Source organism: Rhinatrema bivittatum, chromosome 4, assembly GCF_901001135.1.
Source record: "Rhinatrema bivittatum chromosome 4, aRhiBiv1.1, whole genome shotgun sequence".
Lineage (NCBI taxonomy): Eukaryota > Metazoa > Chordata > Amphibia > Gymnophiona > Rhinatrematidae > Rhinatrema > Rhinatrema bivittatum.
The window spans coordinates 479,268,312-479,340,400 of NC_042618.1; positions in this window are offsets into that span (position 1 = coordinate 479,268,312).

Below are 72,089 nucleotides of genomic sequence, written 5' to 3' on the forward strand. Positions count from 1 at the left end.
TCTCCCTTTAATGCTAGATTAATGCCCTCCCAGTCGTTAATTCAAATTTGATTCCACTATAATAATCACTGTTGACGAGCAGCCCAGAACTGAAAGTTTCTATATTTTAAGCTTATGTTGATATCTACTGGACATTGCACAAAGTTTAGTCTAGAAATTCCAATGGCTGTGAGATTATTATTTGTTTTATCTCCCTATATGTCATGCTTTAATTTCTTGGAGAAATAGCACAATCAGACCTGAGAAAGCAGTGGGATAATAAACATATTGTCATGTGATTTCTTTTGGCTTCCTACCTTGAATTTGTTGTATTTATAGTGTACCAGATACTACGAAGAGCAGGGTAATAGGAAGGTGGAGCTAGGACTATTTTACTACTCCCAGGCACGAGGGCTGTTTTGCTGCTGCTGCTTTTCTTGGAACGTTACTGGTTTCACTGGTGAAGAAACGTCTGGATTCTCGAGCATTTTCTAAAGCAGTACACAGAAATTACCTTTGAACTAAACCCCACAACACCGGAGTGATACTTAAAGGCAGAGAGAAGGCAGGTGGAATACAGTGATCAAACGTTTCAAAGATAAGCTCCCAGGTGTTGCTTTTGAAGAATGATTCATTGGTTGGTGCCAGTATTCAATTAGACCCATGCATTTTAATTCACTAATGTGATGAATAATACGGTGTCAATAACAGCTGTTAGCTTGGGTCTTTGAAGTTATTGTACCAGAACAACAGGTGCCCCGGGTCATCATTTATTCAAGTGGTACCAGGTTCATTGTTTTTCTGTCAGAAGAATTTAAATATCCATTCTCTTTTTCCAGTTTCCTCTTTTTCTACAGAGTTATATAAGATGTAGATATTTTAAACTGAATTAATATATTCCGAGATCTGACCTGTCTTGCAAAAGTGCTTACGGTTCTCTGCAAGGAAACCTCTGGTCCGTAAACTGAAAGGGAATCTCGCTCTTTCAGAAGGTAAGCCAAGTCTCTTTGATACAGAATAAGAAATTAAAAATTCAAAAGAACTCAAAATGATCAAAACCTTCTACTCATTTACTTCAAGCTTCTCCTTGTCCTTCAAAGCCTCCCAGCTCGTTTCTCATCTGCTCTCTTCTTGCACCTTCCTGCATGGAGTTGCGGTTGCAACCTTAAAGCGCAGTGGTGACAGAGCATCAGGCTTCGAGAAGGCCAGCATGAAGCATTGTGGGGGGTTTTTAAAGACCTGGTGGCTGTGCAGGTTATCACAAAACTTGGTAATGAGATAGGGAGGAGGGCCTGGGTCTCGGCTAGAGAACTGGTCTTGCAAGAAGCAAAGTTGACGATGGTAAGGGCCGAAATGGCCTACTAGACTCTCAGTGTAATAGAGTTTGGGCAGGAGATCAGCAGTGGAAAGAGGTTGAGAGGCCAGGTAAAAGGCATGGGAGAACGGGGAGCTGCTGTCGGGAATTTACGTGCAGATCTACCCAAAGTGGACAAATCACAACCAGGCAGACTGGATCAGCTATTTTGGTCGCTATCTGCTGTCATTCACTCTGTTGCTCTGTTACTGTGCTGCTAGCAGATCAGATAAGCTCTCCCTCTATCTGCGCTTCTTACCCTGGACTGCCCTGAAAGACGTCTTGGCCTCTTTACTTCCTCACTGCGCTGATGAACTAAGGAAGGGAGACATAGAGGTGAAGAGGAGAGAAGAGCAAAGAGAGATAAATGTGAGGAAGAAAAACATAAAAGAAGCGAGAACATTTTTCAGTTTAGTCTCCTAAAACTTATGAGGGCCAATATTCAGCACCACTTAGCTGGCTAAATTCCAACATATCTAAGTGACACCATTTCAATATTCAGGTGCGTTCAGCACCTGCCACTTATCTGGATCATTTTCCAGATAAGTGAGGGGGTGGAACTTCTTGTCTCTTTTATTTATGTATGTTACACTGGAATGCACCATGCTAGGTGGATATTCAGCCTTATCTGGCTAAGTTAGGGCCTCATTTTCCAATACACATTGGTAATGCATTAAGGGGTGTTTCCCATGCAAATGAGGTGTTTTTCATGAGAGAGAGAGAGAGAGAGAGAGAGAGAGAGAGAGAGAGAGAGAGAGAGAGAGAGAGAGAGAGAGAGACTTGCTATAATGTCTACTCCCTAGACAACTATTTGTATCCCTATGAGAGGCCCACCTAGTAACTCGAGGTGGGGATTAGGTATGAGTGTAGGGGGTTGGGGGCCGCTTTCACATTCAACATGAGACGTACGAACAGAACAGTGGTCTCTTGTGAAGATTTGCTGGCCGTCGGAGTAAGGAAACTCACTCCAAGAAGAGATTTGGGCAACGTTCTCTCCACCTAGCTTGTTGTTGCCCAGGTAGAGAGTCCATCAAGCTAGATTGAGAGAACATTGCCCAAATCTAATCTTGGAGTGAGTTTCCTTACTCCGAAGGCCATCAAATCTTCACAAGAGGCCACTGTTCTGTTCGTACGTCTCATGTTGAATGTGAAAGCGGCCCCCAACCCCCTACACTCATACCTAATCCCCACCTCGAGTTACTAGGTGGGCCTCTCATAGGGATACAAATAGTTGTCTAGGGAGTAGGATCTATAGCAAGTCTCTCTCTCTCTCTCTCTCTCTCTCTCTCTCTCTCTCTCTCTCTCTCTCTCTCTCTCTCTCTCTCTCTCTCTCTCTTTCTCTCAATTCATTTAGCTAGATTTAGGATCTTTGGTTAGGAACCTAGAGCTGAAAATGAGTGCTAGGTCCTTAGCTTTGCCCTTGCAGCCACCCACTTTTTACAGCTGTAAAGAAAGGAGGGCTATATTCGGAACCATTTCAACAGATAATTCAGACGTTTGTTGTTATCACGTGTGTTTTGGTGGATCCTTGGGTGCTGTGGAGATGACCACAGCACCCAAGGATGGAGCCCCGTGAGGAGCCACAGCACTGGGGAGGAGCCCCGTGAGGAGCCACAGCACTGGGCTAGACTCATATACACAAACACACAGGAATAGTTCTTTATTAGATAGTTCTTTATTAGACAGCCGATGATAGCCAGCAGGTGGCAGGAGTGAGGCAGTCCGTAGTTGCAGTCTCAGGGACCTCGGCAGAGGGAGCCCTTCTCTCCTTGGTGACGTCAGGAGGTTCCGCAGCAGATCTCCCAGCGAGGAGATACTGTGGAAGAGATAGACTGAGAGTTAGAGTACTCACTTAGGTGTTGCTGTTGATATGCGATTCCACCAGATATATTGTAGAAGGTACAGGCACCGAGGCAGGGAGAGCAGGCCCTCGAGGAGCGAGTACCTGTTCCCTGTAAGGCACCTGAAATAAAGCAGAGGGCCCCCGAGGAGCAGGTACCCAGGTTAGCAGTTACCCCGAAGGGCAGAGAGAAAGCTTCCTGTGGCAGCACGGAAGCGGCAGAGTAGCATAGACAGGAATGGATTTGAGTCTTTGCTAACTCAACGAGCTAGCAAATTAGTGAAGGTAATATACCCGGATGGCGTGACGTCAGCATGAGGGAACGCCTTCGAGGTTCGCGCCAAGAGTGGTACAAAGATGTGGGTTGCACGCGCACCCTAGTAGGTACCTGGGAGGAGCAATGGCGGGAGGCTGCACCATAGCCATTCCGGGGATGCCAGAGAGGTCGGCTTGTAGACGCGATGGTAGCCATCTTGTCCAGGTAAGCGGGAGGAGCCGAGAATGAGGTGAGGCAAGCGGGACGAAGCCGTCGAAGACCAACAGATGCAACAAAGTTATCCAGCTAAATGAATATCTGGGCACTTAGCCAGCTAGAATCTAGTCTGCTAAGTACAGGGTGTTGCAGGGGGCATAACTGGGAGGAGCTGAGTTAGCTGGCTAACTCAGTCTGCTAAGACTGGTTGGACCACAAGGCTGTCCTGATGATAGCCAGATAACGTTAGCTGGCTAACTTTAAGATAGTCAGCTGTATTCAATAGTGTGGCAGACCTACTGAATATACCTTCAAGACAGTGGATAAGTTTATCTGGCTAATTTTACTATCCGGACAGTGACTGAATATGGACCTCTAGTAGCCGAAATTTGAGCACTTGGCCCTAGTAAATTTTCAAAAGGGCCAATTTAGGGATTTAACTTCCAAATTGAGGCTCCTAAACCCTTTGAAAATTGAGCTCTCAGCTTTTTTTTTTTTATATTGGCCTAATAGTAGATGGCAACAGATAAAGACCAATTGGACAATACAGTCTGCAGTTATTTTGGTTTCACTACTAAGGATATATCATTAGAACATAAGATATGCCATTCTAGGTGAGACCAAGGGTCCATCAAGCCCAGTCTCCTGACTCCAAGAGTGGCCAATCCAAGTCACAAGTACCCAAACTTTTAATAGATCCCATGATACTGATGCTGGCAAAAAGCAGTGGCTATTCCCTATTGATTAATAGCAGTTTATGGACTTCTCCTCCAGGAACTTATCCAAAACTTTTTTAAAACCCAGCTGTGCCTTAACCACATCCTCTTACAACGAATTCCTGAACTTAATTGTCCATTGAATGAAATAAAAAATTTTTTCTCTGATTTGTTTTAAATGTGCTATTTGCTAACTTCATTACGTGCCCCCTAGTCCTTGTGTTATCCAAAAGAGTAAATAACTGTTTCACATTTACCCTTTCAATTCCTTTCATGATGTTGTAGACCTCTATCATATACCCCTCAGCCATCTCTTCTCCAAGCTGAACAGCCCTAACCTCTTTAACCTTTCCTCATAGGAGAGCCATTCCATCTCCTTCATTTTGGTTGCCCTTCTCTGTACTTTATCCAGTGCAACTATATCATTTTTGAAATGTGGGGAACAGAATTGCACACACTATTCAACCATAAAGCGATATAGAGACATATCTCTGGTGCCAGCCATATCAGCATGATCACCAGTAGGATATCACCCAAGTCAGTTTTTTTTTTGTCATCCCATCCTAGGTAGACGAGCATGGAAATTCCCCTTCTAAATCCAAAAGCCAGGCCTTTCCACTCTCAAGGTCTTACCATCAAACTGTGCACTAGTCTAACTTTGCTGGATGGCTACCATCAATCTGCCGACATTGACCTGGTTAGTTTCTAATACACTGTTGGTTTCCAACTGGATACCCTATGGCATTTCTACTCTGTCACAGATTTTTGTATCAAGTGCAAACTAGCATATATATCTTCCTTAAACTCTTCAGCAATGACACCAATAGAGATTGTAATGGACCCTAGGATCACATTACCAGTAAGCCTAGGGTGAGCCCTTTGTTGCAAGCGTGGCAGCTTCTGATGGGAGATGTGAGCCCTTGGATCGCCACGCCACTCAGGGAGGAGCCCCAAGAGCACAGCGAGAGGTGAGCAGATGCAAGCATGGCCAGACAAGGAACAGAACAAGGCTGAAGCGAAGACAAGAAGACTGAAGGTCTGACCCTATACTGGACCTGCACGCCCCAAGAAGACCAGCAACGCAATGTTGGTCAATGAACAGTCCTCCGACCGGTCCAAGCCCTTTTGGACCTGCCTCTGGATAACAGCAAAAGGCGGCAGGCCGGACAGAGGACGAGGGCAGATGGAGGCCTTGGGACATGGAAGACTCTTGGACGTAGACATGGGCGAAGACTCTTGGATGAAGACATGGGCGAAGACTCTTGGGCGAAGGTTCAGGAGCAAGGTACTGCAGACAAGGCAACAAGAGCGAGGTTCTGTAGACAAGGAGTCAGGAGCGAGAGCTGAGTTGAGACTGCGACGCAACGCGCCCTACACAACCCACCAGCAGGGCTGGTCGCGGACCACGCTGGAACCGACATAGTCAGGAGCGAGGTTCTGCAGACAAAGAATCAGGAGCAAGGTTCTGTAGACAATAGAGATGTGAATCGTGTGATCGATCGTCTTAACGATCGATTTTGGCTGGGAGGGGGAGGGAATCGGATCGTCGCAGTTTGGGTTTTTTAAATATCGTGTAAATCGTGTAAATCATGTAAATCGAAAACTGGCACACTAAAACATCCCTAAAACCCACCCCGACCCTTTAAAATAAATCCCCCACCCTCCCAACCCCCCCCCAAAATGCCTTAAATTACCTGGGGTCCAGTGGGGGGGAGGGGAAGGGGGAGGGCAGGAAAACCGGCACACTAAAACAACCCTAAAACCCACCCCAACCCTTTAAAATAAATCCCCCACCCTCCCGAATCCCCCCAAAATGTCTTAAATTACCTGGGGTCCAGAGGAAGGGTCCCGGTGTGATCTTTTACTCTCAGACCTCCGTGCGTTGTAGAAATGGCGCCGGCGCTACCTTTGACCTGTCATATGACAGGTCAAAGGTAGCGCCGGCGCCATTTTGTTTTTTTGTCCCCCGACGTCAGGAGCGTAGGAGATCGCTCCTGGACCCCCGCTGGACCCCCAGGGACTTTTGGCCAGCTTGGGGGGGCCTCCTGACCCCCATAAGACTTGCCAAAAGTCCAGCGGGGGTCAGGGAGCGATCTCCTACCGCGAATCGTTTTTCCGTACGGAAAATGGCGCCGGCCATACGCCGTATGGCCGGCGGACCCTCGCTGGACTTTTGGCAAGTCTTGTGGGGGTCAGGAGGCCCCCCCAAGCTGGCCAAAAGTCCTTGGGGGTCCAGCGGGGGTCCGGAACGACCTCCTGCAGTCGAATCGGTGAGTAGGTGGAGAGGCCTGCTCGCGGAGAGTAGCTCCGCGGGCAGGAATCGTAACACCCTTAGTGCAGGTTAGATCAGAAGATAGGGGAGGTTACCATTCAAATACAGCCCCTCCCTTCGACGGTGCTGGAATGGTTGTCCCCCTGGCAAGATTCTCTGCTGAGAGACTGTGGGCAGCCCCTTATGATTTGCTGAGAGTTAGGAGGTATTCAAAAAATGTATGTTTGTGGTTCTCTCTAATTGTTCAACCCTTATATAAACAAACTTCAAAAGAGGTTTCCCTAAAAAAATACTTATACCCACACATTTTTGCTGAAAATTTTTTTTTAAGAGAGTGGGGGGTGCTCGTTTCGTACAAGCGAATCAAAGGGTACCATCCAGGTTACCCGTCTTCTGTTTATAATCATAAACCTACCACCTTCCCCCTTGTTTTTTGGAAAATATTGCCAGAATTCAAACCATTAAGTAAACATGCTGCGTTTAAACAGTGAAAAAAGTCTAAAAAAGATGGAAATTGTCCACGATGTAACATCCAGGTTGACTTAGCTGGTGCTTACTGACACCATGATCTTAAAATAGCGATTTTGACGCGGCAGCTTCCTTTCAAAATACGTTTTTGTGCTTTAGCGATTATGACACCAATAGAAGTTATCTGTGTGAACAAAATTGATATCTTTTTTATATAATAGTGCTGAGACACGCAATTAAAAAATACCATGGTTGTGTTATGTATAGTTTTTTATTCCACTAATCGGCATTGCACCATAAACCTAGTGCAGTGCTTTCGGTTTCAAGTGATGTCGTTCGTCTCACTCTTTTCATTTTTATGGATTGAATTTATGAGGAAGTAGCCTTCTTTTTTTATGAATATTATTAAGATTCAGCCTGTGTTTTGACAAATTCAATAATAGTGGCAGTCATCTGTACATTTCGTTGCAGCATAGGGTTTGTTTATATTAACTATGGTCTAACATTTTTTGAATGTGATCATGTAGATTTGCGTAAAGAATAATCATTACACATATAAATAGTCCTTTTAGATTTTTATTTTTTATTCCAACACAGTGTTTTGAAATAGCATCAGTTCAGCAGTTTTTAGGGTTGAGCATGTAGATTTCAATAAAGAATAACCATCACACATACAAATATTGTTTTTGTTTATAGTATTGGTAATTTTTAATTTTTCAATACTTTCTACAGCATTGGAGAGCATTGTTTGTTAATAATACCATGGCAGAGGATTTAATTATCACCTAGAGGTACATATAGTTTAGTAATTATATATTCAAAAAAAAATTTTAATACACAACTTATTAACATTTATCCTTTTTTATTAACATATTATAGACCATCTGATACTTACCTACAATTGAAACCCGGACACTCAGAAACCCCAAAATGTTTAAGCTGGGTAAAGGCAATACATTTTTTAATGTTAATAATTGATATTTTACCGTATACACATTCAATACCGCTTTTTAATTTTATAGGTCACACCACACATATACATGTTACCATTTTATATGTCTGTTTTAAGTATGTTTTTATGATTTTGATGTTATTTGTTTATCAGTATGTCTTATTTATTGTATGTTGTAGCCCCTGACGCAGCCCCATTGTAAGAGGGCGAAACTCGGCCTGAGTCGGGCTTGTTTGAAAATACCATGTTTCTATTCAATAAAAGTATACAGATCGGACATTTGGCTTCTAATTCTGCGCTGTCGCCTCCACGGCTTTGATAGACAGCCTCCCTTGCTGCTTTATCGGATATTTAAGCCTACGTTTGTTTGCTAGCCTTTGAGTTAGCAAGGGGGGATTCTTACGGATGGGATTCGCTCTCCGTACCCAGCTGCTCTGCCTCCAACTTCTATTGGACTCTTTCTGCTTACGAGGTACCCGCTCCTCGGGGACCTCTCTGCTTCTTTCAGGTCGCTATCAGGAACCGGTACTCGCTCCTCGAGGGCCCATGTTCCCTGACTCGCTGCCTGTGTCCATCTCCTCTTCTACTTGGAAGAATTCGCTACAGACACCATCTGTGAGTACCACTACCATCTACTCCTCAGAGCTGTCTCCCTGGAACCAGGTACTCGCTCCTCGAGGGCCTGCCTCCGTTCCAGCACCAGTGCCATCTCCTACGTGGAACTGCTGCGTGAGTACTTGCCAACGAGTCTCTGTGCCCAGGGATCTGGTACTCGCTCCTCGAGGGCCAGCTCTCCCTATCTCGGGGCTTCTCCATACTGGGGACTCTGTGAATATCTCAGTGCACTCATTCTCTCAGTTCTTCTTCCTACAGCACTGCTACCGGAGAAGCCGCTGTTCCAGCGCCCTGGGGAATACTAACCCAGCCGGGCTCCATCTTCTACTCACTACCGCCCCCTCTGGTGGCTTCATACACCGTCTAATAAAAGATATAATCTGTGTTTGTGGGTCCAGAGCTGAGCCTGACCTGTGGCCCCTCACGGGACTTCCCCCTGTGGGCGTGGTCAGCTGCCACAGTGTCCAAGGGTCCACCCAAACCTCACTAATTATAACAGGAGCTCACAGTATCACCCAGCTCCACACCACCAGCTTCAGGAGTTCCCAGTATCACCCAGTTCCACAGCATCAGCCTCAGGAGCCCCCAGTATCACCCAGCTCCACACTTCCAACCGCAGGAGCTCCCAGTATCACCCAGCTCCACACCATCAGCCTCAGGAGTTCCCAGTATCACCCAGCTCCACACCATCAGCCTCAGGAGTTCCCAGTATCACCCAGTTCCACAGCATCAGCCTCAGGAGCCCCCAGTATCACCCAGCTCCACACCACCAGCTTCAGGAGTTCCCAGTATCACCCAGCTCCACACTTCCAACCGCAGGAGCTCCCAGTATCACCCAGCTCCACACCACCAGCCTCAGGAGCCCCCAGTATCACCCAGCTCCACACCACCAGCCTCAGGAGCTCCCAGAATTACCCAGCACCACACCACCAGCCTCAGGAGCTCCCAGTATCACCCAGTTCCACACCACCAGCCTCAGGAGCTCCCAGTATCACCCTGCTCCACACTACCAGCTGCAGGAGCTCCCAGTACCACCCTGCTCCACACCACCAGCCTCAGGAGCTCCCAGTATCACCCTGCTCCACACTACCAGCCTCAGGAGCTCCCAGTATCACCCTGCTCCATAGCACCAGCTTCAGGAGACCCCAGTATCACCCAGCTCCACACCACTAATTTCAGAAGCCCCCAGTATCAGCAGCCTCAGGAGCTCCCAGAATCACCCAGCACCACCCCACCAGCCGCAGGAGCTCCCAGTATCACCCAGCTCCACACCACCAGCCTCAGGAGCCCCCAGTATCACCCAGCTCCACACCACCAGCTTCAGGAGCTCCCAGTATCACCCAGCACCACACCACCAGCCTCACCCAGCACCAAACCAGCAGTTTCAGGAGCTCCAGTTTGGAAATGAAGTTGTATTGTAAAGGGTGTGTGGTGGGAGATGTACTGGTCAGAAAAGAAATAGGAAAATGATAAGAGAATGAGCAGATTAGCTGTGGACACAGAGCGCTTTTAAAATGTTTCTGATTGTCTAGAGATGGGAGGCTTGGAGGATAAGTATTACTTGTGAAGAGGGGGCGTTAGGAGCTCCAATAATTTCCATCTTTGAGTCTTCGCAGGCACTCTCTCTCTCCAAACGTATTCTTTTGGCTTTCTTCTAACTCATTTTACCTTAGCTGGGTTAGGCCAGTGCGCTCTTTCTGCTCTCTGAGACTTTCCTGCTTGTGGAGCTCCTGCTTGCTTTGCTTTCCTCGCTGGGCTCCGTTCATGCCGCCAGTCATCATTTTCACTTTGTGGCCCTAGCCCCTGCCTCTTGGTCTCTTCCATGTTGCTCTGCCACTTTGTGTTCCTGCCACACTCAGGTATAAAAAAGCTGCCCCGGTTCCTGAAGAGCTGCGCGTTGAAGCTGGCCCCAGCTCAGCTCCTTCCCCGTGCAACCCGAGGGGCAGCGCTCTGACTCGCAGAGGGAATATTTACTTTCTAGATATGTGAACAGTTCAGAAATTCCTTTCAGGTGTCCCCCTGGTGCTAAACGTCACTTTACCAAAACGAGACCTTGCGTGCCAGTGGCACTGTTCTGCCATTTCCAGGTCACTGATGTTTGCCCATCACTTTTTCACACTGAGGCAGGCAGTATCGATTGCTCAGAGCCTCCAGCCACCTAATACTGCCCCGGGAACGTACCCGGTGGGCAGTCATGCAGAATAGTCTTTTACCTGTGGAAAGGCCACTCGCGAGTTTATTAAACAAAGGAGCAGCAAAGTACCCGTGTGATGAAGCGATAACACCAACATGGGCAATGCAGCGATAATCCCCAGCTGGGCGAGGGTGATAAGTTTCATCTCAGCGGCAATTCTCTGTGACTGCAGCCTGGCTCCTCTGAAAAGGTGCTAGGGAAGGAGAGAGAGGTGCCAGAATGTCCTCTTCAAATGGGCAAAGGGTTTGGAAGGGATTCTCTGTCTTTGGCATTCAGATTTCACCTCCTCTCCCGTGCCTGTGCGAATCTCCCATCCATTTGCTGGTAAGTTCTCCCGGACCTTCCTAATAAGGAGGCAAAGCTTATGCGGGATGTACTGCCCAGGGAGATGGCCAGCGTTGCCCCAGTATTGCCCCAACCACCCACGTCCCCTAATGTTACACGGGCAGGGTCAGCGCCGCCGCTGGGCTGTTCCCAAAACACCATCAACCACAGCCTACAGCTGGCACTGGCCCCCAAAACTCTCTTTATTTCACATAAAGTGCACGGAGCCGGAGCAATACTGCCCTCCTGCCCAGCAGCGTCTCGTCAGGTTATGAGGGTGGGCCCGCGGCAGCAGAGAGCCCCCCTCACACGCCATCCTGCAAAAGCAGACGCCATTCGTTTCCTTCCCCGAGATTATATCCGGCCTGGGGCTCGGGTAGGTGATGCGCCAGGCCCAGGCTAAGCCCGCGCTGATCCTTCCGGTGACGTCACGGGCTGGCCCTCCAGCGGCACAGCCATTGGGAATAATCCTCGCAGCAGCCGCAGATTTCCCCCCTTTAATTCTTTCTCGGTGCTGGCAGGAAAGGGATCTTCCTGGGCCGGTTTCTTCTCTTTTATAGCAGCCCTGCGTTAATAGGTGAGGTGCTATGAGGCCAGCACCGAGGACGCACATTGATCCCGGCCTGCTTGTTTACAGTGCTGTGGCAGGCTGCTGATGCACATCTCCCTGGGGCACGGAGCAGGGGTTAATTGCTGTTAAACTCCCGGTGCCAAGCACTGGTTCACACTCGCTGCTGCCTTGGAGATGACGCTAACGAGGAAGGAGTGCTGAGGAGAGCTGGAACACAGCGGATGCAAGAGAAAGGCCGTAATGTAATTATAAGCACTGAACAAGTGTCATACCAAGTTAAACGATGCACTAATGAATCAAAACAGGTGAGGGAGGGCTGCTCTTTCAGTAAATAGAGGTGTTCTCAAGGTTGCAGTGCCATTAATTTAATAATCCATGCCACGGACAGTCATCAGATTGCAAGCCAAACAAGCCCTAATGTCCCTTTGTAAGGGACTGCGAGGACGGTATTAAAAACAAAGGCATTACAAGATTTGTACCAGATTTTGAGACTAATACAATCTAGAGGGAGGAAGGAGGCTGAAGATAGGACTCCGTCCATTGCCCTGTGAGTGCATTGATTTACAATAGCTGGCAAGTTTGCTGGGGATATTTTCTGTGCAAAGTTAGCAGTGCACTGCCCTGAAAACTTGGCGTCAAGCCTTTTCTTCTGCACACACAGCTAAATGCTGTCCACCAGTGGGAGGATTCATAGGTGGTACGGTGTATGATCCCAACCCTACCCAGCCACCTTTAATTCAGAACAATTATAAAGGGCGCATTAGATAAGCAAACTCCACAAGCCTAGCTATCATCTTTAAGCAAAAAGCTTAATATTACAAAATCTACTCAGTGGAAAGCTGGACGTGTCCTCCTTGTCTTCAGCTTTTCTGAATACAGTGGGGTCAATTTAAAAAACATCAGGAATAGCCAATTATACCTCTGTTTTTCAAAATCTGCCCCCACTGACCAGCTACACGTGCCTGCATGATGTCACGGATCGTGAGCCCTTGGCTCTGGCATGGTTGACGCAGCCTAGCAGGCGAACCCGCTGGGCCCATGCTGACAGCAGATGGATACGCTCTACTGAGATGAGGTCTGGGCTTCACCTATACCAGCCCCATTCCTCACAGGTTGAGCCCTGGGGTCCGGCAGGGTTTAATGAGGGTCCCGTAGATAGCGGTCAGGCAGAATCCAGTTACAGGCCAAGGCCGTGTAAGCAGCAAACAAGCGGTGTCAAAGTCCATGCTCAGACCAGGGCAGGTGGAGATCAAGCAGCATCGAGGTCCGGGCAGAGGTCACGGCAGGCGGAGAGCAAGTAACATGGTCAGGATCCAAGGCTGAGCTCATAACCAGAAGACAAGCAGAGACGGACAAGACACAGACAGACAAGGACAGGACTGGGACAGCACTGGAAGAAGACAGAGCAGTGAGGGCCAAGGCAAGGCAAGGAGCAGGATCAAGATGAGGTTGGGACTGGAACAGACAAGGCAGGGAGGTGGAGCAACACCCCCTGGAGGAATACGCAGGAGGACCTGATGCTGAGGCAGAGAGTGGAGCACAACTGTTATTTAAATTCCCAGCCTCGTGATGTCATCAGGAGATGCCACAGCTGGGCTAGCATGTACCTAGGGGAAGCTTCGGCAGGTGGGAAGGAGGCAGGTGATGGCAGAATTCTTGCTGTCAAGAGGCTCTGTCCGTGTCCTGGGTGAGTGGGCCCAGCCGTGGGGACATCCCACGGCTGGCCCAACATTACAGTACTCCCCCCTTCTAAGCACCCTCCCCAAATCCCTTGGTTTGGGCTTATGAGGGGGCCTGAACCTTGGATGCAGGTTCCCAGGTATTTTCTTCCGGGCCAAAGCTCTTCCAAGAGATGAGCTAGATGAGCTTGCCTGTGATGAATTTGGAGTTCAGGATATCCTGTACCTTACACTCTGTGTTCTCTTTGGTGGCCACACTGGTAAGCTTAGGGATGGATCGTGTTGGCCAAGACAAACGCAAAGGCTTGAGTAAGTACATGCGGATTGTGTTGTGGACTTTGAGAGATGGGGGTAGCTTTAGCTGCTAACGGAGCAGGTTCAGCTGGGGAATAACAGGGAGCAGGCCGGTGAAACATGGTGCAGAATTCAAGGACAGTAACTTTAAAGGAAGGTTTCAGGTGTTAAGACATCCTCTGTCCCGTGAAGTGAGGAGCTGGGTGGCCTCTCTTGTCCGATTGTATTTTATACTTTTCTGTGGCCACCACCCTGTGAGTCCTGTGCCAGAGCTTCCCTAGGTCCTGGCCCATGGTGTCTGCTGTGGGACATGAGACTGTCAGTGGGACTGGAAGCAGTATTATTTGTGGCTGTCTGCCGCACGCAGTCTTGATGAGAGAATGCACAGATAGACTCTGGCTGATGCTAAAGTGCACTTTATTTACAGTGGGATTGACTTCAAGCAATCCAGCTGCACGCCTTCACTTCTGGAGGCACAAAACAATATCGCGCACCTTACTTCAGGTACAGCACAAACCTTTATTCTTGTGAGGTCCTTGTAAGTGGTAACTCCCTCTCTCTCTTCTTCCCGGGGCCTCCCCAAGCTCTCTCTGCTCTGCCAAGTAAGCCCCTGGCCCAGAATCCCTTGCAGTGCTGATCCTTAAGGAGGACCAGGCCAGCTAGCTGTGACCGGTCCCTTTAAGGCGGTTTGAGGGAGTTTCTTATGGACTCCCGCACATCCACTCTCCCTCAGCTTGGCCTTCTCCAGTCAAGCGTCCAGCCTTGTCTGGGCCAACTCCCGGCTCGGCCGGTTCTCTGTGAGCTGACTCCACAGGGCTGGAAACTGGGGACAGTCTTGTCCCAGAATTATTGGATCCAAGTTCGGGAGTTCGGGAAAGACACCTGCTTCCATCATGGCCTGTCTTGCTGGAGTTGTTAACAAGACCTGACTGGTTGGGCATTTCTGTTTGTCCCTGCTTATATATGCCACTGTCTCCTTCCTCTTGTGGTTGATTTGCTCCTCCTGAAGCAAGTCCTTGCGAACGAGAGCCTTGCCACACCCCGAATCGACCAGCACTTGGGTGGGCACGCCATCCAGTTCGACTTGGATTATAAAGTCCTTGGGTTTTGTATGAGGCATTTCTAGGAAATCGCAGCTTTGGAGCTTTGAGCAATTGCGGCTCCGTTCATGCTGCCACTCATCATTTTCACTTTGTGGCCCTAGCCCCACCTCTTGTTCTCTGCCACTTTGTGTTCATGCTCCAAGTCTTTACGCCAGGGACATCCCTCCTCAATATGGTCCTCCACCAAACAGAACAAGCAAGGCTGAGGAGCAGGTCGCCCCCCTGCACTGCCCCTCCCTTCCAAGGGTTCCCCCTCTCTGGCCCGTCGATTCAGGCAGTGCTCTTTGTCATGGCCGTTCTCCGCGCCAAGGGCACAGAAGGCAAATGTATTCACCCCCCATTCCTGGCCTCAAGTGGAACTTTTTCATTTCACTTGAGGTTCGCCCCTGTTTACGAGATTTGCTTTTTCCCCCATGTATTTCACCCTCTAATGTCGGCTGGGTCACTAGGCCGACGTCCATAATTCCACTTCCCTCATATCGACAGTCTCTTTTTGAGTGACCTTTCCGACCACAGTTAAAGCATGTAGCAGGGGCTTTGGCCTGGAAGAAGAATTAGTCATCTCGGATGAACGCTGCTGGGAAGCTTCATTCTCTGCTTCGCTAGGAGGGTTGCACGGGTTGCCTTTCTAGCCTCCTTAGACCATTAGGCATTAATTGCATCTGACGCAAGGCTTCCGCCACTCCTAGGGCTCTTTCCAACGTGAGGCCTGTGTGAAGGCAGACCCAGTTCCTCATGGGGCGGTCAAGCCCATCCAGGAATTTCTCCAGAAACACCTGTTGGGCTACTTCTAACCCGGTCTTTGCTTCTGGTTGCAAACATTTCCAGCCGGCATCTTTTAGGTGGTGAAAGAGATTTTGGGGGCTGCATGGCACCCTGCCAGAACTGCTGACGGTATGTTTCTGAGGTATAGCCAGTTCTCTCCAGGATAGCGGCCTTGCCCTCTGCATTGGTGGCCCTCCCATCTGGGTTGGCTGCTTGGAAAGCTGCTTGACTTCTGCCCATGAGCAAGTTTGCCAGGTAGGTTGTCCAACTTATTTCGGGCTAAGCTGATAGCCGGGCCGTCCTGTCAAAACATTTTTAGGGAGACCCGAGAGCCTTCGCCAGCCTTCATTTTAAATAGAATGTGAGGAGTTGTGGTTGCCTGCGGCATCCTGTCCAGAGCAGTCTGTGCGGCCTTTGCTATCTGAAGAAATACCGTGCTTTGCTGCGTCATCTGCACTTGCAGCATCTGCTGCTGGTCAATCTGGGCTTGCAGGGCATTTTGCAACTGTTGCTGGCCCTTGGTAAGGATTTGAATCACCTGCTCCACCTTCCTTACTTACTGAGCTGCCTTCCAATTCTGTATCTCTCCAGGGATAGGAGAGGGAGGAGCAAACAATAAAAACCTGCTGGCCTATCCGGCCCTTACTCACTCCTTGACCCCTGACCTCACAGGCGGGAATAACCCCCTTGGCCTGTTGTCCAAAAGCTGGGGAAGTGGGGCTGGGAGGCCCAGGCAAGCAAACCCTCTGCAGAGTTATTTTTCCTCCTTCTGGCTGCAGCCTCTGCCAGGACTTTATATTTCCGTGCTTTTCCCTTCTTATTTCCCAACCTGTTTCTTTAGGCAGATAACACACAATCAGCTTCTCACTTTCCTCTGGAGGCTTTGGGTTTCTCTCCTTGTCAGGCTTAGAAAACAAAATCCCACAAACGACACCTTATGTGGTAGCTGGAGCAGTGAATGGCTCGATAACTGCCAGAGAAACAACAGATAGGCTCCGGCTCTTGCTTAAGTGCACTTTATTTACAATAGGATTCGCTTCCAGCAATCTGGCCCCGCATGCTCCACTTCAGGTACCACAAAACAATATCGCTCACCTTACTTCAGGTATAGCACAAACCTTTACTCTTGGGAGGTCCTTGTAATCGGTAGCTCACTCTCTCTCTCTCTCTCTCTGCTTCCCAGGGCCTCCCCAAGCTCTCCCTGCCCTGCCAACTTAACCCTTGGCCAGAATCCCTGGGACTGGTCCTTTAAGGTGGTTTGAGGGCGTTTCTTATGGACTCCTTCCCAGGGGGATGAGCTTGCAGATTCCCCAGTATTTATTTATTTATTTATTTAAAAATTTTCAATACCGTAATTCTATTTATAGATCACAACAATTTACAAAGTGACATTCATAGTTATAACTCAACAAACAAACAAATGACATTTGGTTGCAGAGGTGGTATTCATTGTCAGGCATTATCAAGTGAAATTTTTCTAGTGTATTTTAATTGATTGATATAGCAGAATTCTACCCATGAGAGTAAAGAGGCCAAATCATCCTGCCATTCATTCACATAGGCTCATAGAAAGCTCTTCAGGATTTGATTGGTTTGTTCAGTCTGCCCATTGGTCTGGGGATTATAGGAAAATGAAAAATCCAGTGAAATCTTAAATTTCTGACAAATGTGCTTCCAAAACTTTGCTATAAATTCTACTCCCAGGTCCAGGAGTATGTGTTCAGACAAGCTGTGGAGTCAGAACCAATGTAAGCACGTAATATAACCTCTGTATAGCTCGATATCCGAACTACGTTTATAACGCCTACAATAACTATGTTATCACTCACACGAATCTTTTGAACACTCTGTTAAACATCGAAACTTTGTAAACCGTTGTGATGGCAAAACCACATGACGGTATATAAAACTCGACAAATAAATAAATAAGAGATGAGCCAATTCCAGGGCCGAGGGAAATCCAGAAAGTGGTAAGAAGTGGACCATTTTTGAGAACCCTTCCACCATGACCCAAATGATAGTGTAACCATTAGAGAGAGGAAGGTCTGTGACAAAGACCATGGCCATGTGAGACCATGGTCATTCGGGGACTGGCAACAGTTGTAACAATCCCCAGGGAGGAGCATGAGAGGGTTTGTTAACCATACAGTTAGGGCAGGATTCCACATAGAGATGAACATCATGCTTTATTTGAGGACACCAGTAGTAGCTTACGAGCAGTTCCAGAGTTTTTGTCATTCGGGAATCATGTGCCCATCAAAGCACTTTCTCCTCAGGCATTTAGAGGCAACAGTTTTTTCTAGGGGTACCGAGATTGCGACGGCCATCAGAGGTCTCACAAGGTCAATGATATGATGATGAGGTGGTTTTTGCCTTCCTCTGCATCAAAGGACCTGGATAAAGCATCCGCTCTTTGGTTTTTCTCCTCTGGGTGGTACATGAGGTTGAACTCAAAGCAATTAAAAGCAGGGAGTAGCATGCTTGCCGGGGATTCAACCGGTGTGCCTGCTGGACGAATTGTAGAAACCACTCCTCTAAGGCGAGTTTAACGGTCAAAGGTTCTCTGTCCCCAATAATGTAATTCCTCTCTGTAGAAGTAAACTTCTTGAAATACAAGAAGCATGGCATGAAGGTTCATTTATTTTTATTTTGAGATAGGACAGCCCCCACTCCAGTGGCTGAGGCATCTACCTCTACGATAAAGGGTTTCACAGGATCCGGATGCTGGAGTCAGGGAGCCCTGAGAAACATACATAGAAACATAGAAACATAGAAATGACGGCAGAAGAAGACCAAATGGCCCATCCAGTCTGCCCAGCAAGCTTCACACATTTTTTCTCTCATACTTATCTGTTTCTCTTAGCTCTTGGTTCTATTTCCCTTCCACCCCCAGTTTTAATGTAGAGAGCAGTGATGGAGCTGCATCCAAGTGAAATATCTAGCTTGATTAGTAGCTGAGTAAATGCTCAAATAGCCTCTTCCAACCATTTTTTTAGTATCTGAGCTCTTTTTTGTAACAGTTATCAGTGGTAATGGGTACCTCTCCTTGCGGGTAATGGCATTGAGAACCCTATAGTTGATACATGGTCTGAGAGACCCTTCTTTTTTTCCTACAAAGAAGAAGGCTGTTCCTGCTGGGGTTGAGGATGGATGGATAAATCCACATTCCAAATTCTCTTTAATGTAGTCCACCATGGCTTTAATTTCCGGAGTGGACAAGGGATAGACTCTGTTCCTAGGGGGTATCTTCCCAGAAAGTCGATTGGACAGTCATAGGACCTGTGAGGTAGCACTGTCTCATGCTGGCCCCTGGAGCTGTTGGCTTCTGGGGGCTGGCAGGGCTTAGGCGAGGGCCCTGTAGATAGTGGTCAGGCAGAGAGTCCAGTTGCAGGCAAGGGAGGAGCAGCAAACAAGCAACTGTCAAAGTCCAGGCAGAAGTCAGGGCAGGTGGAGATCAAGCAGCGTCGAGGTCCGGGCAGAGATCAGGGCAGCTGGAGAGCAAGTAACATAGTTAGGATCCAAGGCCAAGGTCAGAACCAAAAGACAGAGATGGAAAAGACACAGGCAGACAAGAGCAGGACTGGGACAGTACTGGAACAAGGCATGGTAGGAACAGGGCAAGGTGGTGCAGGGAAGGCCAAGGCAAGGAGTAGAATGAAGACGAGTTAAGAACTAGAATAGACAAAGCAGGAACACAGAACAACATGCACTACAGGAATACACAGGAGGACCTCTTTCTGAGGCATCGAATGCAGCGCAGCTGGGGTTTAAATACTCAGTTGCATGATGTCAAGAGACGCCGCAGCCTCAACACAGGGTCCTCATAGGCTGATGTGTGGTGCGCATACCTAGGGGAAGCATTGGTAGGCCAGAAGGAGGCTGGAGATGGCAGCATACTTGCCGAGAGGAGGCTCTATCAGTGTCCTGGGTGCGTATGGGCCGGTTGTGGGGATATCCTATGATGGCCCAACATTACAGATGAATTCAAGAGGCAGAAACAAGATAGCTCCAGAGATGCTCCTGGAGTGAGCTGAAGACTGAGTTGATTAATGCTGTCCCAAATTTAACTGATCAAATTCTGCCCAGTTACATTTAGGGAAATTTTCAACCCAAAACCTCGCCTGTTAGGTTCTGCTTAAAAATAACCACCTAAAATTAGCCAGCCCAGTGTGTCTCTGGAAATAGGTAAATGGATAGATATATTATAAAATGAACCCATCCCCTCCACACACACACACACACACGCACACGCACACATACACACACAGTATTTCAAAGTACTGTCTGTGATTTGAATACAAGAAATCAAAGAGCACATTATGTATTTATTTATTTATTTATTTATTTATATATACTGCAATACTCTACTCCTTGGCCTCCCCGAAGCCACCATCAGACCACTACAGGTACTACAAAACGCCACCGCTAGATCCATCTCAAACATCAAAAAACGCGACCACATCACCCCCACCCTCAAAGAACTACATTGGCTACCCATCAGCTGAAGAATCCAATATAAAACCCTAACCCTCATCCATAAAAAAATGAACAACAATAAGATGGACTGGTTAAACTCTGCCATACTCCCCACATAGAAACCTCAGGTCTATGGACTCCGGGCTCCTCACCGTCCCCAACTCCAAAACAGCGCACCTCACCTCTACCCGAAAACGAGCCATATCAGTAGCCGGCCCCACGCTCTGGAACTCCCTCCCGCCTCTCCTTAGAAATGAACCTTCCACTCAAATCTTCAAAAACACCTCAAAACCTGGCTCTTCCTAAAAGCCTTCCCCCCTTGCCCAGGCCCCCACCCCTGCTCAGAAATGAATCTTCCCCAGTCTGCCGTCAACCACCCCTGTGGTTCCCCTTGTAAAGTAACTGTACATATTTAATCCTCTGTCTTCTCCAATTCACATGTTTAATGTTATTTCTCTAAGTTACTATGTAAATTAACCTTTCAAGGTTAATATGTAAATTTACCTTCCTAAATAATTATTTAAGTTACAATGTCACAATGTAAAATAAGCAGCTTCTGCCTTATTTCTGTTCAGTTACATGTAAACCGATGTGATATCTCGATCAAATTCGATATATAAAAACAAATAAATAAATAAATAAATAAATAAATGTATTTATTTATTTAAAACATTTTTAACCCGCTCTTCCTATGTTCAGGTTGGGGTACAATATATTTATTTATTTATTTATTTATAATTTTTCTATACCGACGTTCCTGTACGAATACAGATCACACCGGTTTACATGATAACAACAAAATTCGCTTAGGAGCGTTACATATAACAAATAACATATAACATATAACAGAGAGCAACATAACTAAGGAGGCATCCAAATATGAAAGAATTTTAAACTTAATATATAAAGCAGAACATCTTAATATAAACATGATATATAGTATAAACTTAATATATAGTAAGCAGAACATATCATATCGTATCAATTAACTTCTCGTAAATTAACTTCTCGTAAATATGTATCAGTGGAAAGCTATGGAAGGGTGGATGGGAAACAAAGTGTGAGCCAATTACGGTGGGAAAAGAGGGAGAATAAACAGTCGGAGGTTGCCAGAACTAAAAGACTATAAAGGCTGGAATCTGGATTCTGAGAAGAATAGCATTAGGAGTCCGGGAAGGCTAAGCTGAATAGCCATGTTTTAAGTCTTTTTTTGAAGGAAGATGGACATTGTTCTTGCCTGAGGTCTGGTGGCAATGTGTTCCATTGATGGGGTCCTGCTGTCGAGAGGGCCCTCTTTCTTAGGGCTGATTTTGCTTGTGGGGCAAACAGGGTGTCTTTATAGGCACTTCTAATGGGTCTGGATGAGGTGTGAGGTGTGAATTGAATGGTGGTGTCGATGGATGTGAGGTTGTGTTTAGCTTTATGGATAATCGTGAAGACTTTGAAGAGGATTCTGAACTTGACGGGAAGCCAGTGGAGGTGCTGAAGAACGGGGGTGATATGATCTCTTTTTTTGGTGTTGGTGAGGATCCTGGCGGCTGAATTTTGAACCATTTGAAGAGGTTTTATGGTGTTAGCTGGGAGTCCGAGCAGGAGGGAGTTGCAATAGTCCAGTTTTGAGAGGATGATGGATTGCAATACCAGTCTAAAATCGTGTAGGTGAAGAAGAGGTTTTAAATTTCTGAGAACTTGTAATTTGAAGAAACAATCTTTCGCTGTGGTGTTCACGAAGTTCTTTAGGTTAAACTGATTATCTAGGATCACGCCTAGATCTCTGACGAAAGGAGATGGTTTGATCGTGAGTTGACCGAATGAGTTGGGTATGGTGATGTTGGGGGTTTGTTGAGGATTTCCTTTGAGATGATCAGAATCTCGGTTTTGTCACTATTTAGGACCATGTTGAGTGTAGCAAGTAGTTGGTTGATTTCTTGGAGGCAAGTGGTCCAGTGGTTCAATGTGTTTTGAAGAGAGTTATTGATCGGGATGAGGATTTGGACATCGTCCGCGTAGAGGTAGTGGGAAAGTTTTAGTCTAGTGAGTAGGTGGCAGAGTGGTATAAGGTATATGTTGAAGAGTGTTGGAGAAAGGGAAGATCCTTGAGGGACACGTTGGTTGGAGTGAACAGGGGGAGATTCTTTATTGTTGATCCTGACTTTGTAGTATCTATTGTATAGGAAGGATCTGAACCAGTCATGGGCAGGGCCTTTGACGCCTATGTTAGTTAGTTGTTCCAGCAGGATGTTATGGTTCACGGTGTCAAAGGCGGCGGACAGATCAAGGAGAGCGAGAAGATAAGTTTGTCCTTTTTCCAAGTTTAGTAGTATAGTGTCTGCTAGTGAAATGAGCAGGGTTTCAGTACTGCGTGTTTTACGAAATCCGTGTTGCGTGGGGGAGAGAATGTTATGCTCCTCAAGATAATCTGATAGCTGTTTGTTGACTATTTTTTCCATGATTTTTGCTATCATGGGAAAGTTGGCTATTGGACGGAAACTCGACGGTTCTGTAGGAGGTAAGTTTGGTTTTTTTAAAATAGGTTTGAGAATAGCGAGCTTAAGAGGGTCTGGTACTGATCCTTGGGATAGGGAGAGGTTAATAATGTCTGAGATTGGCTTGGAGATGGTGTTTGGAATGTTGAAGAGCAGGTTAGGTGATATCGGGTCCGAAGGATGTGAGGATGGTTTCAGTTTTTTGAGGATATTTTCTACTTCCAGTGATGAAGTTGGTTCAAACTCTTCGATCATGGAGTTCGGTTTTGGTAAAGAAGGGAGGGTGTGACTATTTTAACTATGAATATAATATTCATAGTTAAAATAATCAAAATTACATACAATAATTGAAAAACATATATCACATAATAAAAGAAACATAAAACGTGTTATCATTCTTTAAAAGACCTAGGATCTTTCAAGATTCTAATTTCGTTAGGTAACGAATTCCAAAGGGTCAGACCCTATTGAAGATTCTTTGTTAATGAGAGAGTGGATAATCACAGTCAGTTTATACTGAACTCGGAAAGCTATAGGCAACTAGTGAAGTTGTTGTAATACTGGAGTAATGTGTTTATGGATTGGTGTACTAGTTAATAAATGAGCCGCAGAATTTTGAATAATTTGTAAATAACAAATAATGTAATTAAGGAGACCAATGAGTAATGAATTTCAATAGTCCATACTAGAGAACAATAATGCCTGTAAGACAGTATGGAAGTATGTAGCATCGAGAAATAGTTTGATGTTGCAATAAGTTTAGTTTGTGATGTATTAAGCTTTTAACCTGCACATTTTTGCTCAATGATGGATCAATTTGGATGCCAAGATTTCATATGGTTTCGGTCACTGGAATTCGTTGATCGTTTAGAGAGAGTCCGGATGGAGCATTGCATAAAGGGAATCTTGTTAGAGGTATTAATTCAGTTTTCTGAATGTTTAATGCTAATTTGTTTTGACTTAACTGGTTTTGGATAACAGTGAGATAATGGGTCAAAAACGTGTTCAGTTTGAGTCCAAGTTGGTTTAATTGAGAAAAAATAATTGTATATCATCCGCATACAGTCTATAGTGTAATCCCAGAGCCGCCAGTATTCTGCATAAAGATGTCATATCAACGTTGAACAACACTGCAGATAAGGCGGAGCCTTGGGGTACCTCAGAGGTTACTGCCTGCCAGGACCTTTCAAAGTGATGCATTTGTAGACGTCATCTCTTGGAACTGTTCCTGGAGCCAGGAGGCAGTAAAGCGGTCAGAGTGAGAGATGGGATGGTCTGCAGATCTGAGAGAGTGTGTGGGGGATGTGATGAGTGATGCGTGGGAGGGCAATACTTTAACTGGAGGGAAGGGGGACATTGAGGGGGAGGGATGATCAAGGGATGGGAGGAAGTTTTGCTTTAGATGTCAAAGGGCGTAAAGAGCTGAATACTTCAGCTCTGTGTTCACTAAAGAAGACCCTGGAGAAGGACCATCTCTACACAACAAGAAACTGGAGGGAAGCGGAACAGAGGAAAATCCATTTACAGTAGATAATGTATGGGAAGAGCTAAAGAATCTGAAAGTGGACAAAGCCATGGGGCCTGATGGGATTCATCCAAGGATATTGAGGGAGCTCAGAGATGTGCTGGCGGGACCGCTGTGCGACCTGTTCAATAGATCCCTAGAAACGGGAGTGGTGCCGAGTGATTGGAGAAGAGCGGTGGTGGTCCCGCTTCACAAGAGTGGGAACAGAGAGGAGGCTGGTAACTACAGACCGGTTAGCCTCCCTTCAGTGGTGGGAAAAGTAATGGAGTCACTGTTGAAAGAGAGAATAGTGAACTATCTACAGTCCGGAGAATTGATGGACCAGAGGCAGCATGGATTCACCAGAGGAAGATCCTGTCAGACAAATCTGATTGACTTTTTTGACTGGGTAACCAAGGAATTGGATAGAGGAAGAGCGCTCGATATCATATACTTGGATTTCAGCAAAGCTTTTGATACGGTTGCGCACAGGAGACTGGTGAATAAAACGAGAAGCTTGGGAGTGAGTGCCGAGGTGGTGACCTGGATTGCAAATTGGTTGACGGACAGAAGACAATGTGTGATGGTAAATGGAACCTTCTCTGAAGAGAGAGCGGTTTTAAGTGGTGTACCGCAAGGATCGGTGTTGGGACCGGTCCTGTTCAATATCTTTGTGAGCGACATTGCGGACGGGATAGAAGGTAAGGTTTGTCTTTTTGCGGATGACACTAAGATCTGCAACAGAGTGGACACGCCGGAAGGAGTGGAGAGAATGAGACGGGATCTAAGGAAACTGGAAGAGTGGTCGAAGATATGGCAGCTGAGATTCAATGCCAAGAAGTGCAAAGTCATGCATATGGGGAGTGGAAATCCAAATGAACTGTATTTAATGGGGGGGGGAAAGGCTGATGTGCACGGAGCAGGAGAGGGACCTTGGGGTGATGGTGTCTAATGATCTGAAGTCGGCGAAACAATGCGACAAGGCGATAGCTAAAGCCAGAAGAATGCTGGGCTGCATAGAGAGAGGAATATCGAGTAAGAAAAGGGAAGTGATTATTCCCTTGTACAGGTCCTTGGTGAGGCCTCACCTGGAGTACTGTGTTCAGTTCTGGAGACCGTACCTTCAAAAAGACAAAGACAAGATGGAGGCGGTACAGAGAAGGGCGACCAGGAAGGTGGAGGATCTTCATCGGATGACGTACGAGGAGAGATTGAAGAATCTAAATATGTACACCCTGGAGGAAAGGAGGAGCAGAGGTGATATGATACAGACTTTCAGATACTTGAAAGGTGTTAATGATCAAAAGACAACGACGAACCTTTTCCTAAGGAAAAAAATCAGCAGAACCAGGGGTCACGATTTGAAGCTCCAGGGAGGAAGATTCAGAACCAATGTCAGGAAGTATTTCTTCACGGAGAGGGTGGTGGATGCCTGGAATGCCCTTCCGGAGGATGTGGTGAAGACCAGAACTGTGAAGGACTTCAAAGGGGCGTGGGATAAACACTGTGGATCCATAAAGTCAAGAGGCTGCCAATGAAGAGTGGGTGACTCGCCAGAATGATGGCTACTGCCTGGAGTCAATACCCTTATTAAATAAACATACACAGGCTTGACTCCAACATCGCTCTAAGCTTCAACAGCAAGAGGAAATGTGGAAAAAAGGATTCACACTCACAAAGAGGGGAGTAGCTGGCTTGTTACGGCGGTTACTACCCCAAATCAAATAAGCCTGATACTTCACTTTCAATGCATATACAGCATAGTTCTCTGATTCAACGGCAGGGGAGAAGAAAAGAGGGTTCGCACTCACAAAGCGGGGAGTAGCTGGCTTGTTACGGCGGTTACTACCCCAAACCAAATGGGCCTGATACTTCACTTTCGATGCACATCCAGCATGGCTCTCTGCTTCAACGGCATGGGAGAAGACTTATACGTCACGCATATCCAGCATAGCTCCCTGCTTCAACGGCAGGGGAGAAGAAAAACAACCAATAAGGGCTAATAACATAGTCTGGGTAAAACAAATAAGCATGGGTGCAGCTTGCTTATTGCGGCGGCTACTACCCCAAACTAATCAAGCTAGATATTTCACTTGGATGCAGCTCCATCACTGCTCTCTACATTAAAGGTGGGGATGGAAGGGAAATAGAACCAAGAGCTAAGAGAAACAGATACGTATGAGAGAAAATATGTGTGAAGCTTGCTGGGCAGACTAGATGGGCCATTTGGTCTTCTTCTGCCGTCATTTCTATGTTTCTATGTTTCTATGTTTCTAATAAATGCACCACTTCAGGTCAGGTGCAAGATGTTTCTCCAGCTCAAGAAATGTAGTAAATAGGGAGAAAAGTACTAATCAGCTCATTATCCCCGTTTACATAATTTAAATATATGGTCATGATCATTTTTACATGCCTGCGATGTGCCAAGTTACGGGTTTTTGATTCAGCTGAAAATGGAGAGCTAGATATTCAGAGATATCCAGTTCAGTAAGTTTGCTAAGACAAGGGATATTCAGTGGCACAGCTATGCTGCTGTTGAATATTTCCAAGTAAATCATTAGTAGGCTGGATAAGTCTTAGCCGGTTCACTTTAGACCTGCTAGTGAGCAGGGCTAACTTATCTGGTTAGCTTAACCAGAGAAGTTTGAATATTGCTACTTATCCAGCTATGTTCATCCCTGGAAAGTCCGTATCCCACCAATCAATTATCCAGCTATGTACTTATCTGGCTAAGTGATGTTCGCTAAATGGGACCAGATATTCAGCCTCAGCCACTTAGCTGGATAAAGCTTTACTAATCCAGCTAGGTAGCCCTGAATATTGGCCTCTTATAGGATAATTAGCCTGCAGAGGGCTATAGTCTGTGTATACATTAGCCTGAATTATATCTACTCTGCTAGGATTTTGAGATAGAGAAATATTTTGAAATAAATAAGTTGTTAGCAGGTATAAATGTGTGTGAGTAGATTTGCACACATACTTTTGAAAATCCAAAGAATGCACATAAATGCTATCCCCATGCTAACGCGCCCCAGAATGCATTTCTATAGGGCACTTACAGCCCCTGCATGATGTTCGAAAGCCGTGAATGCTTTTGAAAATTCACCCCTTAGGGGTAGATTTTAAAAGAAGCGCGTGCACATGGACGCGCATGTAATAAAATACGTGGGCCGCGCGTACATGGACGCGCATGTAATAAAATACGTGGGCCGCGCGTACATGGACGCGCGTGTAATAAAATACATGGGCCGCGCGCACATGATCGCGCATGTAATAAAATACGTGGGCCGCGCGCACATGATCGCGCGTGTAATAAAATACGTGGGCCGCGCGCACATGGACGCGCGTGTAATAAAATACGTGGGCCGCGCGCACATGGGCACGCATGTAATAAAATACGTGGGCCGCACGCACATGATCGCACATGTAATAAAATACGTGGGCCGCGCGCACATGGGCACGCATGTAATAAAATACGTGGGCCGCGTGCACATGAACGCGCATGTAATAAAATACGTGGGCCGCACGCACATGGACGTGCATGTAATAAAATACGTGGGCCGTGCGCACATGATCGCACATGTAATAAAATACGTGGGCCGCGCGCACATGATCGCACGTGTAATAAAATACGTGGGCCACGCGCCCATGGACGCACGTGTAATAAAATACGTGGGCCGCGCGCACACATGATCGCACATGTAATAAAATACGTGGGCCGCGCGCACATGGGCACGCATGTAATAAAATACGTGGGCCGCACGCACATGATCGCGCATGTAATAAAATACGTGGGCCGCACGCACATGGACGCGCATGTAATAAAATACGTGGGCCGCGCGCACATGATCGCACGTGTAATAAAATACGTGGGCCGCGCGCCCATGGACGCACGTGTAATAAAATACGTGGGCCGCGCGCACATGATCGCACGTGTAATAAAATACGTGGGCCGCGTGCACATGGACACACGTGTAATAAAATACGTGGGCCGCGCGCACATGATCGCACGTGTAATAAAATACGTGGGCCGCGCGCCCATGGACGCACATGTAATAAAATACGTGGGCCGCGCGCACATGATCGCACATGTAATAAAATACGTGGGCCGCACGTGTAATAAAATACGTGGGCCGCGCGCACATGATCGCACATGTAATAAAATACGTGGGCCGCGCGCACATGGACGCGCGTATAATAAAATATGTGGGCCGCGCGCACATGGACGCGCGTGTAATAAAATATGTGGGCCGCACGCACATGATCGCACATGTAATAAAATACGTGGGCCGCGTGCACATGATCGCACTTGTAATAAAATACGTGGGCCGCGCGCACATGATCGCGCATGTAATAAAATAAGTGGGCCGTGCGCACATGGACGCGCATGTAATAAAATAAGTGGGCCGTGCGCACATGGACGCGCATGTAATAAAATAAGTGGGCCGTGCACACATGCATGCTCCAATTAAGGAGCAGACTGGGAGAGAACTTCCCTACTCCTTCCCTACTCCTTCCCCTCTCCTCCCCAATGCCTAAATCCTACCTTTATGGGGGGTTTTTCTTGTTTTCCATCTTACTTCAAGCCCCGACCTGAAGTCAGCTGCGCCTGCTGGCAGTGATACAAACTTTAACAACTGCCACCATCCCCCTCCTTCCCCCGAAGCCATGGTTGGTGCCGGCATATTAGGTGCACCTTATAGCCTTCCACAGCGAACCCCCCGTGTCCCAAGGAGGAAAGCAGATTTAAAAGAAATCAGAGAAAGTATTTTTCCATTCAACATATAATTTAGCTGTGAAATTTGTTGCCAGAGGATGTGGTCAAGGCATCTAACATAAGCGGATTTAAAATGGGTTTGGACGAGTTGCTAGAGGAAAAAGTGCATAAACAACTCATCAGGTGGACTCGGGGAAGGCCATTGCTTATCCCTGGGAGCGGGCAACAAGCAATGGATCTATTCTTTGGGATCAGGATGGGCCACTGTCTGAGACGGGATGCTGGACATGCTGGACCTTTGGTCTGACCCAGCAGGGCACATCTCCTGTCCTTATGACATTACAAGGTGTTCATAGTGCTGAGAAAAGAGTTAACAACGCTGAATGATCTCTTACTGGTGCTCAGGTTTCAGATCAAGGATAGATTTGTATTTTATGTACTGGAAGCACCTGACAACTTTACCAACGTAGAGAGGACTTATGAAAGATTACATTTGGCCACCAGTTCCTTAAAACAATGTGGACTTTTGTGCATGCACCATATCATCTTTCATTACAGTCTCATCATCGGCTCTAAGTACAGTCCTTTCGAGTCACAGAAAGACTCTGGTTAATAACTCCCGGGGACCCCATGGGACTCCCTTTAGCTTTAGAGAACAGGCGGAGAGGGCCAGCAAGCACTGGGCCTGTGGTCCTGGATTCTTGGCCCACAAACTCCCAGAAGGACTGGGATTTCTGAACCAATCCATCCTGCCTGCCACATTTTTTCCTCCATCCTGCCCAGGAAATCGCCCTAGAATGAGACAAGGTCTCGGGCCTCTGCATCACCGCCTTCCCATCCTTTGAGAAGACTGAACAGTAAAAACAATTACATCGCATAACTTAGCAAGTGCTGGTGCAATTCTGTTTCTGTCTGGATGGTCTAGAGGCCACGTAAGCCGATGGGGAGGCTCCCACATTCCTTGACCTGCTAAATTATGGTGACTCTTGCATTTCCAAAGGTTCCATGGAGTTGGCATCATACCCGGCCTAGAGTGTTGTAAGTGGTGATACAGCCACCCTGGGGCTCCTGATGAAAGTGGCCCCGGGGGGGAGAGAGCACTGCATTCAGAACACGGGACAGCGAGGCTGAGGTGCGCGCTAGCCCACATGCCCACATTCCAGGAGGACGTCACAGGCTTCAGAAGTCAAAGAGACTTCTTTTTCTGGTTCACCCTTTCTGCAGACAGAGCACAGGTGAGGATTTCAGCACCGGAGCTCCCACGGCAGAGGCTGCGGTGTGGAATAATTCAGCAGGAGCAGCCCGTGAGTTACCGCAATGCTAATGCTGACGGAATGCTGAAGTCAGCAGATTGGGGTTAATGCTCCCTGCAGCTTCACGCAGATTCCTCTGGTCAGCCCGTGCAGTGATTAAGCTCTCATCATTTTGTCAGAGGGATATTTATAACTGCTCCGTGCTGCAGCGAGCGTCTCTCACCTCTTCGAACAGATGCAGGGAAAGAGAGAAAGGAAGCTCGGAACTTTTCTTTTCTTCAGATTTCCAAAGCTGAATACCCAGGTCCCATATTAAGTGCAGAACATTAGGTGCATTTCATGGCTGCAATTCTACCATTAAGGATTAAGACATTTTGGGATAAATTTTAAAAGGCTCCAGCAGGGTCACCACAAGTTAGATTTTCAGCGACCTTTCAGAACACTTGAGTTAAGGGCAGCAATGGCCTCTCCGGGCCTATTTGCCAGCAGGGGGTGTCAGAGGTCTCAGTCAGACCCTGCTCCTGTAGTGATGTTAGTGTAAGCAAATGTGTTAAAGGGGGGAGGGGTGATAGTTGTGAGTCTGAATAAAAGGGATTGCATCCATGTGAGGCAGTAGGAAAAGGAGTCCTCGTGGTCGCCCATTCTATGCACAGGATGATGCCATTGGGCCTAATCCCTCCACAGAGATGTGAGATATTCCTGTGCAGGGGCAGGGTTAGCTCTGGGCACACAGGGCCTATGCTGCGTTACCCAAAGGCGTTGATAGGTACTTAAACGTTAAGGGCCCATAGGTTCCTTCTTCCCTTCCCACCCCCCTCTACACCAAAGAGAAATATTTGTTAAGCAATTTTGCTTTTTCCTCATCAGCTCTACGTATTCCTCCCCTTCATCTGAGTCTCACAATGCCACTTTTGCACTTCCTTCTATCATTAACAGATCTAAAAATAGTCTTGCCCTCCTGTTTTACCATATTTGCTATTTTTTATTCCATTTGAATTTTCGCATTCCCGACTGCTTTCCCAGCTTTTCCAGTTATTGTCGCTTGTCTTCCTCTTTCTGTGCTCTCTTGTAGTTTAAGAACGATCACTGTTAGGAAGCGCTAGGAGAGTGGTTCCACTTTCCAGGGGATTGTGTGTTCTTGGGCCATGGCTTGACCCCAGAGGAACTCCAAAGAGGTGCCAAGGCAGGCGAGGCATGCGCGAGCATGGGCTGGACAGGAGCGAGGCTGGACTGAAGACAGACGATGGAATCCAGAGCAGGAACAAGGCTGGACCCGGCCTCCGCTGGACCTGCACGCACAAGTGTGACCCAGCAATGCAATGCTGGTCACGAGAGTAGCCCTCCAGCCACTCGGAATCCCTTTCGGACCCGTCGCTTGGGAACGACGAGTGCGTGAGGCCAGACGGAGGCTGAGGGCAGAACATGAAGACTAGGACAAAGACTCAGGCAAAGACATGGGTACTTGGACGAAGACTCAGGCGAAGACATGGATACTGAAGACGGGGACTCAGGATCAAGTTACTGACGACGAGGACTCAGGATCAAGATACTGAAGATGAGGACTCAGGATCAAGTACTAGGTTGAGGCTGTGACACAACACACTGTACACAGTAGCCCAAGGGGCTGGTCACGGACCTCGCTGGACTCAAAGCAGACTCTAGGCAAGATAATGGAAGATGAGACTGGAGCATGGTGAAGATTCCGTAGAGGCCTGCACCGGGGCACGCTCTACACAGCTGCCAGTGGCTGGTCGTGGACCACACTGATGCGGAGCAGGTTCCGGCAGAGTCTTGGGCATGGACGGAGCAGACACAAGGGGACTCCGTAGACCAGGAACAAGAGATTCAAGGTTCAGGAACAAGGCTTAATGACAGAGTCTCCTGGAGGTTTGTGCTTGCAGAGAGAAGGCATTGTGCCATATGGCGCCCTACACAGCCCGCCCATGGGGCTGGTTGCGGACCATGACATGGCATGCCAGGAAAGGTGGCAACGAGGAACCAAGGGTTCAGGACATCAAGGCTGGATCACGGACCATCAGGACCGGAACATGGAACATCAGGAATAAGGACATCAGGAAAGGAAGACGGACATCAAGACTGATCATGGACATCTGGACTGGATCACAGACATCTGGATGAGACATGGAGCTCCAACGAGGAATAAGGAACACAGGACCTTGAAGAAGAGATGGAACAGAGAAGACTCCTGAAGCGAAGGACAGGAACATCCAGGAGCATCTAACTCCTTGCAAAAGCAAAGATGGACTGGCACAGGGCCCCTTTTATAGGGCTGAAGCAGGAGTGTTCAATGACATCATCTCTGAGGGCCGCAGGACTATTTCCCGCCGCTGGCCCTTTAAAAGCAGGAGAGAGGCGCGCCCATGCCTATGCAGAGGAGGAGAAGGTAGACACGATGGTGGCATCCCTGACTCGGGGGAGACCCGGAGGACAGTGTCCTCGGCAGCGGTAGCCCTGCCGAAGATGGAGAAAAGAGCAGGCAAGGCAAGGACGGCCTCCCTGCCGTCTGATGACCCCGGGAGTGGCTCCAGCCGCGAAGAGGATGCGTCGGGGAGCAGGAGCAGCATTGGCCGTGAAGGGAGGCTCCCAGCCTGGCTCAGCCCTGCCGCGCAGGGCAAGAGACGGCCGCGGAGGAGCCCGAAGACAGCGGCACAACCTGCCACGGGAAAAGAGAGTCAGTGGACTGACCAGCCGCGGAAAGGTAGTGGGGCCTGCCCGCGCTCGTCGCGGGCAGGTTTACAAAAATCACCTTTTCTCCCTCACCTTTTCAGCTACTTCTTTAGAAAACCATAGGGGCCTCTTTCTCCTCTTCCATTTATTTACTTCCTAACAAAAGGTTAGTTGCCCTTCTCCTTTTAACTTTGTCCACTGTTTTTCTACTTCCTCTAAATGTTCCCATCCAGGTAATGAATCTTTGAGGTATGCCCTCATTTTAACAAAGTTAGTTTTCCTGAAATCTAGGGCCTTCGCCTTTGATTGAACCTTCATCTCCTGTGCTCTAATACTGAAGCTCAGCATCTGGTGATCACTGGATCACAGATGATCATCTACTACATCAGAAACACTGTCCCTGTAAGCACCAGGTCCAGTATCGCCGCCTCCCATGTGCAATCTGTTCCAGTTGATAGAATAATTCTCCTTGGAGAGAATCCAGGAGCTCCTGCTTCTAGAAGAGACCTCAGCCGGGATGTCCCAATCAACATCTGGAAGACTGAAATCCTCTAACAGCAGCACCTGCCCTTTCACAGCAATGCTGTGAATATCCTGCATTGAATCTCTGTCCATCTCCTCTGTCCGTGATGGAGGTCTGTGTTACACCAGTATAAAGAGATGTTCCATTCCCTCTTTCCAGATTAACCCATGGTGCCTCCTCCTTACCTCCTAAGCCCTGTGATTCTAATACTTTAATACTATATTTTAGGGGACTGAGAGGAGAGAGAGAGAGCAGAGGGATTCGCCGAGGCCTTACCGGAAGACCAGAGCTGCCTTTCTGGCTCCCAACAGGGCTGATTGGAGGACATCTTGACGACTGACGTCATCATCTGGTGACCATCGAGGGGTTTAAAAACTCCCCCACTGCGGCGAGTAAGTGGGACTGAGAGGAGAGAGAGAAAGCAGAGGGATTCGCCGAGGCCTTACCAGGAGACCAGAGCTGCCTTTCTGCCTCCCGATGGGGCTGATTTGAGGTCGTCTTGATGACTGACGTCATCATCTGGTGACCATCGAGGGGTTTAAAAACTCCCCCACCGCGGCACGCAGCCGCCGCCGGCGAGTGCCAAAGCTGCACGCGCCAAAGGGGTGCGCGGCTTAGTTTCATCTTTACATCTTTATCTTCCACTATTTGTGGATTTCTGTGTAAAGGACATCTTACCCTTATTTGAAATACAACAACGAAGTTTTCAAGTAAGTGCAACACTCTCTCCTCTTATTCATTTTTAAACCTTCAAGAACGCATGGGGAAAAAGAGGAAAGGAACCGTACGCGTGTTTCCTCCCAACCCTGCAGTACCTCCTTTAAGTTCCCAGCCGACGATTGAAGGTTATGTGCAACCAATTATCAGCTGTACACCTTCAGGAATGTTGGGAATTGGCTTAGACTCTTCTACGCCTGCATCCCCCGGGAATTCTACCTCCCTCAGCCCTGAGTTCTGCTTGCCACCAAATCAGGACTTTTTACATTTGACAGTACCCCAGGAGGGTCAATTGCAACTCATGGGAACTGCATCAGACCCTTCTAGGGAGGGGGATACTGCGAAATTGAACTTCCAGGCAAATATGGGTTTGCCTGAGAAACCATCGGTGATAACCCTGGAAACACTGTGGACAGCAATAAAAGGTTTAGAAACCTCTTTAGGGGCTAAAATCTATATAAAAATGTTAAATAGTTTGTATAAAATCGCTAATCCCAGCAACCACTTAACCGATTGCGTTCAAATTTGGACACAAGTTTCACCTCACATACGGCAAGGATCTTCTACACTTACATTACATATATGTCACACCGGGGGCTGGTAAAAAAGTTTTAAAATTTGGTTCCACAAAACAACGACATCTGGTGGACGTAAGCGGAAGCTCTTATACCTTGCACAAACGCTCACACCCCACACACACGACCAATGTTTGCAATTCACACACCCTCCGACCAGACACAAATCCACCCTCCTCACACACACCCCCCCCCGCACACATGCCATTTGTACTTATTTCACACACCCTCCAAAAACACACAAAAACCCACTAAATACCAGCATGCTACACCGGGAGGCCACTAACATGCCACATGTTTGGAATTCCCACACCCTACGAAACCACACACAAACACCCTCCTCACATCCCCCACGCACATGACTTTTCTACTTACTGCCCACACCCTCCGAACGCACGGAAAACTGCAGAATAGTTCGGGCTGCTTCAGCGGGAGGGGGGGGGGGGGGGGCAACACCGCTCTGGGACACATCGCATACACTACGGCCGTCGGCTGCCAGCAATCAAAATGGCACCGACGGCTCTTCCCCCTACTAGGATACTCGGGAACGCCAATAGCAGCAGTAGCCATGTGACATAGTAAGGGCGAGGGCCCGTCGACGCCATTTTCTGAACTGGCAACCGGCGCACCTTCGCCCTTACTAATCTGAGCGAGACGACCGCTCCCATTGCTCCACCTCGAGGGCCCGGCGCCAATACTTCCATGTCGGAACGAACGCCCGCTCCACCGACTACCATTTTTGAAAGGTATCGTCGGGCCTGCGGGGGGGGGGGGGGGGGCGTGGGGATGTTCTTGCGTCCATGTTCGGGGGGTGGGCCAGGGGGCAGTTCCGAGATTCTGCAACTCTTGTGGGTTAGTCTATTTCGCCGGCCTGGGGGGGGGAAAAGGAGGGTGGGGGAGGCCACACACAAACACATACACAAAATGTGCACCATCTCCGAAAGGTTACAAAACAGCCCTCACCAGGTGGGGAGTCACTGAGGTGATAGTGAGGGGAGGGAGAATGAGGAGGGAGGTAACTGTCAGAGGAGGAAGAATTAGGGTAGAGGTGAGTGTGAGGGGACAGAGTTGGAGTGGGGACAGGGGAGGGAAGGGGGGGAGTGACCAAGGGGGAAGAGGATGAGTGACTGAGCTAAATGAGCAAGGGGAAGGGGCAGGGAGGGCAAAGAATCTGACTCTGCCACTGCAACGTGTGGCCGGGTACCGCTAGTTGAAAATATTAATAAATCTGTTGGCGTGATTCACTCTCAGATACAGAGTCATGATACTGCTATTAAGAAAAATGTTGAATCTTTAACTGAACTGGAGAAGCAATGTGATAAATTGGGGAAAGCAGATATGGTCTTGATAAAAGGCCAAGAATTTAATTCACGTAGATTGGAAAATTTAGAAAATTACTCTAGAAGGTTAAACTTAAGAAAATTAAATTTTCCTAAATCATCAACTATTTCCCCTATAGATCTGCTAAGGAAGTTTTATGTTGAGACACTTAACGTGTCTCAAGAAGCTATTCCCCCCAGAACAAAAGCGTTTTATATACCTGTAAGAACTATTGAAAATCAAATTACTCCATCTGCACCACCAAATGTGTTAGAAAATCTGACAGATTTTTTACAAGACTCTCAAATTACCATTGAGAGTTCTGCCACATTATTAGTAGTGTTTGCCCTTGAACCAGATAAAATATGGACAATGAAATTGTTCTTCCGAGTATTAGAGAAAACGTTTCTTGGTCAACAGATAACAATATTCCCTGATCTTGCTAAACCAACACAATTGAGACGGAAAGCCTTTTTATTGAAAAAACAACGTGTACTAGGCCTAGGCGCCACTTTTTTGCTGCAATACCCATGCAAATGTCTGATAAAATTAGGTTCTACCAAATATATTTTCTTTAATCCGGATCAATTGGAAGGTTTTTTACAAAACAGAATAACCCCCATAAATATTTCCTCATAAGAGATATCATAAGTGTTTCATTGGAATAAGAAAATAGCGGATATAGATTATTATACTGGTTTATTTCCTAATTTCTGTTACATCTATAATCAGTCCCCATTTGTGGTCTCTTTTGAACAATGTTTATAGGGGCAATGAAGGTGTACAATATGAGGTAGATCTTAAAAAAAGTAGGCGCACGCGTACTTTTGTTTGCGCAACCGTCGCGAACAAAAGTACACCGGACTTTATAAGATACGCGCGGCTACGCGCGTATCTTATAAAATCTGGGGTCGGCGCGCGCAAGGCTGCGCAAAATCGGCAGCCTGCGCGCGCCGAGCTGCGCACCCTGCCTCTGTTCCCTCCGAAGCCGCTCCGAAATCGGAGCGGCTTCGGAGGGAACTTTTCTTCTGCATCCCCCCACCTTCCCCTCCCTTCCCCTATCTACCCCATCCCCCAGCCCTACCTAAATCCCCCCCCCCCCCCACACCTTTTGTTGTGCAAGTTACGCCTGCTTGAAGGAGGCGTAACTTGCGCGCACCGCCTCGGCATCCCCTGGCACAGGCGGCAGTGCCGGGGGATTCGAGACCGCCCTCCCGGCCAGCCCCTGAACCATCGCCACGCCTCCGGACCCACCCCACCGGGGTGGGGTTACAGAGCTGGCTGGCTGGAAGCAGGTTTGCCTGCCTTATTGGCTTACTTGGCTTTCACACCAGTGAAAGTTCCTCAGAAGAGATGGTACAGTAGTGGTCCGCAGCGCGGGGTACACTGATGAGGGGTCCTCACATAGAGATGACACAGTAGTGGTCCACAGCGCGGGGTACACTGATGAGGGGTCCTCACATAGAGATGACACAGTAGTGGTCCGCAGCGCGGGGTACACTGATGAGGGGTCCTCACATAGAGATGACAAAGTAGTGGTCCACAGCGCGGGGTACACAGATGAGGGATCTTCACTTGGAGATGACACAGTAGTGGTCCACAGCGCGGGGTACACAGATGAGGGATCTTCACTTGGAGATGACACAGTAGTGGTCCACAGCGCGGGGTACACAGATGAGGGTTCCTCACATAGAGATGACAAAGTAGTGGTCCACAGCGCGGGGTACACAGATGAGGGATCTTCACTTGGAGATGACACAGTAGTGGTCCACAGCGCGGGGTACACAGATGAGGGTTCCTCACATAGAGATGACAAAGTAGTGGTCCACAGCGCGGGGTACACAGATGAGGGATCTTCACTTGGAGATGACACAGTAGTGGTCCACAGCGCGGGGTACACAGATGAGGGATCTTCACTTGGAGATGACACAGTAGTGGTCCACAGCGCGGGGTACACAGATGAGGGATCTTCACTTGGAGATGACACAGTAGTGGTCTGCAGTGCGGGGTACACTGATGAGAGGTCCTCACGTAGAGATGACACGGTAGTGGGCCACAGCGAGGGGTACACCGATGAGGGTTTCTCACTAGAGATGGTGCGGTAGTGGCCCGCAGTGCGGGGCATACCAATGAGGGTTCCACACTAGTAGAGGTAGTGGTCCGCAGTGCGGGGTATACCAATGAGGGTTCCACACTAGTAGAGGTAGTGGTCCGCAGTGCGGAGTATACCAATGAGGGTTCCACACTAGTAGAGGTAGTGGTCCGCAGTGCGGGGTATACCAATGAGGGTTCCACACTAGTAGAGGTAGTGGTCCGCAGTGCGGGGTATACCAATGAGGGTTCCACACTAGTAGAGGTAGTGGTCCGCAGTGCGGGGTATACCAATGAGGGTTCCACACTAGTAGAGGTAGTGGTCCGCAGTGCGGGGTATACCAATGAGGGTTCCACACTAGTAGAGGTAGTGGTCCGTAGAGTGGTCTGTAGAGTGGAGGTACTCACAGTAGCGAAGGTTCCAGGAGAAACCCCGGGGAAAGGGGCAAGCAGTAGTCCAAGGCAAAAGGCCCTCCAATGAGCAGATAGCCAGAGATGAGGAAGGGCCCCCGAGGAGAGGGTACCCAAAGCGTCTCATGCCAAAGTAGTAGGAACTGGAAGTCCGTAGTAAGCGAAGCGGATTCAGCAATGAGGGAACTCGTTGCCAAGTCATAGGTAGGCAGGGCCAGTTGGCTTATTGCTTCTTCTGTTTGTTGAAATTTCCCCACTGTCTCCTGCTTTGATTTTTGAAAGTTCTCGTTTAACAAGCACATCTGAGAAGAGAGTACACTTATATTTACAGAACATTCCGATAGAGACTTAGCAAGAGTAGATGTTAACCACCACCACAGGGATTCTAAAGTCACTACCTCCGGTCTTTTCATGCTTATTACTTTGCCAGGTTTAATAGGGATAATGGAATCTAGGTTCTCACCACATCCACTAGCCTGATCTCCTGCAATTCCCAGCACAAGGCCTCTGGCGGTATCCTCTCCAGTCTCTCCGGGCCTCAGAACTGTGTTACACTCCGATTCGGCCCCCTCAGCCTGGTCAGCTCAAAAATCCACATCGGGACTTCCTGTCAGGCGCGGAGTCAAAGTTCCCCGTTCAGACGGAGGTAGCCTCTGATCCAAGGGGCTGAGGGAAATGTCCGCGGTCGGGTCGTGGTCTCCTTCCATCGGCCCGACAGCCGGACCTCCCAAGCCCTCCTCTTTTGGTTTGGCGGCGCATTGAGGAATGGTTTTCTGCCCGGGGGGTAGCGAGCACGTCGAGGGGTAAAGTCCTCTGCTTCCCTTTTCGTTTTGGAGGCATTATTTCTTAGGAAATCTTTAAAAGCGAAAAGAAACGCCGGAGCAGTCTGAACATGCAATCGGTTGAGACGCCATCTTGACTCCGCCTCCAGGGCCAGTCACTTAAATGTCCTGTAAGGATGACATCATCCAGAGGGGATGCCCCCGAGGTTCCCGCCATGACATGCTTAAGACTGGCCCGTGCGCGCGCGCGCGCCTAGGGGATTCAGAGGGCAAGATGGCGGTTGGCAGCGTCCGTGGTGTCCAGGGAGGCCCAGGAATGGTAGGCAGCCCGGCGATAGCTGGCAGAGGCCGCAAGTCTTCCCAACAGAGTCAAAGCTGCAAAGAACGAGGTGAACAACAGAGGTCGCAGCTGTCTGCGACCGACTGGCGTAACAAATTAAAACTAAGGATTTAAAAAATCTCCCGCTCTCCGTATCTGTCATCCTAAGATTGTTTAGACTGGGGGCACACACGTGCACACACACACATAGAATATGTTCCCTCTCTCTCATACAGGCACATACATGTTTGGTGAAAGACAGAGAGAGCATGTGGGTATATCACACACACACACACACACACGCACACTTTCTCTGTACCTCTCTCACATACACATTTCCTGTGTCTCTCTCACATGCAAACACACACACACACAAACACACGCTTCCTCTATCTCTCTCTCTCTCACACTCATACATGCAGACAAAAACTGAATTGGAAAGCAAAAGCCAGATTCTGTATGCAGTGCAACAATGGAAAAGCAGAAAATCTCTATTTCTCAAAACAATGCAATCAAATATAAATCAATCAGAATAGTAAAACCATAATAAAAAATATACATTTCAGAACAGCTGATGAATTTAATAATATTCAATAATTAGAAGCTCCTGTACAAATTTGTAAAAATTTTCTAAACCTTGATAAAATATTTCAAAACAGCAGACATCAAATAACACCCAGTAATTAAAATTAATAAGGATTTAAAAATCCCCCACTCTCCATAACTGTCACCCTGAGATTGTTGTGAACTAGGGGTACTCACACACACAGAGACACAAACAAAATATGCTCCTTCTGTCTCTCAGACATGTACACATTTGGTGAGAGTCAGAGGGAGCTTCAGTGTGTGTGTGTGTGAAAGAGAGAGACACACTTTTCTTCCCTTCTTTCTCATACATACACACTTCCTCTGTGTCTCTCACACACAATTCCTGTCTTACCCAGGCTCACACACACACACACATGCTTCCTCTCTCTCACCCCCACCCCCGCACACAGGCACCCTCTCACACCTACACACCCACAGGCAGTCTCTCATATATATACACACACACACACACAAACTGGCTCTCACTCATTCACACAAGCTCACACACATCATGGTCTCTTGTTGTCTTCAGGCCGTGGCGGGATGAGCTCCACCACAGTCCAAGGGCCTCCTGATCTTCCTGCTTGGGGGGTGAGAGAGTGAACGGAAGCTGTGCGCGGCAGCAGGAGAGGCCGCCAGCTGCCGACGGAGCCTAACCAGCTGGCGGCCTCTCCTGCTGCCGCCGGCCTCCTGTTATCTTCGGGCCGTATAGCTCACCGATCTTCCTGCTTGGGGAGGAGGGAGGAGGGAGCGGAAGCTGTGCGCGGCAGCAGGAGAGGCCGCCAGCTGCCGACGGAGCCTAACCAGCTGGCGGCCTCTCCTGCTGCCGCCGGCCTCCTGCTATCTTCAGGCCGTATAGCTCACCGATCTTCCTGCTTGGGGAGGAGGGAGCGGAAGCTGTGTGCGGGCAGGCACGCATGGGCAGAGCTTCCGTTCCCTCCCCTCCTCCCCCAAGCAGGCAGCAGGAGAGGCCATGAGCTGGTTAGGCTCCACCGACGGTCGGTCAGCTGCCTCCTTAGTTGTGCCACTCCGGGCCTGTGCTCTTCGGCCGGCAGGGCTTGGGCTCTCTGCCAGCCGGTGCTCCTGGCTGAAACATTTCTTATACCCGGGTGACGATGAGAGGTTGATTGGTCGCACGGTCGCTGGCACACCCCCCCCCCTCCTTGGACTGCCCTCCTCACCCCCCCCCCCTTAGAATGCCCCTGCTTCAAATCTACCAAAACTTTTAACAAGTCACTGATTTTTCTGAACTTATTGCTTCCCTTTGACTCCAGGTTCAGAAGGCACACTTTCTGCCGCGTACTCACATTCATGCAGAACTCTTCCACAGAATGGTCTGTTTGTCTGTCTGCCTGTCCTCTGTGCTCAACTTCAGTGGTTTTCCGCTCCCTCACTCCATGCAAGCCAGACTGAGTGACTTCCCAACTCCCCGCCTTCAGTGAGATCAGGACTCTAGGGTTGACCGCAGCTTGAATAGTTCCCCTGGGTGCTTTAGAGAACATTTTAATCTACTTTTAGTCCATAAATTTCCCCCTTCTTTGCATGAAGTTGGAGGAATAAACATGTGGGAATCTTTGAACCTAACAACACATCTGGCTGAGGTTTGGATTTCCTTGATTAGTGGGGAATGAAATGTGTTTATATTGCACCAGAGAGGCTCCTCCACATGCACCCTGGCAGGGATTTTCCACAGCAATCGCATTGCTGCCTTACCCAGGCATTCAGTTAGTAAGATGATAAAAAGCAAGAAATGCTTTTAAACTGGAACTGAATTTTATTATTAGCCCCAGGAAGCAAACTATGAAGTTGGGTGTAATACTGGCAGTCCATAAATTACGCTTTGCCAGATTTGTGGTGTTCACATTGGATAGACTGAACGTAAATTCTGGCAAATCAGCAAATCTGCACTGAACAGGATGGAGGAGGGCCAGAGAAGGGCAACCAAAATGGTGCGGGGTCAGAATCGGAAGACTTATGAGGAGAGGCTGAAGGATCTGAATATGTGCACCCTGGAAGAGAGAAGGTGCAGGGGAGAGATGATACAGACCTTAATGATGCACAAACTTCAAGCCTTTTCCATCGGAAAGGAACCAGTAAACCTAGGGGTCAGGAAACGAAACTCCAGAGGAAAGGACCCGGAACCAACGTCAGGAAATATTTCTTCACGGAGAGGGTGGTGGAGGCATGGAAGGCCCTTCCAGAAGAGGAGGCGAAGATGAAAACAGTCAAAGATTTCAGAGGGGCGTGGGATAAACACTGTGGATCCCTAAAGGCTGGAGGATGGGAATGAAGAGAAGAGTGCATGGGGGTGACTTGCTGGTGCGGTGGTTACTACCCTAAACCAATAAGCCTGGATACTTTTGATGCAGCTGCAAACATTGCTCTCCGCTTCAATGACAGGGGGGAAAGGGGAGTTGGATTCAGAGAGCAACCAACGAGGCCCTGACTTTTATGGTCTGGGAAACTGATAGGCATGGGGGTAACCTGCATGGAGCAGTTATTACTACCCCTAATAGAAGGCATGGGGTTACCACTCTTAACCAATAAGCCTTGATGCTTTTGATGCAACTGCAACATTGCTCTCTGCTTTCATGGTGGTGGTGGTCGTGGCGGAGAGTGGAAGAGGAATTGGATTCAGATGACAATGAACACGGGCCCTGAATTTTATGGCCCGGGGTACTGATACGCAGACATAAGTGAAAAAGCACAGGGCTGCTCCTAAAGGCCAAGTCCATAAGCAAAGCACGTCAAGCAGCATTGTCTGAATTTTCAAAGAAGCTCATTACCCAGTAAAAATGTTGCTAGCAGTAAATTTGTATGGGTTATCATAAGGTTTGGGGATAACTGCATGGAGCGGCAGTTGCTACCCTTAAGAGAAACATGGGGTAACCTGCACGGAGCGGCAGTTGCTACCCTTAAGAGAAACATGGGGTAACCTGCACGGAGCGGCAGTTGCTACCCTTAAGAGAAACATGGGGTAACCTGCACGGAGCGGCAGATACAAAGCTTGGTCCTTTGGTCCTTTTCTGCCATCATCACTATGATGCTATGTTACTATGAATCTGTTGGAGCTTTCAACAAACTTCCTTAGCCAATCTGAGTAAAAGGTTGAATTTGACCTCCCAGTTTCCTGCATCCCTCTATTAAGGAAGGTGTACGACAGATGGAGTTAGGCTGGGATAATGCAGCGTTGCCTTCCTAGCCTAATTCCCCAGTTACCTGGCAGAAAACGTCGATGGGTTACAGAACCAAAGCTTACAAATCCAGGGAACCTGCTTCCCGGACATAGATGAGATCAAACAGCAACTACTGCAGAGTGTAAATATATTGGATGAGTCTTCGGCCTGTTCCATGAAATCAATCAACTCAAACAGAAGAAGCGATGAGATAATAACAGCATGAAGGATCTTCAGAGAAGGCCATGCGACTTTTCGACGTAATGGTGAAACTGACATTCAGATCTTCGGTACTGAAGAAACTCTGTTTAACAGCTACTAAAATAATTTGCTCGAAGACTGGCAGCACGGTTTCCTTACAACAGCAGCCTAGCATGTGCTACTGCAAGTTCTCCCGGCCCAGCTTGGATGGCAGCGCCAGGGATCTTGCCACGTTTAATTAAACGAAAAGCTGCATCAACAAAATCAAAGCCTAGCTCCCAGATTAAGTATTAGTAAATGAATTTCTCTTTAATAAATCAGAGTGAGATGGATGGAGATGTTATGTCTTCTTTAAAAAAAAACAAACAACTATGTTTAGAAGGCACAGTCAAAGGCACTGAAGTGCGATTTGTCCTCACAGCAGACATCTGAAGAACAAGTGACATCCTTACACAAAATCTATACGGGTGATGTATTTAATTACAGAGCTGATTGGAATTGACAGCTTTGCTGACCTGCGTGTGCACTTGTAGTGATTGATGCATGCTTCAAATCTGGCTACTTTTAAACCAATTCACATATTGCTCAATAATATCCGACTGTTGCAAACTACATTTTTACAAGTGTGGGGGGAGGACGGGGATGCGAGGGGGATTGTTATTCAATATGTATGATGATGATGATGATGGAGACGCTGAGGTTCGAGGGACGAGGCTAAGGCGGAAAGCTCCTGCTTTCCTGGCTCTGGGTCAGCCGAAGACCCCACTCACGGCTGTGCATGACCCTTGAGTTGATCCGAGTACTGGGTAGGTAGATACTCGGGTATCTTATTATTTGCCGCGGTGCCCGTTCCTGCGTGACTACAGCCAGCCAAAGTGGTTTCCGAGTTTGATTCTCCGGGACCGTGGAGCACAAACCCAGTTACTTCCATGGAAACAGTGGCTAAAGGTTAACTAAACGAAACCTTTATTATTTCTATAGAAATATCGGAAGCTGCCCAACCCCTGGTTTCTCAATGAATGAAAGAAAGAGAGGGTGCGATTGGATGCTGCGCCAGTTTTATTATTAGAAATCTTTCTGAGTTCAGCCCATGCTCAGAAGAGCTGAAACCTCCTGCACGGACCTGAAAATCAAAACCTCTCCCCCATCCCAACTCTGCCCCCAGGACGCATACTCGAAACGCAGATAAAAGTATGCGTGGAATTGGGTTTGCGTTTACCTTTACCCAAAAAATGATTTTAAAGCATGATTTATGCACATAAAACACTTTGAATGTCAACCCCTAAGAGGGCAATTTTCAAAGCTTTTTACATTGATAATACCCCCCCCCCCTGCATGTGGGGTCAGAGTTCAGGTGAGCGGAGGACGGGGCAGACTACATCTGGGGGCTCTGTGTGTGTTTCTGCCTCACATATTCACACTCGGGTGAGCGGAGGAAGGGGCAGACTACATCTGGGGGCTCTGCGTGTGTTTCTGCCTCACATATTCACACTCGGGTGAGCGGAGGAAGGGGCAGACTACATCTGGGGGCTCTGCGTGTGTTTCTGCCTCACATATTCACACTCGGGTGAGCGGAGGAAGTCAGACTACATCTGGGGGCTCTGCGTGTGTTTCTGCCTCACATATTCACACTCAGGTGAGCGGAGGAAGGGGCAGACTACATCTGGGGGTTCTGCGTGTGTTTCTGCCTCACATACTCACACTTAGGTGAGTGGAGGAAGTCAGACTACATCTGGGGGCTCTGCGTGTGTTTCTGCCTCACATATTCACACTCGGGTGAGCGGAAGAAGGGGCAGACTACGTCTGGGGGCTCTGCGTGTGTTTCTGCCTCACATATTCACACTCGGGTGAGCGGAGGAAGGGGCAGACTACGTCTGGGGGCTCTGCGTGTGTTTCTGCCTCACATATTCACACTCGGGTGAGCGGAGGAAGGGGCAGACTACGTCTGGGGGCTCTGCGTGTGTTTCTGCCTCACATATTCACACTCGGGTGAGCGGAAGAAGGGGCAGACTACATCTGGGGGTTCTGCGTGTGTTTCTGCCTCACATATTCACACTCGGGTGAGCGGAGGAAGGGGCAGACTACATCTGGGGGCTCTGCGTGTGTTTCTGCCTCACATATTCACACTCGGGTGAGCGGAGGAAGGGGCAGACTACATCTGGGGGCTCTGCGTGTGTTTCTGCCTCACATATTCACACTCGGGTGAGCGGAGGACGGGGCAGACTACATCTGGGGGCTCTGCGTGTGTTTCTGCCTCACATATTCACACTTGGGTGAGTGGAGGAAGGGGCAGACTACATCTGGGGGCTCTGCGTGTGTTTCTGCCTCACATATTCACACTTGGGTGAGTGGAGGAAGGGGCAGACTACATCTGGGGGCTCTGCGTGTGTTTCTGCCTCACATACTCACACTTAGGTGAGCGGAGGAAGTCAGACTACATCTGGGGGCTCTGCGTGTGTTTTCTGCCTCACATATTCACACTCGGGTGAGCGGAGGAAGGGGCAGACTACATCTGGGGGTTCTGCGTGTGTTTCTGCCTCACATACTCACACTTAGGTGAGTGGAGGAAGTCAGACTACATCTGGGGGCTCTGCGTGTGTTTCTGATTCACATATTCACACTCGGGTGAGCGGAGGAAGGGGCAGACTACATCTGGGGGCTCTGCGTGTGTTTCTGCCTCACATATTCACACTCGGGTGAGCGGAGAAAGGGACAGACTACATCTGGGGGCTCTGCGTGTGTTTCTGCCTCACATATTCACACTCGGGTGAGCGGAGGACGGGGCAGACTACATCTGGGGGCTCTGCGTGTGTTTCTGCCTCACATATTCACACTTGGGTGAATGGAGGAAGGGGCAGACTACATCTGGGGGCTCTGCGTGTGTTTCTGCCTCACATATTCACACGGGTGAGTGGAGGAAGGGGCAGACTACATCTGGGGCTCTGCGTGTGTTTCTGCCTCACATACTCACACTTAGGTGAGCGGAGGAAGTCAGACTACATCTGGGGGCTCTGCGTGTGTTTCTGCCTCACATATTCACACTCGGGTGAGCGGAGGAAGGGGCAGACTACATCTGGGGGTTCTGCGTGTGTTTCTGCCTCACATACTCACACTTAGGTGAGCGGAGGAAGTCAGACTACATCTGGGGGCTCTGCGTGTGTTTCTGCCTCACATATTCACACTCGGGTGAGCGGAGGAAGGGGCAGACTACATCTGGGGGCTCTGCGTGTGTTTCTGCCTCACATATTCACACTCGCACATCACTTTAAAAATTGCCCTGGCAGATAAGAAATTCACCCTGCAGTGCCTCACGTTACTGAGAACAGAGGAAAGGATGAAGGGAAATCAGGAACTGGAATGAGCCCTGATGAAATCAGATCACTTACGAGTGGAGGAAAAACACAATAGTGCAACAGTCTCCTGTACCCTGGGGTGGGTGACGAGCTCAGTCCCCGGGAGGGAGGGAAGCTGCTGTTCCTGCTCCTCCTGCCCATAAAGATCAGCTCTGAGGGCCAAAGAAGGTGCCTAGCACTGCCTGGGCATCGACATTAAGGAAGAAGGCAAGGTCCGTCCCGTCTGCCCGAGCCCTTGCAGGTCTGAGACTTTACCTGGTTTCTGGTTTTACCATCCACGTTTTCCAGACATCTTGCTAAAACCAGTTCCAGGAGGGTAGCAGCAGTGGAGCCCAGCCCTCAGTCTGCAGGGGAGCAGGTGGGGATCGGCCCGCAGACCCGTCTTGCACTATAGTCTGTGGCCTGCCTCGTTCAGCTGCAGATCTCAGGCTACTGCACTGCAAAACAGGGGGCGCCAGCAGTTATGGGCGCCCCCCTAGTGTTCCCGCCACTCTTCAATGAGTAACTCAGCACTCTGGCAAATCTTTCACAAAGCACTGTGAGGGATCTGAATTCAGTGAAGGTTTACGCTTCCAAACGATAGAAACAACTGACTTTTACAAATGCTTATTTTTCTTTTAAAAATATATGGGCACAAAAGCATAAGAATATTTTACAATTATGCGTGCATTTTCAAGGGGTTCCACGCAGAAATTTAGCATATGTGCCCGTTAAGTAGCCTATATTTCTGTATATGCTATTTTATAAACATCAAAATTATGCATGTATTTTTGATTTCATACACACATTTACCGGTGCAAAAAATAGATGGTTTAGGGTGTTCCAGGGCGGGATCAAGAGGTACACCCAGAAGTTGCTATTTTACAAGAGATATCCACGTATAAGTTATCTAAGTTATTCATGCAATTTTTGTACTTGCTAACTTACTGGGCGCTAGCTGACTGCTTCTCTAAGATGTCCCATTTCTTCACCTTGCCCGGTCTTCCCTTGGCACTTCAGCTGGCACCACTCTTCGTCCAACACGTGTTTCGTCTCCCCAAGCATATTCTATCTGATCGCGGAACTTAATTCACAGCCAAGTACTGGGGAGCCCTTTGTAGAACATTCGACATCACATTGGACTTCACAACCGCCTACCATCTGCAAGCGAACGGGCAAGCGGAGAGGACGAATCGCACACTGAAGCACTTCCTCCACACCTACGTCAACGCTCGTCAGAACGATTGGGCAGCACTATTTCCCTGGGCAGACTTCTCTCTTAACTCTCATCCTTGTTCTGCCACCGGATCTTCACCCCTCCAGATCGTCTGTGGAAGGCAACCGCTTCCTCCCCTGCCTCTACCACTGACCATTCCCTCACCCGCGACTCAGTTGACGGCCCAAGAGTTACCCCTCCTTTGGAACCATACACAGCAGATGCTTCGTGAAGCAGGACTTAAAACCAAGAGATTCACCAATGCTCACTGTAGACCAGCCCCATGGTTTAAACCCAGCGAGAGGGTCTGGCTCAGTACACGTTATATCCGGCTCAAGCTCCCGTCCATGTGATTGGCGCCACGATACATTGGCCCCTTCCTGGTGCTCTGTCATTTGGGTCCTGTAACCTACCAGCTCCTCCTGCCTTCATCCTTAAGGATTCACAACTCCTTCCACCTTGCCTCGCCCCTAAAGCCCCTGGTTCTCTCTTGGCCTTCTAGGAAGTTACCCCAACCGCAACAGCTCACCTATGAGGGCGACACCACCTATCAGGTGCGCGATGTACTTGATGTGAGGAGACGAGCTCGAAAGTGGGCGTAACTTGTCGCCTGGGAAGGATTTGGCCCAGAAGCAAACATCAGGGAACCGGCCTCCAACATACTAGATAAAGACCTGATTAAGCAATTTCACGCCTCCCACCCTGGGAAGCCAAAACCCCCTGCAGAGGGGCTTAGAAGGGGGGTACTGTTATGCTTGCTGGCAGCAGAGCCCCATGGCCAGCTTCACTTACCTCCCACTGCCCTGCAGCAGTGGCAGTGGGTCTGGACTCTCTGGCAGCGTCAGGGAACCGCTGCCAATGCAAGCTGGGGCTGCAGGAGCCTCCCTCCTCTCTTCTGCTGCCAGGACGCCGCAAACTGCTGCTCCCCTGTGGGCCCCTCCTAGGTGCCTGCGTGAGCCTCCTGCCGGGCCTTAAAGGGCCGGCAGCGGGAAAATGCTGCCGGCCCTCCCTGATGACATCACAGCTCCAGCCTATATAAGGCTGCATCTGGCTCCCAGCAGATGGCTTGGCAACAGGTCTCCTTGCTTCCTGCAAGTTCCTGAGTTCCTGCCTTCGCTCATACCCTTCTCGCCTCTCTGCTTGACCTCGGCTGACCTTGGACTGGACATTGAGTAAGAGCTTCACCACCTGCCACGACTTCACCTGGACTCTAACTACGAGCTTCGCCACCTGCCACGACTTCACCTGGACACTGCCTTTGAGGCTTCGCTGCCTGTTATGACCTCAGCCTGTGCACAGACTTGGTTCTGTGCAACCCTTGGACTCCAGCTTGCTGCAGAGACCCCACGTAAGTCCAGCCAGCCCCGGTTCCTGAGGGCCCAACCTGAGGGTAACGCGGGGGCTGGTAGTGGTGAAGCCCAGCAGGGGTCTCTGCCACCCTCCTGCCTCACCAGCCGATGGAGGGAACCTGTGGGGGCCTCCCTACAGATGGAGACAACTCCTCCTCGACCCAAGGGTCCACAAGCAGAACAATGGGAATTGTCAGTCAAAGCGTTCCAGCTCATAGTGGGCCGCTGGTGCCTACCGTTTATAGACTTGCTGGCAACATCGCTCAATGCGAAGGTTCCTCTGTGTTTTCCATTGACTGAGTTCTTGAGTAATTGTCTGTTAAAAGTTATAATCAAGTGTTGTTAGTTTGTCCACAGCTGGCTTTTGCAAAGAATACTGGCAGGCTGATGTCACTGCAGGAGTATATATATACCGTGACGTCAGCTTTGCTCTGTCTCCATCTGCTGGTAGAGGTGCATAACCCACTGGTTGTGGATTAACCTGTTTTCACTAGAAAAAAGGAAATTATCAGATAAGTAGTAATTTCTCATTCTTTAGGTTTATAAACCACATATAGTATGAAAGCTCAATGGAATGTACAAGAAAAATATACAAGAACATAATATCATGTGATAACATCTTAAGACTCTTGCTTTGCCAACTTTTGTCTGATCATTGAAATGGCCCTCTCTGCATCCTGTGCTCCATCTTCCTTATCTCTGTCAGCTCTGTTTTCTATGGAGCCAAAGCCGCAGAGAAAGCTGAAAGCAGAAAAAGCCCATGTGGCTTATCAAATCTGCTCATCCACACAAGAACGTCTTCAAGATGCTTCATTAGGTTGCACACCCCAAAGTTCAAGCCGTTTCTTGCAAGAGGTCCTTCTGTTGGCTCCTAAATCACTGAATTCAGATCCATCAATGTGTAGCAAGCAGTGCTGGCCAGCTTTCATGAGATCAAGGGTTAAACAGCTAGTGTATAATATTATCTGTAACCCCCATAAAATAATGAGAAGCTCTGTCTCCATACAGTGAGGGTCAGTCTCTCTAATTCATTTTGTGGGCTCAACAATGTGGGTCCTACAGATGGTGAAGTGGACTCTGTTAGAAGCAGTGGGGAACGATGCTGTTTCCTGACTGGTACAGTGAGAGCCTTGGCTAATGGCCAGCCTCCCCTCCATGGAACTGGTCCCCTTTAATTCTCGATTAATGCGGGCATACATCAAGTTTCACAAACAAAACCATGCCATGCACAGACTTACTCATACTCCTAACTTTATTTTTCTGGATTTCCCAGCCAGCAACTCTGTACAATTTAAATCTGTACTGAATTCTCAGAGTTCATAGCACACACAGTTAGACTACAACACACAGGGGCAGATTTTCAAAGGGGTACGCGCGTAAGATACGCTCGTACCCCCTGAAAACCTGCCCCAAGTTCCCCCTACGTGCGCCGAGCCTATGTTGAATAGGCTCGGCGGCACGCACAAACCCCGGGATGCGCATAATTCCCGGGGCTTTCCTGGGGGGCGTGGCGGGGGTGTGGCGCGTCATCCGGGGGCAGGGCATGGGCGTGGTTCCGGCCGGGGGCGTTTCGGGGGCATGACAGAGGCCTCCAAAACTGCTCCCGGGCCGGGGAATCGTGCGGCTGGCAGGCGTAACTTGTCAAACAAAGGTGGGGGGGGGTTTGGATAGGGCTGGGGGGGGGGTGGGTTAGGTAGGGGGAAGGTGCGGGGGGTGGTGGAAAGTTCCCTCTGAGGCCGCTCCGATTTCGGAGCGGCCTCGGAGGGAACGGAGGCAGCCTGCGCGGCTCGGCGCGCGCAGGCTGCCGATTTTGCACAGCCTTGCACACAAAATATATGCGCGGCTGCACGCGTATCTATTAAAATCCGACGTACTCTTGCTTACGCCTGGTGCACGAACAAAAGTACGTGCGGGCGTACTTTTTTAAAATCTACCCCACAGTATAAAGAACTATCTGATCCCCCAAAGTCTGGAATACCACACTCCCAGTCCTCTCAATCACAGAACCCCTCCCAATGTCTGTCTCTCCTGTGAGGACCATGGAGATTAAACCCCCAGTCACCTCCCCACTCCCACTCCCACCCGAACCCACAACCTCTCGACCTCAGGCAGCTCTCTCCTGGGCTTCTCCCTCCGACAACGTGCAAGCTTCCCCAGTTTCTTCTACACTCCGGTTCTCCTTGTGGTCATCCCTTTACCTCCTGCTCCAGCCGTTTTTTCCTGGGGGGAGGGGGGATTCCGCGCTACTGCGCAGAATTTGTGCAGAATTTCCATTTTCTGCTCAGGATTTGGAGCAGGCTTTGGCAGCCGTGAGCGGAGCGCAGCCCACTTGCTGCAAAGCACGGCGCTCACCCCGCTCACGGTGAAGTTGGTGCAGGCCTCGGAGGCCATGAGCGGAGCGCATCCTGCTTGTGGCGAAGATGATGCAGGCCCAGGATGCTGCGAGCGGCACCCATTCCGCTTACGGAAGCAAAGATCATCTAGCTCGTGGCGAAGATGGTGCAGGTCCCTGTGAGAGTGAGTCTGCGTAGAGGTGTGTGTGTGAGAGAGAGAGCATGTGTGAGGGTGTATGGGTGTGTGTGCCAGAGAGAGGGAGCCTATGTGAGGAGATTGTGAAGGTGTCTGCATATGTGTGAGAGACTGGGAGCTGGGGTGTGTAAAAAATGGATTGTATGTATGTGAGGGAGTGAGGGTGCTTATTTGTGAGAGAGGGAGCCTTGTGAGTGAGTGTGTGTGTATATGTCTGAGGTGTGAGAAACAGAGCCTTTGTGAAGGGATGTGTGTATGTGTGTGTGAGAGAGAGAGAGAGAGAGGGTGCCTGTATGCAGAAGTATGTGAGAGGGAGAGAAATAGGTAGCCTGTGTAAGGGTGTATGTGTGAGTGAGAGTGAGAGTGAGAGAGAGGGAGCCTTTAAGAGGAGATGTGTGAGAGCAAGAGAGAGAGAGAGAGAGACTGTGTGTGTGTGTATGTGAGAGAGAGAGAGAGAGGGGGGGGACAGAGGGAGCCTGTGTGAGGGCAGTACTGAGGGAGGGGTCAAACTCTGGGAGTGGAGATAGAGTGGAAGGGGTTGAGCCTAGAGATGGAGGGGAGAGATACTGGCAGGTGGAGGAGTTGAGGCCTGAGAGGGCAAAGTGGCCAGGGGAGTAGGGAGAGCGAGTGGAAGGGACACTCTTATAGTGAATTTCTAGGGAAATTCTGCTCAAAATATTTAAAACTCTGCATCTTTAATTAATAACTTTTTTCTGTATTACATTTTACTTTAATTACTTAAAGACTGTCATGTAGATTGTGTTATTCTGACTAATATAAATTATGCAGAATTTAAGTTTTTTTGTGCAGAATTCCCCCAGGAGTAGGAATTGCCTGCTCTCTTCTCTTCATTCATAGGCCTTCTCCGTTGAGGGGAAAGCCCCTGCTGGGCCTACTCCATACTGGAGGTTTCCTGGTCTCCATCAGCCCACAGACAGACTACTCCAGGACTCTACATCCTGGAGGTCCTTTCTCTTCCCAAAATCCAACCAAAAAAAGGTGACTCCCACCAATTTGATGCCAATTCCCTACCAATCATGTCCTCCCAGTACTCCTAAGTGGGCAATCTCATCAAATCCCATTAACCTGCTTTGCCTTACAATATCCCCAAAACCACACCCCACTTAGTGCTCAATATTCAAAGTGTGTTCAATCAGCGGTACTTATACGGCGAAGCAGCAGCCACTGAATATGTGCCTATGTTCAGCGGCCACCACGAGTACTGGGTGGATCGGAGGCAGAGCGGGTTAGCCATATAACTTATACGCCTAACTACCGATATTCAGAGTTAGCCACATAAGTTTACATCTAAGTTTAGACGTGTGCGATAGCTTGCTAGGGGCGGAGTCGGGGCGGGGAGGGGAGGAGTCGGGCGGCGAGGAAGCAGACACAGCAGTAACTTTGCTGGTGGCAATAATGTAAGCACTGTTATTGTTCCCAGTGGCGCTATAGAGTGTGAAAGCCGGCAGCGATAACGCCGCGGTGGTGCGATGGCTGCCAGCTTTCTCAGGCCCGACCCCCGTTTTCGCTGGATTCCCCATTCTGCAATAGAATGGTAAATCCAGGCCTTAGTCAGGTAAAAGTATCTGGCGAAGTGCGCACATATATGCATATATTCAGTGGTTTTGCAGTGCCACTAAATATACATCGTAACTTAGTCGTATTAGTTCTAACTTGCTAAGTTACTTACATGGCCAGCTTTGAATATGTACCCCTTAGTAACTACTGCAGGTTCATTCAAACATTTTGCATAACAAAATAACTTATAATGCTAAACTAGAACAAGGTGCCAGTCCCATGGACTGTATTACACGGTGAGTTTCTCTTTAAGAAGCCCTGAGAGAGAGAAGGGCACAGAGCATGCTCAGTCGGATGCCGAAGCTTTACAGCAGCCATGCTTAAGGGCAGCCCCTATGCTCAGTAGTTGGAGAAACAGCAGGTGGAATAAATGCATTCGGCCAGCAGGAGGGTGGGGGGGTTCTCAGTCCTACCACAGAGCCCCCCCTCCCCCAGGAGGCAGCAGACGTGTGATATCGACAGGATAGCTGTGGACCAGAGGCCAGTGGCAACACGAGTGGCTTGCAGGACTCCAGTTCTGGAAACTTTCCTTTCAGTCGGAGATTGGACTCCTAAAAGCTGTGGAGCCAGAAGAAGGTAACTTCAGAACCGGGAGCTCTTTCAAGGAAGAAAGTTATAAGGAACAAAAGTCTGGGCTCTAAGGAAAGGGACTGAGCAACAAGGAAATTCTGGTTTTCTGTAGCAAAAAAACCCAGAACAATGATCATGTGCTCTCTTAGTGATTACCCAGAACAATGATCCTGTGCACTCTTAGTGATTACCCAGAAAAATGATCAAGTGCACTCTTTTACTGATTACCCAGAACAATGATCATGTGCACTCTTAGTGATTACCCAGAAAAATGATCAAGTGCACTCTTTTACTGATTACCCAGAACAATGATCACGTGCACTCTTTTACTGATTACCCAGAACAATGATCAATTGCACTCTTTTACTGATTACCCAGAACAATGATCACTTGCACTCTCTTACTGATTACCCAGAACAATGATGATATGCACTCTTTTACTGATTACCCAGAACAATGATCAAGTGCACTCTTTTACTGATTACCCAGAACAATGATCCTGTGCACTTTTAGTGATTACCCAGAACAATGATCACGTGCACTCTTTTACTGATTACCCAGAACAATGATCCTGTGCACTGTTAGTGATTACCCAGAACAATGATCATGTGCACTCTTTTACTGATTACCCAGAACAATGATCCTGTGCACTCTTAGTGATTACCCAGAACAATGATCCTGTGCACTCTTTTACTGATTACCCAGAACAATGATCCTGTGCACTCTTAGTGATTACCCAGAACAATGATCCTGTGCACTCTTAGTGATTACCCAGAACAATGATCAAGTGCACTCTTTTACTGATTACCCAGAACAATGATCCTGTGCACTCTTAGTGATTACCCAGAACAATGATCCTGTGCACTCTTTTACTGATTACCCAGAACAATGATCAAGGGCACTCTTTTACTGATTACCCAGAACAATGATCATTTGCACTCTTTTACTGATTACCCAGAACAATGATCATGTGCACTCTTTTACTGATTACCCAGAACAATGATCAAGTGCACTCTTTTACTGATTACCCAGAACAATGATTACGTGCACTCTTTTACTGATTACCCAGAACAATGATCATATGCACTCTTTTACTGATTACCCAGAACAATGATCAAGTGCACTCTTTTACTGATTACCCAGAACAATGATCACGTGCACTCTTTTACTGATTACCCAGAACAATGATCAAGTGCACTCTTTTACTGTTTACCCAGAACAATGATCCTGTGCACTCTTTTACTGATTACCCAGAACAATGATCATGTGCACTCTTTTACTGATTACCCAGAACAATGATCATTTGCACTCTTTTACTGATTACCCAGAACAATGATCACATGCACTCTTTTACTGATTACCCAGAAAAATGATCATGTGCACTCTTAGTGATTACCCAGAAAAATAATCATGTGCACTCTTTTAGTGATTACCCAGAAAAATGATCATGTGCACTCTTTTACTGATTACCCAGAACAATGATCACGTGCACTCTTTTACTGATTACCCAGAAAAATGATCATGTGCACTCTTAGTGATTACCCAGAAAAATAATCATGTGCACTCTTAGTGATTACCCAGAAAAATGATCATGTGCACTCTTTTAGTGATTACCCAGAACAATGATCATGTGCACTCTTAGTGATTACCCAGAAAAATGATGTGCACTCTTTTAGTGATTACCCAGAAAAATGATCATGTGCACTCTTTTACTGATTACCCAGAACAATGATCATGTGCACTCTTAGTGATTATCCAGAAAAATGATCATGTGCACTCTTAGTGATTACCCAGAACAATGATCATGTGCACTCTTTTAGTGATTACCCAGAAAAATGATCATGTGCACTCTTTTACTGATTACCCAGAACAATGATCATGTGCACTCTTAGTGATTATCCAGAAAAATGATCATGTGCACTCTTAGTGATTACCCAGAACAATGATCATGTGCACTCTTTTACTGATTACCCAGAACAATGATCATGTGCACTCTTTTAGTGATTACCCAGAACAATGATCATGTGCACTCTTTTAGTGATTACCCAGAACAATGATCATGTGCACTCTTAGTGATTACCCAGGAAAATGATCATGTGCACTCTTTTACTGATTTCCCAGAAAAATGATCATGTGCACTCTTAGGGGCTGATTTTCAGAGCCCTGCTCGCCTAAATCCGCCCAAATCCGGGCGGATTTAGGCGAGCAGGGCCCTGCGCGCCAGTGAGCCTATTTTACATAGGCCTACTGGCGCGCGCAGAGCCCCGGGACTCGCGTAAGTCCCGGGGTTCTCCGAGGGGGCGTGTCGGGGGCGGGCCCGGTCGTCGCGGCGTTTAGGGGGCGTGTCAGCAGCGTTTTGGGGGCGGATACGGGGGCGTGGCTACGGCCCGGGGTGGTCCGGGGGCGTGGCCGCGACCTCCGTACCCGCCCCCAGGTCGCGTCCCGGCGCGCAAGAGGCCCGCTGGCGCGCGGGGATTTACGCCTCCCTCTGGGAGGCGTAAATCCCCCGACAAAGGTAAGGGGGGGGCTTAGACAGGGCCGGGTGGGTGGGTTAGGTAGGGGAAGGGTGGGGAAGGTGAGGGGAGGGCAAAAGGAAGTTCCCTCCGAGGCCGCTCCGATTTTGGAGCGGCCTCGGAGGGAACTCGGAGGGGGTAGGCTGCGCGGCTCGGCGCGCGCCGGCTATACAAATCAATAGCCTTGCGCGCGCCGATCCAGGTTTTTAGCAGATACGCGCGGCTCTACTAAAATCCAGCTTACTTTTGCTTGCGCCTGATGCGCCAGCAAAAGTAGGCCAATTCGCGCTATTTGAAAATCTACCCCTTAGTGATTATCCAGAAAAAAGATCATGTGCACTCTATTACTGATTACCCAGAATAATGATCATGTGCACTCTTTTAGTGATTACCCAGCCAAAGATCATGTGCCCTCTTTTAGTGATTACCCAGAACAATGATCATGTGCACTCTTTTAGTGATTACCCAGAAAAATGATCATGTGCACTCTTAGTGATTATCCAGAAAAATGATCATGTGCACTCTTTTAGTGATTACCCAGAAAAATGATCATGTGCACTCTTTTAGTGACTACCCAGAAAAATGATCAAGTGCACTCTTAGTGATTACCCAGCCAAAGATCATGTGCCCTCTTTTAGTGATTACCCAGAACAATGATCACGTGCACTCTTTTAGTGATTACCCAGAAAAATGATCATGTGCACTCTTTTAGTGACTACCCAGAAAAATGATCAAGTGCACTCTTAGTGATTACCCAGAACAATGATCATGTGCACTCTTAGTGATTACCCAGAACAATGATCATGTGCACTCTTAGTGATTACCCAGAAAAATGATCACGTGCACTCTTTTACTGATTACCCAGAACAATGTTCATGTGCACTCTTTTAGTGATTACCCAGAACAATGATCAAGTGCACTCTTAGTGATTACCCAGAACATGGTCATGTGCACTCTTTTACTGATTACCCAGAACAATGATCATATGCACTCTTAGTGATTACCCAGAACAATGATTCTGTGCACTCTTTTACTGATTACCCAGAACAATGATCATGTGCACTCTTTTAGTGATTACCCAGAAAAATGATCATGTGCACTCTTTTAGTGACTACCCAGAAAAATGATCAAGTGCACTCTTAGTGATTACCCAGAACAATGATCATGTGCACTCTTAGTGATTACCCAGAAAAATGATCACGTGCACTCTTTTACTGATTACCCAGAACAATGATCATGTGCACTCTTTTACTGATTACCCAGAATAATGATCCTGTGCACTCTTTTACTAATTACCCAGAACAATAATCATGTGCACTCTTTTACTGATTACCCAGAACAATGATCATGTGCACTCTTAGTGATTACCCAGAAAAATGATCCTGTGCACTCTTTTACTAATTACCCAGAACAATAATCATGTGCACTCTTTTACTGATTACCCAGAACAATGATCATGTGCACTCTTAGTGATTATCCAGAACAATGATCATGTGCACTCTTTTACTGATTACCCAGAACAATGATCATGTGCACTCTTTTAGTGATTACCCAGAACAATGATCATGTGCACTGTTAGGGCCAGAGTTTGATAGGCTACGCGCGTAACCTGAGAAAATATGTCCCTGTGACTTGTAGTGCAGGAGAGTGTTCCATCAGGTCTGTCAATTTTGGGCAACATGACAGGGAACAGCTTCAGATAGTTCTCTGTTAGGTCCGATTTCAGAATCGCTAACACACAGGTGGATATGGTTAGTTTTATTTGAAAAAGAGTCACTTGATAGGTCTGTTTCAAGGGAAAAGTCTGTTATTGGCTCCAGAGTCTTGCCGGGTTTGATATTTAAGAGGAAGTAGAGTCAGAAATGGTTCAGTTGACGTCCTGAGCAATTAACTACACAGCAAGGTAAATGATTCCAGTAGTTGGAGATTTCTATGGTGATATTCCCCTGAAGAAAGACTCAGGTCTGAAACACAGACGTGTCGGGATTTATTATTATCATTCAAGAAAGCCAACACTAAAGAAACTTGAAGGTACCTGCTTAAATATCAGCATAATTTAATCTTATTTATTTATTTAAAGACTTTTATATACCGAAGATCATGTACTGGTACATATCGCTTCGGTTTACATATAACCAGATTGGGAATTACCATAGATATGGTGTACTAGAACAATGATTAATAATCAGAAATCAATAAACAGTAAACATAATGCATAGAAACAGTAAACAGAATGCATATAACAATAAATAATAATAATAATAAAAGAATAAATAAGTAGTAAACAGTAGGTGTAACTGTGCGGAAATAATAATCTATTTAAACTGGTGGAATTGGATATACCTCGAACGATCTTGAATGGTTTCATTTGTTTCCACCTAGAGAGCAGTGCTGGTTACAACACGGACACCACAGAAATTTTGGGACTATATAGAGAAAATATTAAAAAAAAAAATCACTTGAAAAAATCACATCTATGGAGGTGGCAGGAGGTTAATGGTTATAACCATCATGACATTGGTGCGGGGACACCTACGCTCTATATGAAACCTTCTGCTCTTCCTAAAAAAATATTTTTTCACATAAATTTTGTTAAAAGTATTAAGCTGTATTGAAAATTTATTCATACCTACTTTGGAGTGTAGGTGTTGAAATTGAAAGTTTATCATTGAAAATTTTTTTTTCCAAAATGGATAGATGAAATACAACAAAAAATTGTTTCCACAGCGAGAGAGCAATATTATTTTGTTCTTGATCAGTTTAACAATTGGGAGGATCGCTGTTCACAGTGGTGTTTATATATAACTCTAAGATAGGCCTGGATTTTCTAAGATCACAGACCTTAGAGAATCCAGCGGTAACGGGGGGTGAAGGGGGCGAAGCGGGGGGCGGGCCTGTGAAAACCGGCAGCGATCGCACCACCGCGGTGTTATCGCTGCCGGCTTGCGCACCCAATAGCGCCACCGTAAAAGGTGGTGCTATTGGGCGCGATACTGGCGGCGATAAGGAGTCTTACCTTTCACCGTCAGCGAAGTTTCCGTGGTGTCCGCCCCGACGCCACCCCAACGCCTCCCCTTCCGATGTGGACTCCGCCCCGACTCCACTCCGATTCAGGTATCACATGTGAAAAGTCCCTTTTCGCGTGTGATACCGTTGGAAAATGACCCCCCATAGCTGGGTATATTCCTAATTAACACATAGAATTAACATAGTGATCTCCGGTCCAGGGGGATTGGAGAGGAGACAGCATGGTTGAAAGGACAACCGAGGAAAGATTCAGAAACCCACCGCCCCAAACCCAGAGCCACTACTGCTGGCAGGGATGGAGGAGCCTGCGGCTCTCAGTCCGCATGGGCCAGAAGTGCTATGGCAAACAGCCCTGAAGTGCAAGGCAGGCGGTCAGTTGGCCATGCCAGCTATAAAGCAATGCCATTCAGAGGCAAATCCAAATAGATGCCCCTTTCTGGGCTGGACACTCAGGAAAAGATGTAATGAGGAGCTGGCTGTGGTGACGGAGTCCTCATCTGTGTGCTGGGGGTTATCCGCTTTACATGCCCGTTTGCCACACACAGCAGCACCCACTCTGGAAATGCAGAGACGGACCTGTGCACAGAACTTCCCTGAATGGAAAGGACGTCCGAGGACGCTCATGCCGCCAGGAATCATCCGGAATTTCCGAATAGCTGGAAATTAAGCTCTGCAAGCATTGAATTGTCAGCCACTAAACTGAGTGCATACGATCTGGAAATCAAAGGGCAAGTAAACAGAGACCCGGGCAACCTACAGGAGCCATTTCTTTCAAGGGGGGGCCCCTTAGGAAACAAAGTTTACTGCCACCCCCCCTCCTGAAAAGCATTGCTAACAGTTCTGACTTTAAGATATTTACACTGAGGAGGGTATAGAAAAGGTTCGAGAGGCTTGCGCGCTGCCGTATCATCCCTCAGGTTTACGTTTCTGAAAACGAGCCCGATCTCCCCTAAGAGACGGCGATAATGTTCTTTAAGTGTCCTCGATGCGTGACAAAGGTCTCCAAAAACCAAACAGCAGTGCCAGCCTGAATGCCAGGGAAGTGGAAGTGCAAACAAGCCTTTTCTCTCCTGTCACCCTCCTCCTGAGCAGCGGAGCTCATTCTGTGCGATTACAGCCACCCTGCAAATAAAGATGTACTAATTTCCAGGCACAGATGCTAATTGCTTAAATATTGAGCTTAAAACTAGGCAGAAGCACCAGGACGAGATAATTGGGGCTTTGCCACAGAAGGAAACTCTAATAAAGAACTTGAAAGTGCCTTCACATTCACATAACAAGCAAAAGCTCGGAAAATATTTGAAAAATATTCTGAAAGAAAATGTCTTGGGGCTTTCTTAATGAGAATGAATGTGATTTGAAAAAGATCAAATAATATCCACATGCCTCCAATACAGGTCCTAGCCGCAGTTAGAGAAAATGACTACAATTAAAGTGAGATATTTATGTCATTTACGAGCCTGTGAAAGGTGATGTTCGGTAAGTATCGCTTGTTCAGAAGATAATTAATAGCTTTCATTTCTAAGAGAAGAATTATATTTTACATTTTAAGAACATGTATCTCCCACACACACACACACACTCACACACACATAATCTTTTGTGCTGATTCTGGCTGTGCCGATAGGTCACTTCTAACCATAGCTCTGTTGAGAGGATAATAATTGGGGCACTGAAAGAAGCTAATACGATTCCGTGGGCTAGCATTGTTGGCTTTGTGGATGTTGACATTAAGAGTGTACCATTGAGTTAAGGGAGATGACAGATCCGTCAGCAGGAAATCCCACAGGGGCAACCCAGACTGCTGTGTCCATAGCCCCAGAGTTCACTATCCACAGTGAAAGACAGATGTAAAAATTTGGGTTCATTATATTCCGCAGTCACCGGTGTGATAGCCTAAAGATATAGAGACAGAGATATCTGTATATGCAAACACATCAAACAAAAGCACATATCCTACGCTCCTCTCGCTAATGGCTTAAGCTATTGTAGAGATGTGAATGGCAAAGAAGAACTACTTAGATTTACTTAATTGAATACTAAAACTTATTTATCATATAGTGGAGATGCATGAGCACTGGGTTTTTCCATTTATTGCCTTTGATGGATTCTATGTTCTTGGAATATCCTCCAGTGCTCTGTTACTTTCAATCGTATAGAGGCGCCGCTGAGCACCTCATTCAAACCGATGGATTTTGGCCAGCTAAGTTAAGCCGATATTCAGCCACCACCACCACCTGTCTGGCTGAGGCATCTGGAGCTGCTTTGAAAACTTACCCCAAGCTGATGAAATGAACAGAATGTTAGGAGATGTTCCAAGAGCACAGAATCAATGAGAGACAAACTAGCTGGCTAGAGTTAAGTCTGCAATTGGTTCACCTGTATTTGGGTATGCAAGGAAGCCAGTTAATGAGGAACATTAGTACTAGCTTGCTAACTGATCTCCCTTGACCTAACCACATCCTCCAATGTCGCTCATTTTTGAGGTGGGCCAAATTTAGCAACCTTGTTCAACCATGCACCGAAACGTATCCCCTGAGAGGGGGGAATATTTAGGCTGCGAACTCCTGAAGTCACCTTCTTAAGTCCTTTTGAAACTTGCCCCCACGGGGCTTGATTCACACCAATTATTTTTGCTCAGGAGGGCAAAGCAAATAGTGGGGTTGTCTGCGTTTTGCTGAATATGAACTGTCACAAAACCAGATATTCAGGATGAAAAGAAATATATTCACCATGACTTTCAAAAAGATAGGGCATAGTAACGTAATAGATGACAGCGGAAAAACTCAACGAGCTGATCCAGTCTGCTCTCCTATTCCTGTCCACACTGCTAAGGATTTACCCCAGCTGCCAGCCCTACAGCATGAGGCTTGCAAGAAATCACTCCCTATCCTGCCTCAGACAGGACTATCGCAGGGACAAGTTATCACTATGGGAGAATTTTATATCACTCTTGGCATCTTTCCTTAATCTTTCATAAACAATTTATCCTATTGCACCTATACTGTATCTCTTGTTCTATCTAAATGCCTACTTCAATAATTTTGCCCATTTTCCCTAAATTTAACTTTTTGGCCTGCTTCAGTCATTTTTAAAGGCCTATGTGAATTGCCAAGCCATTTTAAGGACATTCAGTCTTTAGGAATTCTCTTCACCTTGACAGTCCCAGAAAATATCATGATTTTCCTTTGACTTTACTTTTCAAGTCCATCTCTGAGTCACATGTCGCCATGGACTCCGTAAAATGTCACAGAAATGCTCTGGCTGGTCTCAGTCTGCTGGGATCAGAGGCTGGTGCTCACCCCTGAGGAATCAGATAGGCTTGCCAGGCTGTCGTGAGGGACGTCTCTGGGACCAGGAACAGCAGCCAGCTATTTGAGGGCTGTTGGACCAGGCAGGAGAACCTGGCAGGGGGTCCATGGAATAAGCTGGCCGTAGGTTGGTTCAGAATCAGGTGCTGGTTCCCTGGAGGCTGTGACCTGTGTGAGGAACGTGAGGTGGCTCTGTACACGTCCGCTGGTAGCCGGAGCCCCTGTTGCGTGGAAGCCCTTTGATGCAATTGAACCGGTGGCGTTTATGCTGAAACCTGTTGATCTGAGCCAGGGACTACATGCAGACTTTGTCCCGGGGCAGATAGTTTGAAATGCATTCCCCGAATAGATGAAGAAAGTTTCAATGCAGAGTAGAAGTCGGAGAACACATGGAGAGGTTCACAGGAAGCAGAAGGGTTTCCTTCACGCTTACCTCTACTTCCTCCTCTGTCCTTTTGCTAACTTTACTCTCATTTTGGTCTCAGTTCTTTAATCATTGCAAAGTAATTAATATTTTATTATATCCTGAAAAAGCATAAAATGTAATTAGTTTTTGCAAATCTAAGGGAAGAAATGCATATCTTAAATAAAATCTTGTCTCGGCAAGACCAAATGAAGTAATAAAATTAATTAAATTAATTTTCTCTCCTCTGCCATTTCGTATCTATGCAATCTAGAGATGCACCACTTGTTATTTTACCATTCACTGGGGGATATATCACAAGATATCTCACTATCTGCCAGAAAAACCTATTGAGTAATATTGAACTCACAGCAAGATATACAGTAGCAGGTTTTCAACCTCCCCGAAAAGCTCACACAAGCTGCTGTTAACGTCAACGGTAGATCTTGTATTCCAGAGCACGGAGGGGTGTGCGGGTGCTGGTGACGTGGGCCCAGTAATACGAAGGTGTCTGGAGAAATGGCTGTTATAAGGGCACACATAGTCTACTTGCAACAGCTCTTGGTGGGCTCTGATTGAACTTGGTTCACTGCTTGCACCATGATGGGCCATGACCGGGCTCCCTGTGTCTCAGGACGCGGAATGAAAGGAGGCAAGTCAGTGGCTTTAATAATGGAGAATATATGGTACAGTCAAACATGGCCATGTCAGCAGGGGACATTGATCAGAGGTAGCTTCGGCATTTCCTGCTTATGTTTATCACTGCAGGCCTATTTGAACTTACTTGATGGTTTACCTTCACATTCTACAAAACTCAAGAGATAAGCTCTTGTTTTTGAGATTTCTATACAGTATACGATGTTAGGAGTTTTGAAATGTAAAACTGACGAAAATCACAAAAAAAGAGGTCAGCACAAATGTAAATACATGAGCAGGACTTGAGGTTTAAAAGGGTAAGCGGAGGTTTTTGGCCAATGATGACAACAGAGTGGTTGTTGTCGCTCTAATTCTGAGGGCTTTTTCCTCCTTATTGCCCATATTGTAGTGTAAAAATGATCTCCATTTACTATATCATTGCTGCAGTTTCTGTAGTGGGACTTTTTTTTTGTATTACGTGGGCTCATTATTCCCGAGTTTTGAGTGAATCTAGAAAGAAGACAAAGAATTACGGGCTTGCTGCCAGTCTATGTCTCAGCACTTTGTTAGCGTTACGTTAGATGTCTACTTTTGTATTACTTCCGCTTCTGTGAATGTCTTTCCTCTTTATAACACTCAATTTATTTATGAATGTTTTACCTCTGCACTGTTGTGAACTAGTGATTCTCACATGGAACGACGGGATATAAAACATTTAAACAAATAAATAAAATAATATGCCCATGCTCAGTGCTCTCTCTTCCAAATCTTAGCCAGAGAAAGCCTTTGAATATTGACCTCTGTATTTTTGCTTGTTTTGTCTTGTATGGATCGAGCTTACTCATTTGCAAGAGATTTTTTTTAAGCAAAGTTCAAGATATTTACTAAAAGGTTGACTCTAACAAGTGCCGAGGAACACAGGAAACTGCCGGTGCTCAAATAATCAGGAGGGCTCGGGCATCTATGAAAAGGGTGCGCCTGTGGGAAAAATGAATTTGGGCCCCAGAGCCAAATTTAGGGGATGGGCAAAGGTAGCTTTGGAAACAGCCCAGTTTTTACCCAAAGTTTACTCTTCCTGCATCTTCTGGAAGGGCACAAGAAAAGCCCAAACTCGGGCCGGACTGTTACTTCTTGCAAGAGGGAGCCCCGAGTGCTTTCAAACTGCGCGCCTGATACTCCGCGCGTGTTTACCCAGACGGAGGGCAGACGTTCGCAAGTCTGCATTGAAACTTTCCCTAAAAGGAAATAATGTTGAAAAGAAAAGTGCAGGCCTGCTTTTCCTACGCGAACTGCTCTTCCTTAGGCCTGTGTTTCATCTGAAATCCTTGCAGGCTGTTACAAAATTAACCCCGGGAAGCAGAGGGTCCTGCAGTGCCGGCTGCACCAAAAGGGCAACCTTCCTCCTGCACCGGACCCTGTGCCAAATAGCACGGCATGAAAGGAGCCAGCAGCACTATTATCCCCCTCCCCCTCCCCACTATAGGAAAAAGGAGTAGGAAGCTGTGGCTGCTACTTTGCCGTAGAATGAGATGCAGCTGGATTTATGGAAGGCGCCCAGGAATAGTGCATATGATAAATGATAATGCATCTCCTATTGGTCTGCTGTTAAGTGATGTTACACTCAGAGGGCAAAGCCGATAAAAACAATTAGACTTCCTCTGTTTTGCAGGATGATAAACGGCGGCACCGGCCTTCTCCACCAATCCCAATATCGTAGCGCTCCGGCGCGCAGCACTATCTGCTTCTAGCGCTCCTGGAGTCGGGCGAGTGCCCTCTGCCCTCCTCGGCATGGCCACTTCCCGTGAGCTTTACTTCCCCCCTCCCCCCCCCCCCTTCAGCGTGTTAAGAGTTGAGAATCTCATGCAGGGAAGGGAAAGTTTAGGCCTGCGATGCTGACAACACGGAGCAAGCTGTCAAAGTCCTCCAGGTACTGCCCTTCCTGCGGGTGTCATTGGAGGATGTTTTGCCGTGGCCGCTCCAACGCTACGGACATTTTAAGTAGGTTATTCCATCACTTTGCCATTTTGATTATGACAACAAAATGACACCGTATTGAAATGGATTTTGAAGAGAAAGGCTAGCTGTCCAAAGAAGTCCAGGCTGGCTCTAATTAAAACGCTCTTAGGTGGCACAACCTTCATAATTCCGGCAATGACTATGAAGGATATCTGAATGTTGAGAGCGTTCCCTGCTCATTAGTGCTATTGCTGTCAGCCACTGCTACCTGCTCTTTCCTTAATGAATGCAAAGCCGGCTCTTAGGAAGACTCGCCGCGTCTCTCAACCTCCTTCATTAAGAGGAACTGTCGGATTTCCTCCAAGTTCACTAGGACTGAAATCGGGGAGTCACCCCTCTGACATTTCCCAACCTCTGGACTTATTTATCTCTTCGAGACCCCTGCGCTCCAGAGATATCACTGTCTTAATTAAGAAGAAGGATGTGACCATGCTAAATTGACTGATTTCATTGATTAAGGGCGAGCTGTACAAGTAACATTGATTTTAACAGTGGGGCCTACATAAATGTAATTGTTCAAACACAGAGCTGCATAATTATGGTGATGTACGAGAATAGTTGGTTTGTCCTTTTCAACCTTCACTAACAATCTTTTGCATGATAATGTGTGTGATGGTACCTGGCGCAATTAGCAGAAATCCGAAATGTTACTAAGTGCCTTTTATAAATACACAGTGATCATTATAGTCTAATTAAATCTAACAACATTAAAGACATATTCTTCTCTTAATCTTGCCTCTTCTCTTTCTTTTGTGTGTGTTTTTTAACTTGCAGTACAAATGGGAACAGAGAAAAGAAAAGAGTCATTGGTAGGAATTAAGAAGGACTCAGATCTCTGGTGTACAACTAGGAGAAATGCTGCATGTGTGTCTTTCCCAGGAAGTATTTGTCACACAGACTGAGCAAAAAAAACCCCCAAAAAAACCCCTTGAAATATCATTTAGAAAGAACACTGCTATTGATTTCTTTCTGACATAATAGTTCTTCCTCAACCAAAGGAGAGTTGTTCTATAAGATTATGTTAACCCGTTTTGATATGCTCCATACTGGCTTGATGGGAGGGTGAATGATTTTTTATTTTATACAGTAAAGGGTATTGGATTTCTCTGTGCCCTTTAACATACACAATTACCAGTCTGTTCTCCAATCAGTTCATCCAACGAAGGGGCTTCACATGTGTGGCCACCATCCTAGAGGGTCAATCTACTTCATAAGGAGTTGGAGGTTAACATGTATTGTCACACCGGCTTATGAGTTAGCAATCAAGAAAGGAAGGAGGGGATTGTGTGATAGCCTCCAAGGGTAATTTCACAAGAGAACTTATTGCAAGAGAAAGTGAACATGAAGAGACAATTTTGTCTTTTAATTTGCAGACTAGCTCATGGGACTCCAGACTTGCCGTGCAGCTGGATAGTGGCAGAGATGATATGCAGGTATTAGTCAATGTGCACAGCATGCTGTGGGAATTGGAAGGTGACTGTGCTACACAGTAAAGAATTCTGATATGCTGCATACACACAACTTATCATAGTACTCCACAATTTGCAATCAAAAACACCACCTTGAAAAGTTCACACACATCCCACATCTCTTCCAAGTTCTCAATATCATACATTAGGATCGGCAGCCCCTGGAGTCATGTTTTCTAAGGTTAAAATGAATCAGCCAATAGTAGTCGGCCATTTAGTGGACAAATTATCCAGCTAAAGTTAGCTAGATAACTTGTCCCATATATTCAACACAATAAACACTCTGCTGAATATACTAGTCTAAACTTAGCCGGCTACATGGATAATATATTGAAATCTTCTGCCCTGTGTCCAGTGGCAGCCAAAAAAGCAAATAGAATGCTAGGGATTATCAGGAAAGGAAAGGAGAATAAAACAGAGAATATCATAATGCCTCTGTATCACTCCATGATGCCACCTCATCTTGAGTATTGTGTTCAGTTCTGGTCACCACATCTCAAGAAAGATATAGCAGAATTAGAAAAGGTACAGAGAAGGGCAACCAAGATGATAAAGGATTTGAAAAGGTTCCCTTATGAAGAAAGGCTAAAGGGGTTAGGACTCTTCAGCTTGGAGAAGAGATGGCTGAGGGGAGATATGATAGAGATCTATAAAATAATGAGTGGAATGAAACAGGTAAAGTGAATCAGTTGTTTACACTTTCAAAAAATACAAAAACTAGGGAACATGCAATAAAGTTGCTATGTGGTACATTTAAGACAAATAGGAAAGATAGTATTTTACTCAACACATACATAAATTTTGGGTTTCATTGCCGGAAGATGTGGTGAAAGCTGTTAGTGTAGATGGGTTTTAAAAAGGTTTAGAATCATTACTAAGGTGGACTTGGGAAAATTCACTGCTTGTCCCTGGAATGTGCTGTATGTAATCTATTACTGTAGAAAGGTTCTGTGATTATTCCTGTCTGTTTTTAATTTTCTTTATAGTCTGTGTTTCATTTCTTTATAGTAAGTTATTAATCTAGTAAGTTGATTTGCTGTTTGAATAAAGCTAGAAGGAAAAAAAAACAAAAACCAAAAAAAGAAACCTCCAAGTAGACAGCTCTCCAGCTTTTAAAACAGCTTTTAAACTCTCCCTTGGAGTTAGTTGGCACAAAAAATCGGTTCAAACTAAAAATTGGGGCATAAAGACTGTTTTTTAAAACAATTGACCAAAAGCAAAGGCAACAGTCCAGAAGTGCCCTGCTTTACCCAGCTTGTCCCAGCCTAAACTGTTTGACTCCCTCCCTCCCTACCCCTGTACCCACCCACCCCTGGGGCTTGTTTTCTAATAAAGCCTGCCTAACTTCCCATTGGCAGCGAGATAAATTAGTACATTGGTAACAGTCAAGGAAATACAAATCACAAACTACCAAGATGAGGACTATCCAATGTAACTGCTGTGGAGTCTTTATTCTGAGGGAAAGCATCTGGAAACTTAGAGCTTGCCCAATTTGTGCACAACTCTCTTCCTTGAAAATGGAGCTGACTGAGATAAAAGCTCAATTAGCTTCAATTAAAAGTAATACACCCACATTGCATTACACAGATAATAATTCCCCAATATCACGGAAAAACCAGGAGTCAAGAAAAGGAGATCCATTAGGCTCAGGTAGGACCCAAAGTCATCCATTCTTGACAGATGAGCAGCCAACAGGTATACCCCCCCACTCAAACAGGTCATTAAGAAATTCTTTACAATCCAGGATTACAGTGGGCTCTGGTAGAATTAGACCTGTGATAAGGAGACACACAATGTACCAAATGCAAAAAGAACAAGCCCTCTCTATATTAAAAACTGAGGAAGTTCTTGAGAAAAACATTGCAGTATTACCAGAAAAGAGAGAAAAAACACAATGCATGCAGTATTTCAAGATCCATAACCAAAAGAAAAATCTAATTGAGATGGATAACTCTGTCAACAGTGGCACAACTACAAACAGAAAGAGTAAAGTGAATAACAAATCTCAACTAATATCTCATAAGGAGTCCAGGAAAAGCAATAACCTTAAAGAGAGTACCTGGAAGGCTATGACCACAAATGCTCATAGTTTGGGAAATAAAATCCCAGATCTGCAGGCCCTAATGGCTGAGGCAGAATTGGACATTGTTGCTATCACAGAAACATGGTTCACAGAATCTCATGAATGGGATACAACAATACCAGGCTACAACTTGTTAAGGAAGGACAGAGAGGATAGAAAAGGGGGAGGTGTGGCTCTTTATGTCAGAAACAACATCCAAGCATCTGAGCTACAAGGAAGTTGGGGTAAAGAAGAAGCTCTATGGGTCGACCTAAAAAAAGATGACGGAGTGTCCATTTATATTGGAGTGGTTTACAGGCCTCCAAACCAAAAGGAAGAGCTGGACAGAGATCTGATTGAAGACATCCATAAGATAGGTAAGAAGGGAGAAGTGGTGATCGTGGGTGACTTTAATATGCCAGATGTAGACTGGAAAATCCCATCTGCAGAAACTAAAAATAGTAGAGCAATAATGGATGCCATGCAAGTATCTTTGTTCAAACAAATGGTGTTGGAACCCACGAGAGAAGGTGCTATACTCGACTTATTGCTCAATAATGCAGATAATGTCTCAGATGTCCAGGTGGGCGCCCACCTCAGCAGCAGTGATCATCGAACGGTATGGTTTAATATCACTAATAGAATAGGGAAAAGAACCACAAAGACCCGAGTTTTACAGTTCAAAAACACAGACTTTGAGGAAATGGGAAAGTACCTGGAGGAAGAACTTAAAGGATGGGAGAACGAGAGAGATGTGGATCAGCAGTGGACCAATCTAAAAGGAGCAATCACCAAGGCAACTGCTCTATATGTTAGAAACATAAAGAAAAGCAAAAGAAAATTGAAACCTATCTGGTTCTCAAAGGAGGTGGCTGACAAAATTAAAGCTAAAAGAACAGCATTCAAGAAATATAAAGGATCCCAAAGGGAGGAGCACAAAGAAGAATATTTGTATCAACTGAGGGAGACGAAGAAAACAATCAAGTTGGCAAAAAATCAAGCAGAAGAGAGGATTGCCAAGGAGATAAAAAATGGTGACAAAACATTTTTCAGATACATCAGCGAAAAGAGAAAGGTCCAAAGTGGTATAGTGAAATTGAAAGGTGGTAATGATCAATGTGTGGAGACAGACGAAGAAATGGCAGAAATATTAAACGAATACTTCAGCTCTGTGTTCACTAAAGAAGACCCTGGAGAAGGACCATCTCTACACAACAAGAAACTGGAGGGAAGTGGAACAGAGGAAAATCCATTTACAGTAGATAATGTATGGGAAGAGCTAAAGAATCTGAAAGTGGACAAAGCCATGGGGCCTGATGGGATTCATCCAAGGATACTGAGGGAGCTCAGAGATGTTCTGGCGGGTCCGCTGTGTGACCTGTTCAATAGATCCCTAGAAACGGGAGTGGTGCCGAGAGACTGGAGAAGAGCGGTGGTGGTCCCGCTTCACAAGAGTGGGAACAGGGAGGAGGCTGGCAACTACAGGCCGGTTAGCCTCACTTCGGTGGTGGGAAAAGTAATGGAGTCTCTGCTGAAAGAGAGAATAGTGAACTATCTACAGTCCGGAGAATTGATGGACCAGAGGCAACATGGATTCACCAGGGGAAGATCCTGTCAGACAAATCTGATTGACTTTTTTGACTGGGTAACCAAGGAATTGGACCAAGGAAGAGCGCTCGATGTCATATACTTGGATTTCAGCAAAGCTTTTGATACGGTTCCGCACAGGAGACTGGTGAATAAAACGAGAAGCTTGGGAGTGAGTGACAAGGTGGTGACCTGGATTGCAAATTGGTTGACGGACAGAAGACAATGTGTGATGGTAAACGGAACCTTCTCTGAAGAGAGAGCGGTTTTAAGTGGTGTACCGCAAGGATCGGTGTTGGGACCGGTCCTGTTCAATATCTTTGTGAGCGACATTGCGGACGGGATAGAAGGTAAGGTTTGTCTTTTTGCGGATGACACTAAGATTTGCAACAGAGTGGACACGCCGGAAGGAGTGGAGAGAATGAGACGGGATCTAAGGAAACTGGAAGAGTGGTTGAAGATATGGCAGCTGAGATTCAATGCCAAGAAGTGCAAAGTCATGCATATGGGGAGCGGAAATCCGAATGAACTGTATTCGATGGGGGGGGGAAAGGCTGACGTGCACGGAGCAGGAGAGGGACCTTGGGGTGATAGTGTCTAATGATATGAAGTCTGCGAAACAATGCGACAAGGCGATAGCAAAAGCCAGAAGAATGCTGGGCTGCATAGAGAGAGGAATATCGAGTAAGAAAAGGGAAGTGATTATTCCCTTGTACAGGTCCTTGGTGAGGCCTCACCTGGAGTACTGTGTTCAGTTCTGGAGACCGTATCTACAAAAAGACAAAGACAAGATGGAAGCGGTACAGAGAAGGGCGACCAGGAAGGTGGAGGATCTTCATCGCATGACGTACGAGGAGAGATTGAAGAATCTAAATATGTACACCCTGGAGGAAAGGAGGAGCAGAGGTGATATGATACAGACTTTCAGATACTTGAAAGGTTTTAATGATCCAAAGGCAACAACAAACCTTTACCATAAGAAAAAAATCAGCAGAACCAGGGGTCACGATTTGAAGCTCCAGGGAGGAAGATTCAGAACCAATGTCAGGAAGTATTTCTTCACGGA